This window comes from Staurois parvus, unplaced genomic scaffold (genome assembly GCF_062004578.1).
Source record: "Staurois parvus isolate SC_StPar_1 unplaced genomic scaffold, SC_StPar_1.0 ptg001066l, whole genome shotgun sequence".
Lineage (NCBI taxonomy): Eukaryota > Metazoa > Chordata > Amphibia > Anura > Ranidae > Staurois > Staurois parvus.
Window position 1 is genome coordinate 3,401,733 of NW_028318862.1, and position 60,386 is coordinate 3,462,118.

The following is a 60,386-nucleotide window of genomic DNA, read 5'->3' on the forward strand; positions in this document are numbered from 1 at the left end:
CTTCGGTTGAACATATTTGGAACAAATCTTTACAACATCCTGTAAAGGTTTAATATCTTGTCATAACCTGAGCAGTCATATGAGAATGAACATCTCATTATTCAATTTTAAGGTTATGCCTCAATCTGGACTTTTTGTGTTTTAATCAATTGCAGATATGCCCGCGACTCTGAAAGCGGAACTAAACCTACTTAACGGTTTCCCAAATCCGATACATACACAAGCCATACCATTAGCGTCACATCTGCATGTGCTCTCAGCTGAACTGTCAAGCCATCAAATGGCAGTTGTCACAACTGATCACAGGTGCAGCACATGGGCATGTCAACTGCAGATTAAACAGAGGGAAAAGGGGAAGTTCTCTTGGCTGTGAAGGATAGGAAGGTTTAGTTCTGCTTTAAAGTGGTTCTAAAGGTAGAAGGTTTTTACCTTTTATGCGATAACAAAAAAAAGTGCTAACAGGGGACCCCAGAAAAGGATTGGAACTGTTCTGTGCAAAACCATTACACAGAGCAGGCAAGTATGAAATGTTTTTTGTTACTTACAGAAAATAAAACTTTAACCTTCACAATCACTTTAACCACTTGCCCTCCAGAGGATTTACCCCCCCCCCCCTTCCTGACCAGGCCATTTTTTGCACTACGGCGCTGCGTTACTTTAAATGACAATTGCGCAGTCATGCAACGCTGCACCCAAATGAAATTTTACGTCCTTTTTTTCCCCCCACAAATAGAGCTTCCTTTTGGTGGTATTTGATCGCCTGTGCATTTTTATTTTTTATTTTTTTTTAACGCTATAAGCAAAAAAAACAATTTTGAGAAAAAAAAACTTTTTAACTTTTTGCTATTAATCCTGTCCAGTAAAAAAATTTAAAAAAGCTAATTTTCTTCATAAATTTAGGCCAAAATGTATTCTGCTCCATGTCTGCTAAAAAAAAAAAAAATCCCAATACGTGTAAATTAATTTGTTTCCATGAACGTTATAGTGTTTACAAATGGCGGTATATATACTGGAATTTTTTAATTTTTTTTTACTAGTAATAGCGGCAATCAGCGACTTATAGCGGGACTGTTGCGGGCATTTTTCCCCACCTTCCTTCTATATTAACTGCCATGTCAATCTTCTGGATTAGATGTACTTGGGCACATAGTGAGTGAGGTGACTGGTGCTTCATTTTAGCCATTCTATCTGTAAAAAACTAGGAGCACAAATAAAGAAAGCACACGGGGCCCAGTGTGAGAGCTTCTTGAGAGGTGTGTAGAGTTAAATCTTAACTCCAGGCAGATATAAAACACAAATTAAAGTGGTTGTAAACCCTGACACATACCCATTGAAGTGACTGGCCTCAGGTGATACTTAGAAATGAATCCAATCCTCCGACATAAGTTGTATATGTTTATCTGCAGCCATCTCTTCCCTACATCCGTTCAAAGTGTTGGATTCATAAAGCTTGTCTGAGAGGTCAGGGGTGGGGAGCTGACATTACACACAGCAAAGCTCAGTAAGGAGAGCTCTGAGAGCTGATTGGAGGAAAGAGACACACCTTCACAGGAACAGCGCTGAGGCTGTCAATCTGCTTCAGCTCAGGTGAGTTTGCTGGCCAATCAAGCACAGTAATCCCACGGTCATTGAACCAGGTTTTAGTGCTTTTGGCAGTGTGGGCAGGTGCCAAGTCCTGCTGGAAAATGAAGTCAGCATCCCCATAAAGCTCGTCTGCGGAAGGAAGCATGAAGTGCTCCAAAATCTCCTGGTAGACGGCTGCGTTGACCCTGGACTTAATGAAGCACAGTGGACCAACACCAGCAGATGACATGGCTCCCCAAATCAACACAGACTGTGGAAACTTCACACTGGACTTCAAGCATCTTGCAGTGTGTGCTTCTCCATTCTTCCTCCATACTCTGGGTCCTTGGTTTCCAAATGAGATGCAAAAGTTGCTCTCATCAGAAAAGAGGACTTTGGACCACTGAGCAACAGACCAGGTCTGTTTTTCTTTAGCCCAGGTAAGACGCTTCTAACGTTGTTTGTTGTTCAGGAGCAGCTTGACAAGAGGAATACGACATTTGAAGCCCATGTCCAGGATCCGTCTGTGTGTGGTGGCTCTTGATGCACTGACTCCAGCCTCAGTCCACTCCTTGTGAAAGTCCCCAACACTTTTGAATGGCCTTTTCCTGACAATCCTCTCCAGGCTGAGGTCATCCCTGCTGCTTGTGCACCTTTTTCTTCCACACTTTCCCCTTCCACATAACTTTCTATTAATGTGCTTTGATACAGCACTTTGGGAACATCCAACTTCTTTTGCAATTACCTTTTGATCTTTCCCTCCTTATGGAGGGTGTCAATGATGGTTTTCTGCACAACTGTCAGGTCAGCAGTCTTTCCCATGATTGTGATTCCTACTGAACCAGACTAAGAGACCATTTAAAGGCTCAGGAACCCTTTGCAGGTGTTATGGCTTAATTAGCTGATTAGAGTGGGACACTTTGAGCCGAGAATATTGCACCTTTTCACAATATTCTCATTTTCTGAGATTGTGGATTTGGGGTTTTCATGAGCTGTAAGCCATAATCATCACAATTATGACAAATTACAGCTTGAACTATCTTGCTTTGCATGTAATGAGTCTATCTCATATATTAGTTTCACCTTTTAAGTTGCATTACTGAAATAAATGAACTTTTGCATGATATTCTAATTTTTTGAGTTTCACCTGTATATGTCACACCTAGTTATTCCTGTGGAATATGGAAATCCCTGTAGTAGACACTTCTGCTAGCTTCTGGATCCTGGGCCGAGCGGCTGCCGTGCCGCATAGTGAACCCAGGAGGACGCTCTTTGTGTTTTCAACAAATACAAATGGTTCTCTGGTTAGATGAGGTGGAAAGGCACGGCGGTCACATAACAAACCTATCCTCATCGAAGCACAGAACGCTGCACCATATCACCCCTATCAGCATAGTCCACAGTTGTTACCATCAGTAATGCTACACTGAAAAATACCATTCAGCCATCGCTGGAGTGCTTGTAGCCAGGAAGTGGCTGAAAGAATGCTACAAGAGATCAACAGCACCAATACAGAGCAAAGGGTTAAAAAAAAAAAGTGAAAAACATTTTTATTCTCGTCCAGTGAGGGACACAAATTCATTCAACTTTGGGTTAAACTGCTACCTGTGTGAGGCTTGGATACTGGCAAACAAAAAGACTTGTAGAACAGTGCCGTATAACCCTTCCTACTTCCTTCATGGCTCAATATCTTGCTAGTGTCCTAGGAGGAAGGATGTCATTTCTTCAGCTTTGCTGTCTAAGATACTAATTAGCACCTTTTTTTTTTCTTTCAGACTTTTCTTTACATCCTGCTACTAGAGCTGGTGTCTCAGAAGCAGCTCTGGCATGGATGTCCTCAGTCTGTGTTTTAGTTTTGGAATACCACATTTAGACCCTGTGGGCCTGGACTTTGCAGGACTAGCCTGGAAGTGACCTTCAGGCATTGGGCTCCAGGTAGGGTACTTTCCATATGCTGATCTGGTAAACGTTTTTGGTTTCCATCGACCTGTCTCCAAACACTTGCTTTGTGAGTGGGCTGGTCATTCTGGATACTCTTCAGTTTCACCTACTCTCAATGGCTTACACCATAGGATTAATGCTGTGGTACTGAACACTGATGTCATCCTCCTGGATGGAGTGTTGAGCGCACTCTTTTGTATCATATGTTGTCAAGAAAACATCTCCTCCTCTCTGCCTGCATTGACTGTGGTCATCTCCAGCCATCAGCTATGTGGGTCTTAAGAGTTATCTGGGGCCTTGCCTTGTACCCTGTGCCTTTTAGATTCCTTTACTGCTATGGGATTATAATATACACTATCTGATAAGACATTTAGTGACATAGTTAGTCTGGCTGAAAAAAGACAAAAGTATATCCAGTTCAACCATAAAAAGAAAAGTTTTGATCCTATACCCACGGTTGATCTAGAGGAAGGCAAACAAACCCAGCAAACCATGATCCAATTTGCTCCTGCAGGGAAAAAAATTCCTTCCTGATCCTCCGAGCGGCAATCGGATATTCCCTGGATCAACTTATAAATGTTAGTATCCAGTTATATTCTGTGTATCTAAGAAAGAATCCAGGACTTTTTTAAAGCAATCCACTGAGCTGGCCAGAACCAACTCTTGAGGGAGTCTATTCCACATTTTCACAGCTCTCACTGTAAAGAAACCTTTCTGTGTTTGGAGATTAAATTTATTTTCTTCCAGACGTAAAGAGTGCCCCCTTGTCCTCTGTGATGAGCTCAGGGTGAATATCTCTACACAGGAATTATAAGTAAGATGGTCCAGGTTCACAGTCTACTACCAGCTCTGGTGTTGGGCATTTACTTACCAATGCAGCGTGGAATCATGTCCTCTGTCAATCCGATCTTTGGAGTCATCCCACACTCTATTGGGTGTGGCCAGATCCTCTGTCCTCTCAGCTGAGATTTTTTTCTAAAGTCATGCAAGACTGTCACAATTCAGTTATATGCTGATTTTAACCACTGAGGCAACAAGCTCACTCCCATACCACCACCATCATCATCACCACCACAACCATCATCTCCATTAACATCATCACCGTCGCCACCACCATCATCATCACCACCACAACCATCATCATCTGCATTATCATCATCACTGCCACCACCATCACCCCAACATCATCATCGCCCTCATCTCCACCATCATCATCATCATCTCCATTATCATCATCACTGCCTCCACCATCACCCCACCATCATCATCACAACCATCACCGCCACCATCATCATCATCTCCATTATCATCATCACTGCCACCATCATCATCTCCATTATCATCATTACCGCCACCATCATCATCTCCATTATCACCACCTCCACCATCATCATCACTGCCTCCACCATCACCCCACCATCATCATCACCATAACCATCACCGCCAACATCATCTCCATTATCACCACCTTCATCATCATCATCACTGCCTCCACCATCACCCCACCATCATCATCACCACAACCATCACCACCAACATCATCTCCATTATCACCACCGCCACCACCATCATCACAACCATCATCTCCATTATCATCATCACTGCCACCATCATCATCTCCATTATCATCATCTCCATTATCATCACCTCCACCATCATCTCCATTATCATCATCACTGCCACCATCATCATCTCCATTATCGCCACCATCATCATCACCCCACCATCATCACCATTATCACAACCATCATCATCTCCATTATCACCGCCACCATCATCTCCATTATCACCACCGCCACCACCATCATCATCTCCATTATCATCATCACTGCCTCCACCATCACCCCACTATCATCATCACAACCATCACCGCCACTATCATCATCATCATCTCCATTTTCATCACCACCACCATCATCACCACCGCCACCATCATCATCTCCATTATCATCATCACTGCCACCATCATCTCCATTATCATCATTACCATCATCATCACCACCTCCACCATCATCATTATCATCATCACTGCCTCCACCATCACCCCACCATCATCATCACCATAACCATCATCTCCACCATCATCATCTCCATTATCATCACCACCATCATCATCATCTCCATTATCATCATCACTGCCACCATCATCATCTCCATTATCACCACCTCCACCATCATCGTCTCCACCATCATCTCCATTATCACCATCACCGCCACAATCATCATCTCCATTATCACCACCTCCGCCATCATCTCCATTATCATCATCACCGCCATCATCTCCATTATCACCGCCATTATCATCATCACCGCCATCATCATCATCACCGCCACCATCATCATCTCCATTATCACCACCTCCACCATCATCATCATCATCATCATCATCACTGCCTCCACCATCACCCCACCATCATCATCACCACAACCATCATCTCCATTATCATCACTATAATCACCACCGCCACCACCATCATCTCCATTATCATCATCACTGCCACCATCTCCATTATCATCATCACCGCCACCATCATCATCTCCATTATCACCACCTCCACCATCATCATCATCTCCACCACCACCATCATCTCCATTATCATCATCACCGCCACCATCATTATCACCACCATCATCATCTCCATTATCATCATCACTGCCTCCACCATCACCCCACCATCATCATCACAACCATCACTGCCACCATCATCATCACAACCATCACCGCCACCATCATCACCATCATCTCCATTATCATCATCACCGCCACCATCATCATCTCCATTATCATCATCACTGCCTCCACCATCATCATCACCATCATCTCCACCATCATCATCTCCATTATCATCACAACCATCATCATCATCTCCATTATCATCATCACTGCCACCATCATCATTTCCATTATCACCACCTCCACCATCATCTCCATTATCACCACCTCCACCATCATCATCATCTCCATTATCATCATCACCGCCACCATCATCATCTCCATTATCATCATCATCTCCATTATCACCACTGCCACCATCATCTCCATTATCACCACCATTATCAATAAACTCTGTCAGTTTTAAAAGATGTTAAATGATGAAAACCAGCAGAATGGACATCACCCTAGAAGGGGACTTGGCTTCTGGTGGCGGAATATCTCTGCAGTCAGGACAGGAAAGCCGCAATAACTCCAAACACTCCCCATCTACAGCACCCTACAGGGAAAAGTCCCCCTCTGCCCACAACAAACATGGCCGCCCGCAGGAAGCGAGGCCTGTGACATCAGAGGTCGGCGACTAGTCACACTTTGATGAACACGTTTGGTGCTCGGTGGCATCATGGCGGCGCCCGTACGTGGTGTGTCGAGCGGGATGGAGGAGAAAGCGGGGCCGTTCCCGGGATTTCCTGACACCGACAGCTTTGTGAAGGTTCCTCATATCTGACATTACTTCTGGTGATATTTATAGATATACATGGGGGGAGATCGGGGAATGGTGAGGCCTCCATACTGCCTGTCTGAAAGAGACCCCTTCACCCCAATACTGCCTGCCAGAGACCCCCTCACCCCAATACTGCCTGAGAGAGGCCCCCTCACCCCAATACTGCCTGCCAGAAACCCCCTCACCCCAATACTGCCTGAGGCCCCCTCACCCCAATACTGCCTGAGAGAGGCCCCCCTCACCCCAATACTGCCTGAGAGAGGCCCCCCTCACCCCAATACTGCCTGCCAGAAACCCCCTCACCCCAATACTGCCTGCCAGAGGCCCCCTCACCCCAATACTGCCTGAGAGAGGCCCCCCTCACCCCAATACTGCCTGAGAGATGCCCCTCTCACCCCAATACTGCCTGCCAGAAACCCCCTCACCCCAATACTGCCTGCCAGAGGCCCCCTCACCCCAATACTGCCTGAGAGAGGCTCCCTCACCCCAATACTGCCTGAGAGAGGCCCCCTCACCCCAATACTGCCTGAGAGAGGCCCCCTCACCCCAATAATGCCTGAGAGAGGCCCCCTCACCCCAATACTGCCTGAGAGAGGCCCCCTCACCCCAATACTGCCTGAGAGAGGCCCCCCTCACCCCAATACTGCCTGCCAGAAGCCCCCTCACCCCAATACTGCCTGCCAGAGGCCCCCTCACCCCAATACTGCCTGCCAGAGGCTCCCCCTCACCCCAATACTGCCTGCCAGAGGCTCCCCCTCACCCCAATACTGCCTGACAGAGGCTCCCCCTCACCCCAATACTGCCTGACAGAGGCTCCCCCTCACCCCAATACTGCCTGACAGAGGCTCCCCCTCACCCCAACACTGCCTGACAGAGGCTCCCCCTCACCCCAACACTGCCTGACAGAGGCCCCCCCTCACCCCAACACTGCCTGACAGAGGCCCCCCCTCACCCCAACACTGCCTGACAGAGGCTCCCCCTCACCCCAACACTGCCTGACAGAGGCTCCCTCTCACCCCAACACTGCCTGACAGAGGCTCCCTCTCACCCCAACACTGCCTGACAGAGGCTCCACCTCACCCCAACACTGCCTGACAGAGGCTCCCCCTCACCCCAACACTGCCTGACAGAGGCCCCCCCTCACCCCAACACTGCCTGACAGAGGCCCCCCCTCACCCCAACACTGCCTGACAGAGGCCCCCTCACCCTAACACTGCATGAGAGAGGCCCCCCCTCACCCCAATACTGCCTGACAGAGGCCCCCCCTCACCCCAGTACTGCCTGACAGAGGCCCCACCCCCCTCACCCAAATACTGCATGTGATGTGTGCTGCACTGTGTATACTGACATGTATGAGTGACGTATTGAGCTGCATGTGATCTGTGCTGCACTGTGTATACTGACATGTAAACAAATAATGCTTTCGTATGAAATATGTTGATTAGTTGTTTGAGCCCTACTGGCCTGTGATCACACTGTACTGCCCTATTATCACTGCAGGACACGGCCATGTACTGTCCTGGACTATTGTCGCTGTTTACAATGTATAAATTCCGTTTTTTTATTGGTTTGTGTCTTGCAGTATGCTCTGGGAAAGGTCGTCACCACCACAAAGTCATCTACCGGTCTTCCACAGTCTGGAGATGAATTTGACTTCTATCGCAGCTTTCCTGGTTTCCGTTCCTTCTGCGAAACACAGGGTGACCGACTGCTTCACTGGTACGTCATTAGCATCTGTGAGAGACTTGGAGGTTTAATGAGAATCTGTTCTTTTGATCAGACTGTCTCTGAAATTTTTATTTTTGGACAGCGGGCCACAGAAAAAAATACCGCACAGAATTTCGATTGGAGTTCTTTTTTTAAGTTTTGTCAGTTTTTCTCATCGTGTTTTTATCCCAGAGGACCCCTTCAAATAATTTGTTAGGTTTCAGGGAACCCCAGAGAAATCTAATTGTACGTGCTGCCCGTGGTACATGAGCTTTATATGTTGTAGACAGTTAAAGAAAAAAAAGAATGTGGCCAATGTTGCATATTGACCTCCACAACAGATCATTTCTAACACCCACCTGCTATATACAACAACACTGTCTTTAGTACTGATTATGAAATGACTATATAATTATATATTTACTATTAAATTTTCTTGCAATTATCAAAATATTGCCATGCTATTAATGGTGCAACATATATTGACACAAGTGCATTAGTAACAGTAACTCCTAAGTGATGAAATACAATGGTGATATTCGCAAAGTCCATTCACAGTGCATTCACAAAGTATTCAGACCCCCTTTACTTTTCAATTTTGTTGAGTTGCAGCCAGATACTACTTCATTTTGTTCTCATTTTGGAATGAATGAACTTTACCAAATAAAAACCGCATACAGTGATAGAAATTTGTAAATTTTGATAAAAAAAAAAAGTTTACATCCTGCTCCTTCAATATTCCTCATCACTCTGGTTGAAAACAAACATCAGTTTGATCCCACTAATGACTAGAAAATGAACAGATGTTCTTACTATGAAAAATGTTGAGTGAAATTCTACTTGTGTATGCTCTGTTTAATAAAAGTGGTCCATGTGACCCTCCACTTTGGTGGTCCATGTGACCCTCCACTTTGGTGGTCCATGTGACCCTCCACTTTGGTGGTCCATGTGACCCTCCACTTTGGTGGTCCATGTGACCTCCACTTTGGTGGTCCATGTGACCTCCACTTTGGTGGTCCATGTGACCTCCACTTTGGTGGTCCATGTGACACTCCACTTTGGTGGTCCATGTGACCCTCCACTTTGGTGGTCCATGTGACCCTCCACTTTGGTGGTCCATGGCAAATTGCCATTTTGCATTATTGGCATTGTAAATGGGAGATCGGTTTGCCACTTCCCAAGGTGTAAAAACCTTCTGTCTTTAAAATCACTTTAAATCATTTCCTTCTGCCCAGGATTACATGTCCCATGAGGCATTTCTACTCACACATTCACAAGTTCTCAGGCACTTGCTGACCTGTATGGGCAGTGTACTGAGCTGCATGTCATGTGTACTGCATTGTGTATACGGACATGTATGAGTGACGTATTGAGCTGCATGTGATGTGTGCTGTACTGTGTATACTGACATGTATGAGTGACGTATTGAGCTGCATGTGATCCTGCTCCTTCAAATTTCCTCATCACTCTGGTTGAAAACAAACATCAGTTTGAACCCACTAATGATTAGAAAATTAACAGATGTTCTTACAATGACAAATGTTGAGTGAAATTCTACTAGTGTATGCTCCATTTAATAAAAGTGGTCCATGCGGCCCCCACTTTGGTGGTCCATGGCAAATTGCCATTTTGCATTATTGGTATTGTAAATGGGAGATCGGTTTGCCACTTCCCAAGGTGCCCCTAGCAACTTCAGGAGGAACCCCAGGTTTCTATGGTTTCCTGTTTGAGAAAGCTTAGCCTTGATGAAGATTGTCCATTTTTTCATTTTGCTTAGTTTTACCACTACAAAGAACAATGTACAGCACATCCAATAACTTCCTCCATATCTTCTTCATTAATGTCCCTGTTCCTGTTGTCTTTACTTTCTTTGGGATCTTCTCATGCAGCATGAGCCGGATTATGCAGTATCATGGCTGCCGCAGTCACACCCGGGATCGCAGTAATGCCAACGCCCTGGAAAACAAGATGGAATTGGTGGTGGATGCTAATGACGCCATCCTGGAGAGAGTGGTGGGTGCTTACTTTTATAGCCAAATATATACATTAATAACACACATAGTGCTGCAAATTAAAAAAAATAAAATAAAACCTATACAATTCATAAATAGAGGTATAAATCGTTATCCCAAATGATGTATAGTGATATAAAACAAATGTTCAGTGCATATATTAATATATGCATATATATTAATAAAACCAATACACTAATAAACTGCATAAGAAATACACATTAAAGTGATTAGACTTTCACCCAAAAATTACGTTTACCGCCTTCTCATTTTCTTAACCCAAGCCTCTTCAGAAATGGAAATGTAAAAAAAAAAAAAAAAATTTTTGAAGCATTCATTTTTTTTTATTTTTTTTTTATAGCAGTTTCCATAAGCATGATGTTTTTTTTAGTCTGCCCGCAGTCTTCTGGGATAACAGCCCAGGAAGCTGTAAGAAAAGTCTCACGGCAGGCTGTGGCTTGTGCATGCGCATCACGAGCCTGAGCCTGATTGCACTGTGTGTGTCATAGACTTCAATGGACCTGCACCAAAAACGCAAGTGTTTTTTTTTTTTTTTTTGCCAATAGGAAAGTATTGACTTTAATGCAACTTTGATGTGACTTTGGATTGGTGTTTGATTCTACTTTAGTGCCAAAGAGTGTAAAGTTGCATCAAAGTTGCACTACATGAACAAAACTGTTATACTTTCCTATCAACACAAAAAGAAAAAAGTCACATCAAAGTCGCACCCATCCAAAGTTGTATCAAAGTCAATACTTTCCTACTGGCAAAAATAGCATCAAAAGCGCAAAACGCACCACGAAATTGCACAATCTGCATGGATGTGAACCTAGCCTTAAAAGTCAGCAGCTACAATATTTGTAGTTGCTGGCTTTTAATTTTCCCATTCCTCTCTCAAATTCCCATTTCGTTTTAAAAAAATCTGTAGAAAGATGGGTACATGATACATTTTCTTTAGACACTTTGTTTTTCTGTATTTTACATGTTTTTAAAGCTGATCTATAAGTTTCATTTACCTCTAACTGCCTCCCACCTGGCCTGTAGACATGTGGGGTTTATTTACTAAAGCTGGAGAGTCCAAAATCAGACTCCCTTCTGCATAGAAACCAATCAGCTTCTAACCTCAGCTTGTTCAATGAAGCTTTGGCAATGAAACCTGGAAGCTGATTGGTTTCTATGCAGAAGGGAGTCTGATTTTGGACTCTCCAGCTTTAGTACATAAACCCCATGACGTCCTCCCAGGACCTTCCTAAAGTAGTATAGTGTTACTGTGGTAACACTGTATTGCTGTGGTCACAGCATGTAAAAAACGGGAACAATATGTAATAAGAAAAAAAACAAAATTGTAAAAAAAATAAATAACATTTGTTGTTTTTTTTTTTTTTTGTATACTGTCACCAGTCAGTGTCCCTAATCACCGCCAGTTATATGATGACGCTGTACTGCACTGGTGACAGTATGTAAAAAAAAGTCAAACATTTTTTTAATTTTTTTATTTTCCAAAAAATGTGACAAATTACCTCTTCAAAAAACTCTCCATGCCTCTTACTAAATACCTCAGACTGTCTACTTTCCAAAAACAGAGTCATTTGATGAGGTGTTTGAACTATCCAGGCATTTTCAGACCTCAAGAAATGAGACCGACCATCAGGATTAATCAATTTTAATATATATACACACCATAGTTTGGGGACTCTGTAAATTTCTACAGACTAAATAAATACACACCAGCCTGGGTAATTTTCACCTAAGAAATTTAGCAGAATACATTTTGACCTAAATATATGAATAAAAGTTATTTATTTGCAAAATGTTGTACCAGAAGCAAACTTTTTTTTTTTTTTATGACAAAAAACCCCATTGGTGATTTAAATACCACCAGAAGAAAGTTCTATTTGTATGGGGAAAAAAAATTATAAAAATTAAATTTGGGTACAGTGTTGCATGACTACACAATTGTCATTCAAAGTGCGACAGCGCTGCAAGCTGAAAATTTGGTCTGGGCAGGAAGGGGGTGAAAGTGTCCAGTTTTGAAGTGGTTCAATTGTTGATTTGGACCAAGCTAGTCCAAATGAACTGATTCACTAACAGTTGCAGCTTATGCATGCGCTGTATTAATTTTATGTAGCCTCAGGTGTGTACAGTATACACCACCATGTTCCAACAATGGGACGAGATTGGAACGTCCCATCCCACTCCTGGAATGAAATGGAGTTTGGTTACTCAACCATTGAGAAGCAGTGACAGGTACTCTTATTTTTCAGGGTATATTGCTGGATGAAGCTTCAGGGGTGCACCGTAGCCAGCAGCCCATTCTGCCTGCAGGTCTTCAGGCCCCAACGACAATTTTCTCCAGCTGGAACCGACCGGTAAGCAGAACCCACAAACCCCAGATTTATTTCAGATTTCTGCTGTTCTGGTGGTGGTACTCTAATGTGCTTGTTTGTATTGTATTTGCAGAGCTATGACACACGCAAGAAAGAAAAGACACAGATATTCCGTCTGCTACATGCCAAGAACATTCTTCGACCACAGCTGAAGTTCACAGAAAAAATCGACAACTCCAACACCCCTTTCGTCCCAAAAATATTTATTAAGCCCAATGCTCAGAAACCGCTTCCAGAGAGTAAGGAGTTGCCATAGCACTGGAGAATTTATCTCTACCAGTTCACGTTCCTCTATGACATTTGCTGCCTGGGAAGTGATCCCACCTACCTAACATAACATGATTAGAGGGTCTAAAAGGCCACATAAACTGTGCTTTTGTCTTGGGAAAAGCTGTATTCCCAATCAGATTTGATATTTATTCAGATTGTGGGTGTCACAGAGTTGACAAACTAGAAGTTTTAAAATGTATATCCAGCTTAAAAACTTTCCTAAGTTTTGATGGAATGAAAGACAATCGGAATGGTAGGTTTTTACTGCTATCTGGGGCTCTGTTAGAGAAATTTTCCTTCACTTTCTGTGCTGCTGACAACCGCTTTACCAGTGAGGAAGCAAGGGAAAATCAGCAGCAGGGACACAAATAAAATCCACAGGGGTTTTAGCCTTCCCCCTACTGTACTAAAGAAATATGTATGTTCTGTGTTGCTGTTGGAAATTTAAACTCATTTCCTTTATGGTAACACATCAGCAGAAAAGGAAATGAGTTGAAATCTTTTAACAAAGCCCTGAATAGCAATAAAAACTTCACAGGAGATGTTTACCTGTTAAAATGTAACAGCCGTTGTCACTACACATTGGACTTCCAATTTGTTTTCATCATTGCCAATGTCATGTAAGACCTCTGTATTGCACTTGTTAAAGTGAAGTTCCAGTCACATTGTAAAAGGAAATAATCAGCAGCTACAAAAACTGTAGCTGCTGACTTTTAAAAAACATCCACTCACCTGTCCCTCGATCCTGCAGTGTCCTCTCTGCAGACAGTTTCACCAGCCGGCCGATGTTCTCGGTGCCAGCATTTTCAGTGTGGGCACCCGCTTTACAGCCGGGTGTCCACTGCGCATGCGCGAGTAGCGCTTTGCTTTCTGAATAGCCCCGTAGTCTTCTGGGACCTGTCACATGCCCTAGAAGACTACGGGGAGGAGGGGTGGTGAGGACGACAACTTTTGCTTCTGATCACCTAGGCGATCGCAGCGGAAGTGGGAGTGTGTCAATTTCAGATTCCCGTTCCTCAAAGATGCCAATCCTTAATGGGGAGTGGGGGAGTAGTCTTTAAAGCGGAACTTCCCCTTTTGCATGGAGCTCTGCTTTAAATAAAGAATTGTGAAAAAAAAAAAAAATTGACAGGAGTTATAACCCTTTACACACTTTATTACAAACCAAGAAAAATGTTTTGGCTGGACAGGTACTTTAGACTTCTAAGGCTCCTTTCACACGGGCGTTTTGTATGTCTATTGATAGATGAAAAACGGACAGCAATGCATTCTTATGGACAATCGGATGATCATCCGTTTATATCCACGTCTGCTCACATCCGTGGACGGCGGTGGTAAACCCTAAAAAAAAAAAAAAGTTTCCCCCTGCAAGGTAATATCATAATGTGCTAGTTTGCATCGCATACTAGCTCATTATGAAATATGTCCCTTAAAACAAAGCCCTCCAGCTGCGCACTGGCACTACTGACAGGGCTTCCAACTTCACCCAGTCTTCCTTCCGGGTTTTGTAGGCTCAGGCTGTCTGACTGGCCAAACCGCGATGATGTCACTCCCGGGCACAGATAACTGATAGAATGGCATGGTATGCTGTACCTGCAGAGCGCATGCGCCGGTTACGTCACCGGCTGCTGCCAGCTGGAATATCTCCTAAACTCGTTTAGAAGATATTCATTTTACCTATTGGTAGGCTTTATTATAAGCTTACCTGTAGGTAAAAATTAGCATAGAGAGTTTACTACCACTTTAAACGGATCGAAGCCCTTATTTTTGTTCCGTTAAAAAAAAACGGAACAGAGGATTAACGGATGTAAACGGAAAAACGGTCCGTTTTGGCATTGGTTGTTTAGGAGCCAGAACACGCTGGTGTCCTAACAACCAGGGACTCATCTCTGCTGTCAGCGAGGATTCCCGTGCTAAGCCATCTCAGGAAATAACAGACATTTACATTTTATTGCGTAAAAAAAAAAAAGTCAAAAATCATTTCAGTAAAGGATGTACATTTTAAGTTATACCAGACAGCTATTGGTCCACTGTATCCAGCCATACAAAGTAATCAAAGTAATACATGAATTAACATATTGTTAACTCTGGTTCAGTGGAACGTTGACCGCTGTAAAATCTCAACATTTTTCGCAGTTTTAGCTTCTTCAGGAGCTGTTGTGAACTTGTATAATGGTACCCCAGGCTCCATCAACAGTAGAAGTTCAGGAGGAAAAACACCCCAAAAATGTAAGAACCCCATAATGTAAACCGGAGCCACCCCAGGGGTAAGGGCACAAAGAGTGAAAGAGAGCTTGACAGTGGATGGTTCTGTCCAATAGGTGCATGGAAATAGAGAGAGAGGTGCGTGTAAATAGAGAGAGAGGTGCGTGTAAATAGAGAGAGAGGTGCGTGTAAATAGAGAGTGGGGTGCGTGTAAATAGAGAGAGAGGTGCGTGTAAATAGAGAGAGGGGTGCGTGTAAATAGAGAGTGGGGTGCGTGTAAATAGAGAGTGGGGTGCGTGTAAATAGAGAGAGGGGTGCGTGTAAATAGAGAGTGGGGTGCGTGTAAATAGAGAGTGGGGTGCGTGTAAATAGAGAGTGGGGTGCGTGTAAATAGAGATCTCTGTCCCTTCAAAAAGAAAGCAGTTTCCATACCTTTCTTTTAAAATGTACATCCTTTACTGGAATGCTTTGTATGCAATACATTGTAAATGTTTTTAACCTGTCTCTGTTTTTTCCTGAGATGGATTTTTAAATTCCTGTGCTTTGTGTTTTATTATTTACCTTTTCGGAGCTGTAATATGCTTTTTTAAACCCTCAAATTCTCTGTACATGAGATTGCAGCCTGTCCACACCTCTACTCATCCGTATAATAGGGGTGACTGTGCTCTGCTCTTCCCCAGTTCTTAGGAATAAACGGGAACAGCGACCTGAAGACCTGGACATCCCGGCAGCCCTGGCAGATTTTATCCACCAGCAGCGAATGCAACAGAATGAAGATAACGTGTAAGATGCAGAAAAAAAAAAAAATTAATAACACACGGGAGGAATTAATGAAAAGTAGTACAAGCATAAAAACACAGAAAATAGAGAAGATGTTGCGCCCAACAAAAGGGGGCACAAGCCCCTTTGTGAATTGGGAGTGATCAGTAGTCTGTTCTATTGTTTCTATGACAGACAGCACAGAGATCAGGAGAACTGGAGCTGCATTCTCTGACCTCTCCCCACTATGCTCAAAGCGGGAGGAAGGAGGAGGGTTGTTAACTTTTTTTGGCCTGCTTGTGTAGTGTTGTCGCTGCATAGGCAGAAATAAGGACGTGCAGCCACACACTTGTGAATATCTTCTGCATATTATAACCCTTTTTTAAAAAGTCTCTTTTTCATGATGCAGGGTTTTTTTCTGTTCTGGAAAGGAAAAATAGTTTGATAGAACAGCATTATATTATGGGAGGAGTGGGAACAGACACCCCTTTTTATTATTTATATACCCTTTTTTTTTATTTATGACATCAGGGATGGAATGCATATTGTTTGTGTGTATCATTTGAATGGAAAAGCTACCTAAATGACTAAATATGACAACGAATTGCCCCCTCTCCTTTGCAATGGGAAACCATTGCAAAGGAGAGGGGGCAATTCATTGTCATATTTAGTCATTTAGGTAGCTTTTCCATTCAAATGATACACACACCACAGAGAGTGACTCCTTATGCAGACCACAGAGAGAGATTCAGTATACACACACTTGTACTCCCACCATTGAGTGTGTTTGGGTACCAGTGGTACTGCTGTAATGATGGATTTATTGGCTGGTCAGCCATCCTATTAGTAATCATTTTCTCATTTATTTATTAGAGTCTTCTCTTACTTCATTGCTGTGTTTCAGGATGGCTCACCCTTATCAATATGAATTGGATCACTTTAATACTCTGGAGCAATCTATGGAAATGCCAGATATACAGGTGAGTTTTGAAGTCTGACTGCTCATCAAAGAGCTGCATAAATTGAATGTTATCCTTAAAGCGGGACTTCATTCTCTCAATCAACACTTATGCTACTTTAAACATTTCTTCAGTTACTTCCTGGTTTCCATGCCTAGGCAAATGATGTAATATATTCCAGGAGTCCTGTGGAGCGAAGGTGGGGCTTTCTCAGCTAAGCATACCCTCCTACCTGAGCTATGGGCAGATGGCTGCCATGGTGTATTGGCAATATATACTCTTGCTTATAATGTTACCAGGTGGAAGTTGCTGCAGCACATGCTAATTATTTTTTACCATCTCCCAAAATGTGTGTGATGAGAATAGGCCTTCATGATGCTGTTTGTTCACTAATGTTCTCTAACAGACTTCTGGGGGCTCCAGAGAACAGCTGTAGTTATACTGAGATTACATTACACACAGCTGGACTCTATTTGCTAGTTAGGTGACTTCTGAAGGCAATTGGTTCCACTAGATTTTAGGGGTATCAGAGTAATGGGGGCTGAATACAAATGCACGCCACACTTTTCAGATATTTATTTGTAAAAAAGTTTGAAAACAATTTATCATTTTCCTTCCACTTCAGAATTATGTGCCACTTTGTGTTGGTCTATCACATAAAGTCCCAATAAAATACATTTACCTTTTTGGTTGTAACATGAGAAAATGTGGAAAATTTCAAGGGGTACAAATACTTTTTCAAGGCACTGTATGATCGATTTCCTTAATGCCTCCTCTACATGTTACTTGTAAAGACCTGCCATTACCCATGTGATCGTAAGCATGCTTCCTTAACCTTGTTCAGAATCAATTTTCAGATTTGGCATTCTGTTTCATTGTTTGATACTTCAGACTTGTCAGGCCACATTTGTGATTCCTAAAGATAACCAGTCAGTATAAAAATATTGTGAAGGTTGAATGGATGCTACGACCAGTCATTTTCCTAATGTTATGACTTTATAATGCGCAGACAATATGGCAGTAATACAAATATGTTGCTTTTGTCTTTACCAGCCATTCCTACCTTTGACCGACGTCCCCTTTCATTTTATAACTACACTGGACGAGCTTGTAGTGCTGAATGAGAAGCTGTTAAAATGCTCAGAGTTTGCTTTGGATCTGGAGGTGAGACACCATCCGATACTGGAACTGTATTATATTATCTGTAGAAATAGAAAAATATGAGCTACCCTAAAGAATTAGATTCTAGTCTGAGGTTTTTGGGGGTTTTCTAGTTATCATGGGCAGTGCAAACATAATTCTTATCAGTTACTATTAAATGTTCTCCCTGTGCCTGCGTGGGTTTCCTCCAGGTACGCCTGTCTAGATTGGCCCTAGTATGAATTGTTTCCATATATTTTATATATATAGATAGATAGAGAGATATAGAGATAGATATATAGATAGATAGATATAGAGATAGATATATATATATATATATATATAGATAGATATAATATGTGTATGTATGTAAAAGCGCTGCGTAAATTGACGGCGCTATATAAGTACCTGTAATAAATAAATAAATAAAACCCTGGTCATGTGACCACTTTGGCTGCCACAGTGGTTACATGATCAGGAGCCGATGCCGCCGGCTTCCAACCATTACTAGAGACCGGAACCTTGGCCAAGTCTTTCACTGCTTGGTCACTGGGCTTTGTGTATGCTTTCAGTACAGAAACCTTGGCTGCCCATCGACTCATGTGTAGCATGTGGGCGTTAAAGCCCACCTCCTTTGCTGCTGCACATAAGCATTGCATGGGTGTTAACAGGTTAAGGTCCAGAATCTTTGGTGTTTGTTGTATGTTCGTTAATAATTGTTCTTTTCCTCTTGTAGCACCATTCGTACAGAAGCTTCTTGGGCCTCACCTGCCTCATGCAGATCTCTACCCGCACTGAGGATTTTATTATCGATACCCTCGATTTACGTGGTGACCTTTATATCCTCAATGAGAGTTTCACAGATCCCTCCATAGTCAAGGTCAGTAGTTTGAACTATTGTAAACCACCTAAACCAGGGGTGGGCAAACTGCGGCTCTCCAGCTGTTGCAGGACTACAAGTTCCATTATGCCTCTGCAAGTCATAGCTGTAACTGAGAGTTTTGTAATGTTGCAATGCCTCATGGGAAATGTAGTTCCACAACAGCTGGAGAGCCACAGTTTGCACACCCCCGGACCTAAACGCTTGAAGTGGAACATTAATGCCCGTCTCTAGCCTAAGTCACCGGTTACACCGCTGCGATTTCAGGTACGATTTCTGATAACTTTATTACTACTTGTGAAGAGGGTTTCTTGCAATTTGCAGTGCAATTTCCATTATATTCTATCTATGTGAAATCACAACAAAACTGCAGAAAAAGTAATGCAAGAACTACTTTAGAAATCACACTGCAGCAAATCGCACGTGTTAAGACACTGACATTCACATTTATTAGATACGATTTCAATCGCAGCGGTGTGACTGGGCATTTAATTTGGTGGGACTGAACGAATCTTGGTTGTGGAATGGTTTGGACTTCGGTTCAGTGGTTATGCTGGGGGTCTTGATGTGTTAGCAATGTATATTGTTCCTCAGCTGCTCAACTCCTAGATTCCAGTTATAACAATGGCATGTCAGACTTGTGATATCATTGTGTGTTTGGTAACAAGCGCTTGTACAGAGTCATACATCTCATTGGTTTAGGTAACATTTTTATTATTACTTTTTTCTGGGCATTATGTAGTACTGCAGCTATGGGAACTGAATTTGTAAGCTTTATGGATTACCTTTTCCTGCCATCAGCAAATATTCCTGTATCTTTTTCTGTAAATATTGCTGTCTTTGACCTGTGTGTACGCTCCTGTGTAATTGTACCTGTCTGATACTAATCATTTTGTTTCTCCTTCCAGGTCCTGCATGGTGCAGATTCTGATATTGAGTGGCTACAAAAAGACTTCGGCTTGTACATTGTGAACATGTTTGACACCCACCAAGCATCTCGCTTGCTGAAACTTGGGAGAAATTCTCTAGATCACCTCCTCAAACATTACTGCAGCATTGAGTCTGATAAGAAGTACCAACTGGCCGATTGGAGGATCCGGTGAGTCACCAACCAGCATGTGTACCAGGTACAAGAGAATGCAGCCAATCTAACAAGCTTTGTCTTGCCAACAGCCCATTACCAGAGGAGATGATCAAGTACGCCCAGATGGACACACACTACCTGCTGTACATCTACGACCGCATGAGGATAGATCTTCTAAATGTTGCCAACGGCAAACAGAACCTTCTGCAGCTGGTCTGGCGAAGGAGCACGGAGATCTGTCTGAAGGTAGTATATTTTTTGGGGTGGATCTTAAATGCTTTGATGTAACCTAAAATTTTTGCTTTTATTTTTTTTTTTCAGTAAACTTTGCTTTTCATTATTTAAGGGGCAAAAAGACCCTTTATATGATGTTTTTTGGAACTGGTTCTTTTTATTAAAACGTCAAGAGTCTTTTAGACCCCTGATGTCTCACTTGCCCTTTATTGAAGCTATTACAGTACAAATTTCTTCATTAGCTTCTTCACTGGCCATAGCGGTCAGGGAAAGTGACAGGAGAACCCAGAATGACTGTTTTACATGTTGCTTCCAGGAAGGAGGTGGTCAGCGAATGGACGTTCTCTGCCCCCCCCCCCCCCCCCCTTCCCTACCTAGGGGCAACCACCATGCCAGTTTCTTTTTCCGCTGATGGGAGCATGGAGCTCGGGTAACATAGCAGGAGCAAACATTAGGTGATCGACTGTTGCTGGGGTGTGTGAACACGATTGGGCAGCTGATCACTTCCATCTGACAGCCCTCTTGTCAGATTTACACACATGGAGTGTGTATAAAATCTGCTGCCAACGTATGACATACTGTATGTCAGCAGTGAAAGGGCTAAAGCTGGCAATACACTTTACAAATTGTATAATTTCATTTTCCAAAACTGTATAATATTTAATGCAATACTGTATATGTAATTAAACAGAAAACCTACACTTGGGTATTTACAAGTCAGATAAAAAGAGCAGCTAACACAATAAATAGGCAGAAATTAACAAACAAAAAAACTTGGTGTAGCGCTTAAGCAAATAATTAATAACCATGAATAATACTATCCAAATCCCCACCAAAGTGGAATAATTATGTGCCAATATTTTACATTAAATAAAAGTCCACATGGTCTAGTAGTAATGGTGCTTAGTGAGCCAGATGCCAAAAGGAGAGAAAGAGTCTCACCTTTCACCCAATCACTTAGCCTCTTACCGGGAAATTTGACCACCCAAACGATTGGTCAAATAACACAGATATCAAGCCCACCAGATGTGTCGTGGACTCCCAAATAAATCTTCCAAGAGTTCCGGATGATGTACAGACTTTCCTCTAAGAAATGAGGTCTAGAATGGCAAATGCCTCTCTACGCAGTAAACACCACATAAGGAAAAAATAACCGCTCATAGTGCAGTAGTTAAAATGAAAGATACAATTTATTCAAGTAATGCACTTACAATCACAGAGGTAAAAAACCAGTATGTCCGTATAATGTTTCCTTCCAAAAAAATGGCTGTGGTCCGTGGCGGTGTGCGGTGGCGAAATACGTAGGGTGGAATAGGGTGGGTGATTGTAAGTGCATTACTTGAATAATTTGTATTTTTGGTTTTAACTACTGCACTATGAGCTTTTATTTTTTTCCTCGTGGTGTTTACTATGTGGAGAGGTATTTGCCATTCTAGACCTCATTGCTAAGAGGAAAGTCTGTTCATGATACGGATCTCTTGGTGGATTTATTTGGGAGTCCATGACACATCTGCTGAGCTTGATATCTGTGTTATTTGACCAATCCTTTGGGTGGTCGAATTTTCCAGTAAGAGGCTAAGGGAAAGGTGACGGATTCTCTCTCTCCTTTTGGTCTCTGGCTTACTAAGCACCATTACTACTAGACCATGTGGACTTTTATACAGACTAATATATAATATTGGCACATAATTATTACACTTTGGTGGGGATAGTATTTTTCATCATTGTTATTTGCCTAAGCACTACACGGAGTGTTTTTGTTTGTCAATACTGTATATGTGTTTAGGGGTTAAAGCAGGATAGCCAACCCGCTCTTGACTATTAACCACTTCCCGACCGGCCGTTGTATATAAACGGCCGGACGGTGGCACTGCAGGGTCGGGTGGCCGTCTATAAACGGCCTCCCCGCATCCTGCTTGTGCGCGCTCCCTGGGAGCGCACAGCACCGCGATCCGGTGCCCGCTGTGTCCTCCGGACACAGTGAAACACCGATCGTCGGACGGGACCTCTGTACGAGGTCCCGATCATGTGATCACTGATTGGCGAATCAGTGATCACATGCAAAGTAGTAAGCAAGATGTCACTTGTGACATCATTGCTTACTATGTGTGAAATCTGTGAATGATCACAGAGGTCACATGGTACAAGGCTATTCACAAAAGCCTTGTACCATGTGACAAGCTGTGACCAATCACAGCTCACTCTGTATTTCTCAATGAGTGCAGGAATGCACACAGAGAGAGAGAAATGATTGCTTTTACACCCATATAGGATGTAAAAGCAATCAGTGTTAAAAAAAAAAAAAAATCTTTTATCACCCCCCACAAGTAGTACAGTGTCACCATGGTGACACTGTACTGCTAGGGTGACAGTATGTAAAAAAAAAAATAATAATATAAATAAATAAAATAAAAATGTAAAAAAAATGTTTAAAAATTATAATTTTTGCTTATAAACTAATTTGGATTTTTTTTTTTTTTTTTAAATAACGGAATAAATTTTGGCTAAGATTTATGATGAAATATTATTTATTTGCAAAATTTTATAAAAAAAACACTTTTTTAAAAAATTTTTGGACATTTAATTTACATAGCAAAAAAATACAAATCCCAGTGGTGAATAAATACCACCAAAATAAAGCTTTATCTATCTAAAAAAAAATGGTAAAAAATTCATTTGGGTACAGTGTTGCATGACCGCGCAATTGTCATTCAAAGTGTGATAGCGCTAAAAGCTGAAAATTGCCCTGGTCAGGAAGGGGGTAAAAGTGTCCGGTCTGGAAGTGGTTAAAAGTTGAAAAAAAAAAAAAAAAAGACATTTTACAAATGATTTTAGCTGCACAGTCAGTTGATACTTTTCATTTGGATTTTTTAAACAATTTCATAATCTCAGCTTTCTGCTCTTTTTCCCCCTAAGCTCCAGTACTTGGGCTGTAGGTGACTACATGTCCCTCAGATTAAAGAACACCTGTCGTGACCACAGAGGCAACACCATCTGGCCTGCAGTAATAGTTGTAAGAACAGGTGGTGTTATCAAGGCTGTGGGAAAAGATTACTGAAATATATTAATGTGGAACTTGGTGTCCTTTAGAAGAATGGATGTTTTTATTCTGCTATATTTTTTTCGGAAATTGTAGTTTGGTTTTTTTTTTGTTTTTTTTAATTTCGACATCTACTTGGTAGATTCAGGCCTGATGAGGATATTGGTCCCCCAAAAGGGACCAAATAAGTTAGTGTCATTGTTGGAGTTTACATACACTTTTCTCTGCAGATTCTTCTTTTTATGGGGTTTTTTTTTTTGTTGTTTTTTTGTTTTTTTTATATAGAAATTTGTGAAACCGATCTTTACAGATGAATCTTATCTGGAGATTTACCAGAAGCAGAAGACACACCTCAACACACAGCAGCTTTCAGCCTTCCGTCTTCTGTATGCCTGGAGGGACAAGATGGCAAGGAAGGAGGATGAAAGCACAGGGTACGGACAGCTAAAGGCGTAAACCACGCAACAGCAAACTCTCTTAATATTTATTGTTTTTAAGGTTTCTCCTCACCATGTTTTGTTGTTTCAGGTATGTCCTGCCCAATCACATGTTGCTGAAAATTGCCGAGCAGCTTCCCAAGTAAGTTTCTCCCCACTAATAGTAATGAGGCTAGATAGACTCCCTTGTCTGTACTAGGCTGTGATCACATGTCCAGCAGTAAATAATGGCTGTTAGGCAGGCCATAGACTGGCCATTTATCGGCCGAATTTTCGGCCGATAAATGAAAAATCAGTCGGCCCCGTTGCCAATGCTGCCACCATCGTCCACGAAAAACGGCCGTTTTTTTTCGTGGATTTTCCAGCATGACCGATAAAAGTAAACAAGACGATCCACAAAAAACGGCCGACGGGCGGGCCCCACTAAAAGCGTGAATATTGGCCAATTTTTCGTGCGGACGAAAAATCGGCTGATAAACAACCCGTCTATGGCCTGCATTATTCATGATTCCATTGCTTACTACTGTGATGCTTGTGATTGCTCACAACGATCACATGGTACAGGGTGAGTGACAGCAATCCTAGTAGTGGACAATGGCATCATGGATTAATGCCAAACGCATAGATTATCATTGTAATAAGCAATCGCAGTGTGTGTATAAATAAATGGAAAAAAAAAAAAATTAAATCCTGATCGCACACACACTATCACATTGTATTGTCACTATGGTGACACTGCACTGCTCTGGTGAGAATATGTATGTATATGTATGCGCTTGTGTTCGTGTGTGGTATATGTGTGTGTGTGTGTATGTATATATGTGTGTGTGAGTATATATATACAGTTGCAAGAAAAAGTATGTGAACCCCTTGGGATTACGTGGAGTTTTGCATGAATTGGGCATAAAATGTGCTCTGAACGTCATCTAAGTCACAACAATAGAAGAACACAGTCTGCTGAACATAATACTACACAAACATTAGATGTTGCCATGGTTTAATTGCACATAACATGTAAACATTCACAGTGCAGGGAGGAAAAAGTATGTGAGGCCCTAGCTTAATGACTTCTCCCAGAGCTAATTGGAGCCAGGAGTGAGCCAACCTTGACTCCAATCAGTGTGATGATATTGGATGTGTTGCTGACAGCTGTCCTGCCCTTAAAAAACACACACCTGTTTTGGGTTTACTGGTTTCAAGAAGCACTGTCTGATGTGAACCATGCCTCGCAGAAAAGAGCTCTCAGAAGACCTATGATCAAGAATTGTTGACTTGCATGAAGCTGGAAAGGGTTACAAAAGTATCTCCAAAAGCCTTGATGTTCATGTGTCCACGGTAAGACAGACTGTCTACAAATGGAGAAAGTTTAGCACTGTTACTACTCTCCCTAGGAGGGGTCGTCCTGTAAAAATGACTGCAAGAGCACAGCGCAGAATGCTGCAAGAGGTAAAGAAGAATCCCAGAGTGTCAGCTAAAGACCTACAGAAATCTCTGGCACATGCTAACATTTTTGTTGACACATCTACAATAAGGAAAACATTAAACAAGAATGGAGTACATGGGAGGACACCACGGAGGAAGCCATTGCTGTCCAAAAAGAATATTGCAGCACGTTTGAAGTTTGCAAAAGAGCACCTGGATGTTCCACAGCACTACTGGCAAAATATACTGTGGACAGATGAAACCAAGATTGAGTTGTTTGGGAAGAACACACAACACTATGTGTGGAGAAAAAAAGGCCCAGCACACCAACATCAAAACCTCATCCCCACTGTAAAACATGGCGGAGGGAGCATCATGGTTTGGGGCTGCTTTGCTGCCTCAGGGCCTGGACGGATTGTTGTCATTGATGGGAAAATTAATTCCAGAGTTTATCAAGACATTTTGCAGGAAAACGTATGACCATCTGTCCGCCAACTGAAGCTCCGCAGAGGATGGGTGATGCAACAGGACAATGACCCAAAGCATACAAGTAATTCAACAAAACAATGGCTGCAACAGCACAAAATACGCCTTCTGGAGTGGCCCAGTCAGAGTCCTGACCTCAACCCGATTGAAATGCTGTGGCATGACCTTAAGAGAGCGATTCACACCAGACATCCCAAGAATATTGCTACACTGAAACAGTTTTGTGAAGAGGAGTGGTCCAAAATTACTCCAGATCGTTGTGCAGGTCTGATCTGCAACTACAGGAAACGTTTGGTTGAGGTTATTGGTGCCAAAGGAGGGTCAACCAGTTATTAAGTCCAAAGGTTCACATACTTTTTCCTCCCTGCACTGTGAATTTTTACATGTTATGTGCAATTAAACCATGGCAACATCTAATGTTTGTGTAGTATTATGTTGGGCAGACTGTGTTCTTCTATTGTTGTGACTTAGATGACGTTCAGAGCACATTTTATGCCCAATTCATGCAAAACTCCACGTAATCCCAAGGGGTTCACATACTTTTTCTTGCAACTGTATATATGTGTGTGTGTGTGTGTATATATATATATGTGTGTGTGTGTATATATGTGTGTGAGTATATATATGTGTGTGTGTGTGTGTGTGTGTTTATATGTGTGTATATATATATATATATATATATGTATGTGTGTGTGTGTGTGTGTGTGTGTGTGTTTATATGTATGTATATATATATATATATATGTATGTGTGTGTGTGTGTGTATATGTGTATATATATATTTTATTTCTTACGTACTGTAACCAAAGCAAGTGCAGTGTCACTATGGTGATGCTGCATGGCTGTGGCAGTGATCATGTACAATGGCTGGCTGTTCTGATATCACAGTATGTCCGTGCTGCCAGCCATTATCTCTGATTATCACCAAAATAGTACAATAATGAACAGTGTTGCCAGTCCGTATCCATAATCACTGTTGCTCCACTCAGTGTTCCTGATCACCACCACACAAGTACTATTGTCCCTGATATAAACAAAAATGTGCAGTTCTAAAAGTGAGACTCCCTATACCTGAGCAGAATCAGCATGTGCTGTAATAAATAGAAATATATACATAAAGGCTTTTTAAACAAACATACAGAAAGCAACAAAAATATAGATGTTGCAGCATCACAAATGAGACTCCCCACAAAATATAATATACTCATGCAAAAAGGTATAAACAGTCCATGCAGATGATATAAACGATATTAAATTTCAATAGAATCTTCCAAATGATAGTGCAAACAATGCCTAATATTCAGTGATGGTGGCAAGAATGTGCAGTACTCAGTGATGTATGACAAAAGCGAAGGCGTAGTCCCTCTTCCACACATCCCATGCCACAAATGTAAGACTGCACGCTCACCCCTCTGTAGACCTTCACATCATAGAAGGTCTCAACAGTGCGTGATGTCAAACACACTCTCCATGGTTCCCAGGATTTTTGCAACTTCTCCAGATCTCCAGGAATTTCCCCCCTTGGACATGAACTCCTTTTCCCGTCCCTGTATTGTATTAGGCTACGTTCACATCTGAGGGGTTAATTACTGCCGTGGAAATGCACATGTTCCTGAAGTCGCAACCACCCGCATGGAAAAACGCAGGAGCGGTGTTCTGGTGCCATTAATACTAATGGCACACTGCAGGTACTGGAAACTGCTCTTGCACTGGGAACTTCACTTGCGATTCCTGCGCTGGCTGAGACTTCTGAAATGCTGCAGGGACCTTTTCCCTGCTTTTCAGGAGGCACGACAGCCCATTCAGTTCAATGGGCTGTCGTGCCTATGCAGACCACGGTTTGCAGAGCCGCACATGATGCAAACGGAGAAACAAAAAAAGGGCTCACCAACCTAGTGCATTATCGTTTAAAAATATATTTCTTTTACAAAGAATTTTATTATTAGATTGAGCAATGATAAACAAACATTCGGAACATAGATTCATTGACCAATACATAGGAAACTATACTGTATGATTGAGAAATTATGTAAGGCGTGCATTGGAATAAAAAAAACCAAAACGTCAGCTTTAACTTATTACAGAAATGCCCGGTAGGAAGGATACAATTAACAATCTTTGATGGTCAATGATAGTGTAGATTCTGAGAGAAAAAATTGCTACATCGAGAAATATTAGACAAGAGTATAAAAAAGACACAGACAAAGAGGAGAGTGAAGAAGAGATAATAAAAAGTTTAAAAATATATTTATTGAAGGAACAAAGTAAGTATCATACTCACAATAGACATAAAAACACAGGCATGTCAAACTGAACAAGATGTATGATCCAAACAGCATCTGAGTCCATACGATGGAATCCATTGTATGAACTCAGATGCTGTTTGGATCATACATGATACTTCCTTTGCTCCTTCAATAAATATATTTTTAAATGATAATGCATTAGGTCGGTGCGCCCTTTTTTTGTTTCTCCGTTTGCATCTAGTGTATTTGGACCACCCCGGTCTGTAGAGGGCAGCAAGCAGTGCATATTCCAGAATATTCCGGAACATTCCTATTGGGTCTACTGAGTCCATTCCTAGCGCAAGAGAAAAGTGTTTGTTGTGTTGCAGAGCCGCACATACAGTATGTGAACCTCGTGTAATAGCGGCTCATCCGACAGTGCAAACCAGCGTGATGATGGTCTCCAATCTAGGTTATACTGAATATTACACATTTGTGCCGCTATAACGTGGAAGATTCTATTGGGATTTCATATTTGCACAGACTGTTTATACCTTTTTGCATGAATAAATTATTTTTTCTGTGAGTCTCATGTATGATGTTGCTCAATCTATATTTTTGGTTATGTTTATTTGTTTGAAAAACCTTTGTTTATATTTCTATTCATTTTGGCACATGCTGATTCTGCTTAGGGAGTCTCTCTTATAGTACTGCACATTTTTCTTTATAAATGTGTGAGGCAGTGCGAAACTGTCGGAATACTTTTATTTGTGCAAAAAAAAAATTTATTTTTTTTTTACATATTTAAATTTTGTGAATCTTTTAAGAGCAGCCACCCTCAAGAATAAATTCACCTTTGGGAACATGTTGCATGTTTCCACTCCTGCAGCCGTTCCCTGAGTTCGAGATATAGCAGACAGTGTACACTGACAGTCTGCAGGAGCCCTTGATCTGCTGATTGTGGGTGCAATTCTTTTTAGGCTCCTACAAAAAAAAGTGGTAAATGCACATTTTCTTACCTGCAAAAAATATCCATTTATTATTTTTTTTAAAGGTGATTTTATCCTTTAAAATGTTCAAACTCAACAAAAAAAAACATTAAGTGAGCTAATCCCTAAAATGTATAATAAAGTGCTACTGCTATAACAATTTTGGTGTACATCTTAGTCTAATTAATTAAATCCCCTATAATTCATAGACTTAAAATACATTTCATCACAATTTAAAAGCGCAAAAAGTGTTCTATTACATAAGGTTCTATCTCAGCCAATGAGGAGGCAGAGACCCAGGAGAGCCGAGGCTGTCATTCGCATCGCTGGATTGCGATGAGGCTCAGGTAAGTATTGAGAGGGCTGAGGGCACTGCTGCATACAGAAGGTTTTTTTTTTTACCTTCATGCATAGAATGCGTGAAGGTAAAAAACCTTCAGCCTTTACAACCATTTTATTTGAGTACAGTTTTGCATGACTAAGTAATTGTCTTAATTAGTGCATAAAAGGGAGAGGTGCAGCGCTAACTTGATAAATATACACTTGTATAAACCAATGTTAAGGTGCTGTTAAAGTGCAAAACGGTGACTAAAATAAGTATAGTCCATAACGTGTTCAAAACGTGTTCAAAACCCAAGAGAGTCTTCAAAAAGCTCCAATGCCTGGATTCGTGGATGAGGTGATAAAGGTATAAAGATTGCGCACTCACCAGATACGCAATCCAAATGCGCATTCAAAGCAGATAATCCTAGGGTCCTCATATGGATCTGGTCAGATCTGGTCACAAAAGCCCCTCGTCACTTGATGGTGTTTGCCACGCATAGAAGAAAAAAGGGGCCGCTCTGCAGATGTAAAGGGCTCCCACCGGAGCCCAAAGAACAAAGGAGGCCAAATAGTGTGATACCTTATAGGCAAGGGGTATTTATTCCCAAAGACACACAGTATACAAGCAGAGGCAGGAGAGATACTGACCATACAAAGATAACAAATGGCCGCCGGGGCCCTCGTGGCGCCGGTCGGCGTGACGTCACACCGCTGTAGCCGCTCCCTAGGATTATCTGCTTTGAATGCGCATTTGGATTGCGTATCTGGTGAGTGCGCAATCTTTATACCTTTATCACCTCATCCACGAATCCAGGCATTGGAGCTTTTTGAAGACTCTCTTGGGTTTTGAACACGTTTTGAACACGTTATGGACTATACTTATTTTAGTCACCGTTTTGCACTTTAACAGCACCTTAACATTGGTTTATACAAGTGTATATTTATCAAGTTAGCACTGCACCTCTCCCTTTTATGCATTCTGATTATTGTGAAGGTTTTTATGGTACCTTTTTGGTGTTCAGCTGCTATTTTCTCGTTTTAATTTTGTTCACTTATTGATTTTATAAGTTGTTTTAAGCGCTCACTTGTCTTGAAATTTACTTTCAAAGAGTGACAGCTCTGAAATCTGAAAATTGGCCTGGGCAGGAAGGGGGTGAAAGTTTCTGGTATTGATGTGGTTAAAGGAAGCTTGCTGGCCTGCTGGGAGATGCAGGGCAGTGTCTTTGTGTAAGGTGTTCAGTACTGCTTGTACATGGCCTGGCCAGGAGAATGCACATTATGGTGACCACTCTGGGACTCCCAAGAAGACCCCAATTAGCAGTACAATCACCCTATAGGAGGAAGTACTGTAGGCATCAGTGTGGATGCAACATTGTGGTGAGATGCAGGGATGCATGGAAAAATGCAACAGCAATATAAAATATACTTTGGCTTTGAGGGTTTAATAAAACGTCAAGGGATATAACCAACAACTCGGTTAACTGACTGTATTAAAGTGCATTTTGGACTGTTTTTCTGTGAAATCTGTTTTTGAAATCTGTTGTCTTTTTTTGTGTGTGTAGGGAGCCACAGGGCATCATCGCTTGCTGTAACCCAGTGCCACCTCTTGTGAGACAACAAATTAATGAATTAATACTGCTTGTTCAGGAAGCCAGAGAGGTCCCGCTACTGAAGGTACAGAGCAATTATTTGAATGTTTTAATATAATGAACTGTTACTGGATGAGGCCAGCCTTGATCATGACCAGACCTGTAGATTTCTTGGACATTTAGGCTAACACCACCTTTTGCACAATGTTACACCTGTATTTAACCCCTTCACACCTAAGGGTAAAACAAATCTAAATGCCTAAGCACAATTTTGCAACGTTGACATGTGTTAGTAAAACTGTACATATCATCACAACTACTTTGTACATCCAGGTGAATTATACCGTGTTTTTTTCAGGACAAATTGGGCTTTCATTTGGTGGTAAATGGTAATGGATATCTCCTGATTTTTTTTCTAATGTCAAAGGAAAACTGGCCTAAAATAGTAAAAAAATAAAAAGTTTTTTATTTAGCTATGTGTTTCTTGTTACTATTATAGCCTACCACCAAACAACACATAAATTCTCCAGCTCTTGACGATTGCAGCGATACCATATATGTGTATGTTATTTGTTGTTTGTACTCGTAGCACAGCCCAGAAACAATAGTGCACATTTTGTTTTGTTTTTTTTTTTTTACCTAAAACACACTGACACCAATTTTTTATTTATTTTTTTTTAAATCCTGACCTATGACCCAAACACTTGCCCTGGCACTGAACTAGATCAAACCTTGATCTAGATATTGTTTCCTTATTTTTGTTTTATTTTTTAATATTTATCTTTTTTTTCTTTTTTTTTTTTACAAGCTTTTTTTCCATCTATGCCAGGAGGTAGAGAGATAATGTATCTCTCTCTTCCATTCATAGAGAGAAAAAAAAAAAACAAACAAGGGGGCCGGGCTGTACAGTGACTGATCACTGTGATAGCCAATCAGAGGCTATCACAGCAATCATGTGACCCGAAATTGGGAGTCCCGGGTCCCGATCGTTATAACGGAACCCGATGCTCTTAGTGACACCGCGGTCTTTGTGCTGGGAGCGCGCCGTGCGGCGCACTCCCAGCAGAAATACAGGTGCGCAAATATGCGACCCCACGGAAAAGAGCCCAGTTCTGTGAGGCCACATATTTGTGTTACGTTGGGATCAAGGGGCTAAGGTGTAACATGGTGCAAATGTACCCCCCCACCCCCAAGCAGCACTGCTGCACCACTCATTCACAGAGATCTGCCACCATGCTAGGTGCACACGTCATACTTCATAGAACACAAGTGCAATAATCACCACACTCGTAGTCTATATACACTATTTCCACCTCTCCGACTGAAAGCCTGCACCTCTATATGGGAGCTGGAGGAGAAGTGCCCAGGAGCCTGACATTGCACCTGCACTCCACTGATCACATGTGGAAACCTTTGCAGGCTGCTATGGAAAAAAAATGCACATTTCTTTCCTTCAAATAATATTGTATTTTCTGTTTCTAAAAGGTGGTCTTGGCCTTTAAGCAATCGGAATCATCCTTCACGTGCTATTCAAATTTGCAGCTAATCGGGGAATCATAACATTTTCAGTTCAAGACATCTCTGTAGCCAATCAGAGCACTGGGGCCATAAAGCACCAGAGAATAGTGTAACACTAGATTGTGCCACCATGCTTGGTTTCCATGACCAGCGTGGACCATTCAAGTCTTTGTCTTGTTAATATGGATAGGTTGATACTGTTTTTTTTGTCTTTGTTACAGTCAGAAATTAGCTCAACAAAGAAGAAAGGTCCCATGCCAAATATTGAGGTAAGTTTCATAGCCCTTTGCAATTTGTACAATTTAGTGAGTTACTCTGTGTAACCTCCTTTTCCTTTTCTTACCCAGAAAATGGAGAACCAGCTGTTCGGGCCACATGATACGACCTATTCTCCATTTCTACATGACCCCTACACTGGGGCAGGTGAGACATCTGACCACATCTTCTGCCCACTAACATCATCTGTAAAATTTTTGTTCTCAAGCTAACTTGTTTTTCATCAATTTTAAAACCTTAAAATTTTATAATTTCTTTCCCTAGCGGTACCATTAGCAACCGGCAGCCTGTTCAATGATGAGGAGCCAGGCCCTGCAAGACCGCTCAGCCCTGTCCAAGTACTGGCACACGCCACTATCTCTATATTCAGTGTAAGTATTACTGGCAGTGGCGGGAGGTGTGAGGTCAGTGACCAGCTAAAAGCTCATGTACACGTGCACCGAAAATCAGCCAGTTTAGCAGGAACCGAATGACTTTCAGTCCATGTCTACAGTTGTCTGTTCAACAGAAGTCGGTCTGACAGCTGGCTTCTGTAGAATGGGCATACTGGAAAACTAGCATTCAATCGGTACTCGCAGTCAATGGCTTCAAGCACTGATCAGTGTATTTTTGGAGGGGAGGTCCCCCTGTCAGAATGGAGAGTCTCTGCAGGAGAGATCCCTACATCACACATCGTTTGTGGTGATGCAGAAGTCTATCACTTTTTTTCATTCAACCTGCTGGAAAACAAAAAAAAATTTAAAGTTCATACCCAGTTTCAAATTCAGTACACTATTAGGCTAGTCCTGGTAATCAGATACAGCCTAATAATACAGATAAAATGGCAAAAAAGTATGTGAACCCCCCTTGGAATAAACTGGTTTTGTGCAACAAGTTGTCATAAAATGTGAAAAAAAGTATGTGAACCCCCCTTGGAATAAACTGGTTTTGTGCAACAAGTTGTCATAAAATGTGAAAAAATCCTCATCAAGTTACAACAATTAAAAAAAAAAAAAAAAAATGAAGTACTTAAATAAACTCCCTTTATTACTTTGTACTTACAGGTACAGGCTTACCTGTAGGTACCATAAATGTCTACTAAACATGCACCGTTTAGGAGGTATTCACCTGTGTAGCCGCCAGTGATGTCACTGGTGCATCCACACTGAAAGAACGACATACCAGTGCCTTTCCTTCATAGCCCTGTGCCGTAAACAGAGACTCTTATACCCATGCTCATTCAATTGGCCGCAGCCAGTGACCCTGGAAGAAGACCGGGTGAAGGTGGATTCCCTGTCAGCAGTGACAGGGCGTCACTGGAGGAATCTGTTTCACAGGTAAGTCTGTCATAATGTGTTCGTACGCGGTGCATACTAGTACATCATGACTTTACCCTTTAAGCTGATCACACAATAGGTTCAGTAGACCTGGATCAGACCTGCATGTTTAAGAGGAATTTTTAACCATTCATGTTTGCAAAACTGTTTTGGCTCACACATTTGTACGATGTCTGGTGTGAATGGTTCTCTTGATGTCATTCCACAGCATCTCTGTGGGGTTAAGGTCTGAGTTCTGGGCCACTCCAAAAGGCACTTTTTTTTTTTTTTCTGAAGCCAATCTGATTGTGACTGTAACATAGTAATGTTTTTTTTTACATCAGAAGTACACTAATTCCTTCTGTTTTCCTCATTAGGATTCTGATGAAACAATGGATGATGTAAGCAGCATCTCGCTAGCAAAGCAGAAGGCCAGAAGTATAATGGAGTCTTTTGACAACCCATTCCGCATGGTAAGTTATCTGTATAAACATAAAGAGGACCAGTCACTTTTTAAAGTGGTCTTAAACACGAATGTTTTTTTCTTTAACCGCTTGCCAGCCGCACTATAGCCGAGTGATGACTACAGCACAGTTGTCCAGTTCTGGGAGGGAGTCATATGACTCCTCCCAAAACGCGACTTCCAGCACGCCCCCGGCGATCTCTGTGATTGCTGTGTCCTACGGACATAGCTGATCATGTGATGTGGTATAAGGCCAATCACAGCGGCCTTTTACCACATGATCAGCCGTATCCAAAGACACAGCAGATCACCGGTAAATGCAGTTGCCGGTTATCGACTGCACTTTCCTCACTCTTGTCACAGCGTGAGGAAAGCACGGCCGATTACCCGGCAATTGTTAGTGAACGGGTTGGCACCGATCATCAGTGCCACCCACCTGTGTCCATCAGTGTCACCCATCAGTGCTGCCCAGCAGTGCTGTCAGTCAGTGTCCAACTTGTTGCTGGGCAAATCAAAACGCAAAATGCATCAAAAAGGCACTACATGCATTTCTGCAGCGTCTCCATTGAAGTCTATTGAACCAAAAACGCAGCGTTGTGGGTTAAAAAAGTCCCTGACCCTTTCCAAAAAACGCACCAGGTGAAAACGCGGAGATGTGAACGTATCCCATAGGAAATCTTGTTAAATGGACTTCTGTGTGTTTCTGCAAAATATAACAGAAAACACACAGGTGTGAACCTAGACTAAGTAAATGTTGTTTTAAAAAGAAATTCTTTTATCTTTCAGTTCCTTCCATCTGACATCCGAGGTGCCCATGCTTCTCAGGTTGCTAAGCTGGATCCTAACACAAAAATGTTTGAGGTGAGCAAGTCTAAAAATTTATTTTTGCTCAGAAAACCCCCCAATTTTTAAGTCTGTAGAACAAATAAAGGGACAAAATAAATGTATAGGTTTGGTCATGGTATGTTGTGTTGCCATTCATCTGTTTGCCACAAAGTGGAAAAACGTACATAGCTGTAGGAAAGTAGAGGGCTATTAAAAAGATGTGAGGTGCATGACTAGCATGGAAACTAATAGAATATGGTATGCAGTGCATTATGTATGTTTTAGGCTCGGTTCACACTAGCCATCTCCAGAGTCATGTGATTTTCCTGTGCGACTTTGGATGTGACTTTAATTCGACTTTACACTCTATGGATATAAGTCACACCAAAGTAGTGCAGGCACCTTTTCAAAGTCCCTGCCACTTTAAGCTGCACCAATTTGACCGGGTGCCATTGAAAAGAATGGGCCGTGAATTTGTTGTCCAAGTTGTCTGGCAAGTCGCACAAGTGTGAATGGAGCCTTACATGTGTTTGGGGTACAACTTGAAACAGTTTTTCTGATACGTATCGGTATTTTAAAGTGACAGAAACAAAATATACCTGTGCTCAAATCTTAATAGCTTGTACATGCATTTATCTATCAGATCAAAAGGTGAAGCCACATGTTAGCACTAGAAATCCCGGAGGAACCCTCTGCGCTCTGCTAATTACCCCTTCCAGCAAGCATTGCAATAAAAAATAGGGATTTTTAGTTCGCCGGATAGGGGTAATTAGCAGTGTGCGGAGGGTTTCTCCTGGATTTTGACTGTTAATATGTGGCTATACCCCTTTAGCACCTGATCGATAAATGCATGTATAAGCTATTGAGATTTGAGCACAGGTATATCTTGTTTGTTGCATAATAGGTCAGTAGCCAGACCTAAACCTAGTAGCTGTCCATCACTTTGTGTCTGTTTGCCCCAGGTTGGCATTGTATTCACAGCATTTGCGTTGGCAAAGCAGAGTAGGACTGGCCATAGAGGGATTATTTTGACGCAGGTGGCCAAACCTGCGTTTTTTTTTTTGTTATATTTTTTTTTTTTTATTATTATTGCAATGTTTGCTGGAAAGGGTCATTAGCAGTGTGCAGAGGGTTCCCCCGAGATGTCTAGTGTTAACATGTGGCTTCACCTTTTGATCTGATAGATAAATGCATGTCTGGGATTCTAAAGCGAGTGCAGGACCACACAGCACATTGTGATAACACATCTTCTAACTCTGCTGAATGGTCTCTCCACTCCAAATCTGACCTTAATTTCCCTTCCTCCCTTAGATCAGTAACCGATGGAAGCTTGTTGGTATAGCGCAACAAGAACGGGAAGCAAAAGCCAAGGAAGAGGCCAAACAGAAGAGGCTGGCAGAAAAAGGTAACGCCATGGGGCTAGGGCAGGGGTGTCCAAACTTTTTTCAAAGAGGGCCAGATTGGATGAAGTGAACATGGTGGAGGGCTGAACATTTTTCCGAACATTCTTTGAACCATTACAATTAAATGCAAATAAATTATTTTATGCCAAGTTAATTGCAAACGACATACTTTTCATTTCATAACATTAAGATCAACTGACAGCTGAGTTTTCACAATGTATTGAAAATAAATAAAAAAAAAAACTTACCTGCACTAATGTGAAGGGTGAAAAAGGTAGCTGGAGCTGAAGTCTCTGCTCGGCAGGCGGGAGGGGAAGAGAAACACATTTCACGCTGGAAGCCCGGCCCTGACGTCACCGCCCTCTGTCGCTCCCAGCGCGGCGCAGTCACGCATGCGCACTGCTCTCAAGCAGAAGACTGTCTGCCACAGAAGGGAGGGCTGTGCGACAGCCGCATTTACACAGACCAGGGAGAACGTGCCGCAGTCAGGCATGCGCACTGCCCTCTGCTCTCAAGCAGAAGACTGTCTGCCATAGAAGGGAGGGCCACATTACACAGAGCAGGGAGGGCTGTTGGAGGGCCGTATTAAACTGACCCCCGGGCCGTAAATGGCCCGTGGGCCGGACTTTAAACATGCCTGGGCTAGGGGATGCGGGTGCAAAGGCTTGCAGGATGCAGGGGAACGCTACTTATGGATTTGCAGTTTCCTTTGAACGTTGTTTATGGATTTGCAGTTTCCTTTATCTTGGTCATATCTGTTTACAGCTGCCAGGAAGAAAGCTGAACAAGAGTTTAAGAACAATGCCGCCAATCAGACATCTGTGCGTGAGCAGGCTGCGGTAAGTAGATATTAAAGTTACTCTTCAGGTATATTTATTAAAATTATTTTCCTAATAATGGATTCCACAGATATAAACATTGGCACTTTGTGAGTGATTAAAAGGAGTACACTGGTTTGTAATGCACAAGAAAGCTTATACAGCTCCCGATGGCTCTTTGCTCAACACTGTGTCTGGTTGCCATTCTTCTGTGTTTCAGCCGGTGCGGTAAACTAGCATGCGACAAAGAGGAAAACCGGCACGCTGGAAATTATTGTAACACGTTGGTGCGGTATCCCATTTGTTGTGTGCTTGGTTTATAATACAGCTGCCAGACCATATGGTGGAGCTTTATGTTTGTTGGTTTATTTGAATCATGAGTAAATTTACTTTTACTAAGGAGTTCTGTGGTCATATACAAGCACAGGATCATGCTATGAGCAGTGTGCAGTAAATAGAGAAGAGAGACAGCGGCACCACTCTTAAGTGTAGATTGTTAAAAGGCACACATGTTTAATAGTTAAAATGCACTCACAAGAGTAGAAGATTAAAAGCATGTCATGGTTTAACAGAAGGGCCCGGTGTACTGGTGGTCCTATGCGGTGCTCCTGGTTAGTACCCGCCACTCTAGTGGTTTCCAGGGCTCGGGGGGTTGCATACTGTAATGTATTGTTTTTTTGTTCTTGGATTTACATGCACTTTATTCTTTCCCACAGCAGGAAGAGGCAAGCAAGAAGCGCGAGAGAGTAGCCAGCGAGCCGGGAGCTGAGACCAAGAAATCCGACAAGAAGAGGTTAAAACACGTAGAGAAGACAGAGGAGGAACCAGCCATGACCAAGGTACCCTTCACTCCCTTCGACTACAGCAAGTCTGATTTCAAGGTGTTTGCAGGTGAGTCGCACTCTGTGTAGATCATTCATGGGCAGCATGGTGTAGGAATTACTCCTTTGATACGTCTCTGTATTCATCTCCAAGTTTGACCCTTGAAATATTTTATTCCCATACAGGTAGTAGCAGTGTTCGGTCCGAGTTTGACCCCAATAAGCAAGCACAGCCTGGAAAAGTAAGTACTAGAAGTGATACATCTTAAATATTTTCTGTATGCTGGGATTGGGCTTTGTTTTATGTTTTGTATACATATTAAAGTGACCAGGCCATATTAACCACTTGCCCTCCTGAGGATTTACCCCCCCCCCCCCCCTTCCTCCTGACCAGGCCATTTTTTGCGTTATGGCGCTACATTACTTTAACTGACAATTGCACGGTCATGCATCGCCGCACCCAAATTAAATTTATGTCCTTTTTCCCACAAATTGAGCTTTCTTTTGGTGGTATTTGATCGCCTCTGCGTTTTTTGTGCTATAAATAAAAAAAAAAGAGCGACAATTATGAGAAGAAAACAATATTTTTGACTTTTGCTATTAAACATGTCCAGTAAAAAATCAAATTTCGCCATAAATTTTGGCTAAAATGTATTCTGCTACATGTCTTTGCTAAACAAAATCTCAATACATGTAAATTAATTGGTTTACATAAAAGTTATAGCGTGTACAAATGGTGGTATAGATACTGGAATTTTTTTTTTTGTTTACTAGTAATGGCAGCTATCAGCAACTTATAGCAGGACTGCGGCAGACATTCTGACACTCGGGGGGAGCTGTCTTGGTGTCACTGACATCCCCAGTGACAACAATACAGTGGTCAGTGCTAAAAAAAAAAAAAAGCACTGACACTGTACTAATGGCATTGGGCAGGAAGGAGTTAACATGAGGGGCAATCAAAGGGTTAACTGTGTGCAGGCATCCAAAGCAGTGTGCTCGAGCTGACAGGGAGGAGGACTGTTAGTAAACAAAACAGTCCTCCTCCCTGTCAGATGCTCGGTAATCACTGGGCGCCGGCGGGTAATCACCAGTCAGGACCCGGTGATTGACAGCCTCGGCCGCAAATGGCAGCACAGGTAGGGTGCACGTGCAGCTCACGCGCACCCCTACCCAGAAATGCAAAATCACATATATATACGTGATTTTGTACACCCGTGCCGCCCCGTAGCAGTATATCTGCTATAGGGCGGCGGGTAAGCAGTTAACAGGTGACAGGTCAAGGTGCCACTTTGCCTTCTCTGTGTGTGTGGGGGGGGTTCTCTTTTACTTTGGGTTTCACTATTCTTAGCTGGTGCTCTTTCCTAAGATTTGGGGGCCCAGCAAGAAGTATTTGAAGGAAGGGCCTGCTGGTAAACATCCAGATGCTGAATATATAAAACAGAAAATATATGTTTTTTTTATTATAGAGAGAGAAGAATAGGGAACAGTTAACATCTGCCATGCATTGTGGTTCCTCCTGCTAGCCTCTACCTTCTGGGAAGTAGTTGCTGATGGGAGGAACCACAGCATGTGGCGGAGGGGAAGGTATTCAACATACTAGGAAATGGAGATCTGGAACACATCAACAGCATGATAGGACAGGACCTGCTGGATAGGTTGGTATTCTTCTTTTACAGGCTGGCTTTAGTTTTATTTGTCAAAAAAAATAAAATCGCCAAAACACTTGCCAGCCAGCAAAAAAAAAGGATAAGTTCACCTTTCTGAACATGTTATATTTTACACTCATATTTAGGGTTCAACCTCAGATCCCTCTTCCTCCAATCCCTTCCCTCCCTGTACTCACTGCCACAACTCAAATAGAGCATGACCGTGTCATAAATTCAGATCCCTGATCGCCTTTGCGGCTGTTGGCTTGTAGTTCTCAATGAACTACCACGGCGCTGTTCAACACTGTGGTAGTTCATTCATTGTTCCTGTAAAACCGTCTGTTCGTACCAGGTATGAGCACACTGAATACACTGACAGTCTGCAGGAGACCTGCATTGCACCAGCGATCTACTGATTGCTGGTGCAATGCTTTACAGACTCATAAAACAAAGATAGTAAGTGCACTTTTTTTTACCTGCAAAAAAATATGCATTTATTATTTTTTTGTAAACAGGTAAACTTATCCTTTAACCGGTTCCGCGCCACCCTATAGCAGAAATACTGCTACGTGGCAGCACGGGTGCGCAAAATCACGTGTGTGTATATATACGTGATTTTTCAGTTCCGGGTAGGGGGTGCGTGTGCGCCCTACTGGTGCCGTCATCTGCAGCCTCGGCCATCAATCACCGGGTCCCGGCTGGTGATCACCAAGTATCTCCGACGGGGGAGAGAACTGTATGCAAACAACACAGGTCTCTCCCCTGTCAGCTTCTGCACTCTTCTTTGTATGGCTCTGCATAGCAGAGCCATGCTCAGCAGTGTGCTTACAGTGAAACACAGACACCGCACATAATGTGAAACGGCGCACATTTAACCCTTTGATTGCCCCAGATATTAACCCCTTCTTGCCCCATGCCATTAGTACAGTGTCAGTGCTTTTTATTAGCTCCGATCACTGTATTGGTGTCACTGGGGATGTCATTGACACCAAGTCAGTTCCCCCCAGTGTCAAATTGCTGCCACTATATTCCCGCTATAAGTCGCTGATTCCTGCCATTACTAGAAAAAAAGTAAACATTCCAGTATATATACTGCCATTTGTAAACGCTATAACTTTCAAAGAAGCCAATTAATTTACACGTTTTGGGATTTTTCTATAGCAAAGACATGTAGCAGAATACATTTTGGCCTAAATTTATGACGAAATTAGATTTTTTACATTTTTATACTGGACATGTTTAATAGCGAAAAGTCAAAAATATTGTTTTTTTTTTTTTTCTCAAAATTGTCGGTCTATTTTTTTTTTTTTTTTAGCGAAAAAAGTAAACACCGCACAGGCAATCAAATACCACCGAAAGAAAGCTCTATTTGTGGGAAAAAAAGGACAGAAATTTCATTTTGGTGCATGACCGCACAATTGTCAGTTAAAGTAACACAGCGCCGTATCGCAAAAAATGGCCTGGTCAGGAAAGAGGGGGGAGGTAAATCCTCTGGAGAGCAAATGGTTAAAAAAAGCAGAGGTGTATGTTGCATGCATTTGCAGATATACTGTATTATTTATTTCAGGTACCTATATAGCGCTGTCAATTTACGCAGCGCTTTACATATATATTGTACATTCACATCAGTCCCTAACCCTCAAGGGGTGTACAATCTAAGGTCCCTAACTCACATTCATACATACACATACTAGGGCCAATTTGGACAGGAGCCAATTCACCTACCAGCATGTCTTTGGAGTGTGGGAGGAAACCGGAGTACCCAGAGGAAACCCACGCAGGCAGAGGGAGAACATGCAAACTCCAGGCAGGTGGTGCCGTGGCTAGGATTCGAACCAACGACCCGAGTACTGCCAGGCGGAAGTGCTAACCATTTAGCCACTGTGCTGTATGTGAAGATGCTTTGGAGCACCAGGGCACCTCAGCTACGTTTGCTCCGTAACTCCATTCTAACAGAATTTCCGGCTACAGACATGGCAATGAATAACTGAGAATAGGGAGAGTATTCCATCTCAAGGTGCAAGAGACACCAAAAGCCCACCATTGCTCCACGGCAGCTGGAGACCCCGACCCCTCACCCCCCCCCCCCCCCCAGTGTGCATCTGCACCAAATACAACAAGCAAAGTAAAAATTACACTGGCGCTTATAAATGTATAAGTAACTTTATATGGCAGGACTAGCTGGTAAGTGTGCTTTTTTTTATTGTATTCCATTGTTCTGTCTAACTTTGCCCATTTACCATTGGAAGTAAAACATAAAATAATATATTTTCCAGCAAGTAGGGTTTTTGGAAAAAGAGAATTTTTACGTCTCTTCACACTGACCACGGCACATGCACAGTACATTGTACAGTCCCGGCCCATTTGTGACATCTTACTGGAGCCGGGAGCCAAAATAATGCATCTCTGGCTCTAAGCATAGGAGGTGCATCATTAATGCCTGCCCAATGGGTGATGCAAGAAGACTGGGAACCTGGAAAAAGAGGTAGAATACCATGACACCAGTGGAGAGTAAGTGGATGCACAGATCTTCTTGCCTCACTTCACTGGAAGAGAGCACAAGGAGTGTGTCATAATGGCCTCCTACATCACAGTTCAAATCTACTTTACAAATCAAATTATAAATGGCGCAGAGCAGGTGCCACTTTTTACTTTCTTTGGTTTTATTTCCTGCCGTTGGCAATAGGGTCGCTTTAAAATGTACTAATTTATTGTGACAGCAACTATGATCTAACCTGGAAACAAAAGCTGGGGGAGGAGGAGTCTACAAATATCCATTCCAAGCAAGTGGCATCCTTTCAGAAAGCACTAAAAAATTTTTAGAGAGAAACAGGAAAGAATCCACTTTATACACCTAACTGGGATTTAATGGCCGTATTAACATCTTCTGCCCCCCCCCCCCTTTCTTGCAGCAGAAGAATGCTTCAGGCAAGAAACGACATCAGTCAATGGGAAACAAAAGTATGTCCTTTATGGCAGAGAAATCCGATCGGTAAGTGATATTTCTTCTACTTTATATTGCCATATGGAGGTAAAGGGTAGATTACATAGCTGGTAAGGTTTAATAAAGACACATTCCTTAGCATGTTGGGGTATTCAAAATTAATCCCAATGCATAAATGTAAATGGGCCCTTAAAGGATAGGTTCACCTTTTTTTAAAAAAAATGCACAGGTAATAAAATGTTATTACCCGTGCATTTTTTTGTTTTTAGGAGTTTGGAAAGCATTGCAAAGAACCCTGCACAACATATTCCCCAATTCTCACATAAATGAAGCAGTGCATGTTTGATACAAGTGCTGGGCCTACAGTTAAATTTATATATATATATATATATATATATATATATATATATATATTAGTGGTGCACCGAATTAAAGTTCTGGCCCAAAACTAAAAATTCAGGATGCACTTAGCCAAAACCTGAAATGGATAGTTTTGGGGGTTTATTTAATATTTTTTTTTATATATATAATTGTGTTATATTTCACTTTTTTAATTCATATCATTTAAATTAATATGAATGTAAAAATTATAATGTAATCTAAAATAACTTTTATTGAAAGTAACACAAAAATTGGACAGAAAATAAAATGGAGAATATATATATATAAAATTAAAAAGCTTAGAGGTGTTTTTGCATTGAAGTCAATGGGACACGATTTTCCATTGAAGGCAATTATCATTATCGGCACCTTTTTTTTGTTTTATTTTTTCTTTTGGTCGATCTATCGGTGCATCACTAATAAATAAATATATAGCTATAGATATATATATCTATATATATATATATATATATATATATATAGATGTATATCTGTACAAAAGTCTCTGCCAGGTGTAAAAAAATGCTGTAAATGAAGAATTCTTTCAGAAATAGAAGTGTTAGTAGTTAATTTTTATCAATTAACAAAATGGAAAGTATATTGGGCAGAAAAGAAATCCAAATCAATATTTGGTGTGACCACCCTTTGCCTTCAAAACGGCATCAGTTCTTCATTTTGGAGAACTAACCAGAGATCTTCTGTGGATGTAGGCTGCCTCAAATCCTTCTGTCATGTAATCCCAGACAGACTCCATGATGTTGAGATTAGGGCTCTTTGAGTGCCAAAGTATCATTTCCAGGACTCCTTGTTCTTAATGACATTGGCTGTATGTTTGGGGTTGCTGTCCTGTTGCAGAATACATTTGGGGCCAGTCACACTCCTCCCTGATGGTAAGGCATGATGGATAAGTATTTAACAAAAATTAGTGAAGCGCTACTATTATCAAAATTAAATACTACAGTGCCTATTATGCCTATCAATTAGTGCTCTGTGAAAAGAAGCTCATATGTGTTATATATATGATATACTTCAGGGCTAATTAAACAATCTGTGAAATAAAAATACACATCAATGTAAATTTAAACAAAAGGATGAAAAATGATAAGAAGTACCATGTATGTATAACGAATTCAATCGCAAAATTCCATCCTATAACTGTGCATCACATAAATATAAAACCACCATCTGTGAATAATCAAAAAATAAAAAATAAAGCAAAGTCCATGCAAGTGAAAAACTTTGTGAGAAAGTGATCTTCACTTCTAGTGCACAAATCCTCAAATGGCAGCAGTCCCTGCTCACCTCCCTGCACTGACCCACACAGGGCCAAAAAGCTATTACTCTCCTCTGTATCAGGTCCTTGTATATGGATAGCCCATCCAGATGTCACAAGGGAATTGGAGACTTCTCTGTTCCACTCCACCTCCACTCAGTAATATACAAGACACAAGAGAGATCTTGCCCAATTAAACAGAGCATTGAGGTCGGTTGAAAGTTGAAGACATCCTGTAAGGACATTGTTCCACTGCATAGCTTGGTGTCATCTGCAAAGACTTGCAGATTCAGCTCCGGGTGTCCTCCTTCCGAGAGCTTCCTCGATGCACAGTTATAGGATAGAATTTTGCGATTGAATTCGTTATACATACATGGTACTTCTTATCATTTTTCATCCTTCTTTTGTTTAAATTCACATTGATGTGTATTTTTATTTCACTATAAGATTGTTTAATTAGCCCTGAAGTATATCATATATATAACATATATGAGCTTCTTTTCACAGAGCACTAATAGGCATAATAGGCACTGTAGTATTTAATTTTGATAATAGTAGCGCTTCACTAATTTTTGTTAAATATTGATCACTTATTGGTTTAGTCGAGTGACAGCAGCTACCATATAGGGAAATCCTTTTATATAAAGCGCAGGAGGATACTTCCATTTAATGATGAGGACACCATTGATCCTGACCAAATCTCCAACTCCATTTAAGGAAATGCAGCCTCAAACTTGCAACTAGTACTGTCTGTAGTAGAGAAACTCTTTTATGAGAGTATAAAAAAAATTATTTTTGTTTTCATAAGCTGCACAGTTGGTGTGCAGTACTGTTGTCTCACATCACATTTTGCTCCATGGCACAGGTGTTCCATGCAGGCAGCCTCTTCAAATCAATGACAGGTGACTTGGCTGCATGGATCTGCAAGTACACATTCAAGTGTAAATCCATATGAAACTGATGCACGAATCAGAAAGTACACTGCAACTGGTCCATCCATCATTGATTTGGACATGCTGCATGCAGGAAAGAGCATGGAATATCTGTGCCTTCCATGTGGGTAAAGACAGTCATTTGCATGGACGTATGGAACAGTACTCCCGTGTGAATGAGGCTTAATGGAGAATTGACTTTTTGAAGTTGATACATATTTCTTTTACTTCCAGGGGCTTCAAACACAGTTGGCCAAAGAGATAAGAACTGCCCCCTTTATGTTGGACATGGAACTGCTGAATTCTTTACTGTTTGTGTTTTTTTTTTTTTTTAATAAACTTTTATTCAACTGAAGCACCTTCTTCTTTTTTTTTTTTTCTTGTCTTCTGTTTAAAAGACTTGTGTGTGTCAAGCCAAGGAGTGTTCTAGTTCCCCCAACTAAGGCTGCATAACCTTTTTTCAATCAAATTTTTTTTTTCTCATGTGACAGATGTGCATGTAGAGACTAGAGGGAAATTAAGAAAGAGAAATGTGTTCAAAGCTTCAGCCAAGGCAGCAGCGTATATGATTGAGGATTTTGTCTTTGTGCTCTTATGAATTAGGTATTTACACGTTAGAGTGCCCTTGTGGCCTATAATATGCTGAGCACTTGGAGTGAGTTTGAATATATATATATATATATATATATCTCATCTCTTATCATTTAAGGATCCGTCATAAGTGTGATCCTAGGGCTCGCAAATTTTGGAAGATTTAAAAAGTGAAGAAACATTGGGGGGGGGGCTAGGTAGATTAAGCCAAAAGGAATACCATTGGATTCAATAATAATATATGGCCCCTAAAGGATAGAATGTAGTGTTTGATTTGAATTGCTTTGTTAGCAATGCTTAAAGTGAACCTTCAGCCTCTTCTGCAACTTCCCTCTACTCCACCCCTCTCTCCATGCCATAAACTGATCAAAGCCATGGAGGCGGGGCTGGACATTTCCTAAATGACAAGCACACGGCCCGCTGTGCCTCCCAGGATATGTACGTCACATATCCCAGGAGGCATAGCCTTCCATAGAGGAAAGGATGAGGAGGAGGTCCTATCGGTGCATCATTGGGAGGCCCACCCGCTGAACCAGGAAGAACCAGCGGGACTCTTGATGACGTCAGAAGATGGCGGCGTGGGACAGAGCTGAGGCAGGACATGAGAGGATCTTGGCAGGACAACGCTGGGTCCACTGGATGGCTGAGTATCTGAAATGTCTAGATACCACCTAGAGGTGAGCAGGAGTAAAAGGAAAAAAAAGGGGGATGGGTCAGCCGGAGGTCTACTTTAATTTGACAGGTTAGGATTTCAGTAGTTTGTTTTTTCTTCCTTTTCTGTTATCTCCTTTTTTTTCAGATTTTCTCCTAGTTTTTAGATTTACTTAGGTGTTTTTCTTCCTATTTTTGGTCATTCTTTTCTAGAAAAAGATTTTTTCATATTTTTTTCATCCTGATGTGTATACATTGACCCTTACAATGTTTTATATATGTGTGGTAGATTGATGGATTAGGAGGTGAGGTATTTTTAAAAATGTTTAGAAGCTTCAGATTGGAAATTTTATTTATATATATATATACACATAAATACATACATACAGGGGTGTGGAAAGTTTTGAAAAAAACTACCTTTCCAGGGACTAAATCGGTGTCCCAATTTACTTGTCCTTCATGACAATCTGCTTGTCTAGATTACATTTTTTTCTAACCAAAACCATATTTAAATCAGAGGTGATTTTAGGAATGTTTTAAAAACAGCTTTATGGTGACTTAAACGTGTAATAATGTTAACATTGCGCTGTTTATCCCCTCCCTGCCTGTCTCCAGCACAGCACCCAGGGACTAGCAGGGAGGGGAGAGACCTTCCAGTGTAATGAGCACGGATTGGGTGCTCGTAAGTAAAGGGGAGTGTCCGGCTTATCCTTTATCCTTTTTGCTGCCAGAGACGTTTTTGCATTTTTTTTTGCACAAGTTTAAAAAATAGTTTTAGGCCTGAAGATTACACAAAACCCCCAAATATGATATATTTTCTGAAATCAGAGACCGTAGAGAATACAGTAGTGGTAATTCCAATTTTTTATGTCGCATAATATTACTGCAAAATTTCAGCAAACAATACAAGTAAGTTAATTTTAGGGCTCAAATATAGCAATAAATTGCCTTATTTTTTTGTAAATTATAAAAGATGAGATTGCATCGAGTAACTAGATATCCAACTTGTAAATCCTTGTATTTGTGCACTCTCGTGAAATGGCAACGAACTTCAGTACGCTATATTTTCTGTAGGTGACACTTTTAAAGCCCCTTATAGGTCATCAGTATGGTGTACAGAGGAGATCTCATGCTAGAATTATTGCTCTCATTCTGCCGTGCGCAGCGATATGTGATGTGTATCACAATCAACGTTTTTGGGGGTGGGCCTCAATTGTTTTTGGGGTGGGGGATGTTATGTGCTTGGGTCTAACTTTATTTTTTTACAATATAAAAAAAAACTTTTTTAATTTTTTTACTTAATTTTTCTTTCATCACATAGGGGACAAAGGCCTCCTATGTGATAATTTTTGGTGACAGGTTCTCTTTATTGAGACATCCAGGATCTAAAAAAATCCTGTATGCCACCCCTGTACTCCACTGAATGTAATGCAGTGCACATCGCACCGCATTACATTCTTTTCCGGCCTCCATGGCCTGGAATCTCTCAACGGGGACCCGAAAGTGACATCATAGCATCACTTCCAGGTCAAGACAAGAAGACAACCAAACCGGATATCGTATGTACTCTCCAGCGCCTCAGGATATGCACAGCCAAAATGGAAGCCAAGGGTACCAGGACAGCGACAACCAAAGGAAATGCTTCAGGGGTGCAGCCCTCCTCAGACGGGGAAATCAGCCACTGGATAGAGAGAAAACAGGTGGCGCACACACCTAGTGCATTATCTAAGGTTTATTGTAGGAGTGAAAGAATAATAAAAACATACTCACAGACGAAGCATGTATCTAAAAAGCATAGAAAAATGACGATGGCCACAACGGCAGGCAAGGTGTTCTCATTGTCAGTGCAGTCAAATGGCTGACGCGTTTCGGGGACGAATCCCTTTCCTCAGAGCTGATGACCAACCGGCCGTGTGGGCTGCAGTACCAGGATAGGTCAAAAAGCTACCTGCCCGGCGCCCGGAACTACATGTCCCGGGCGTCTGGCGATAAGAATTTAAAAGCCCTGTGTGCGTGTGTATGTATAGATAGAGAGAAACTACTGTTTGTTTTCATTTTTACATTGAGGAAGGCTAGGTTCACATCTCTGTGGGTGATTGGCATTGCGGGGCTGCACCTGTTTCCGCAGCTGCAACCGCCTGCACAAAAAACTGCAGGAGATGTGTGCAAGTGCCATTAATCCTAATGACACGCTGCACACACTGGAAATCACTGCCACACTGTGAGCCACACTGTAATTGCAGTTCCCGTGTAGGCTGCGATTTTCCAAAATGATATCGAAACCTTTTCCTTGTGTATCAGGAGGCACGGTAGCACATAGAGATGAACCTAGCCTAAGGGTAATGTATTGATTATTAATTTTTGTTTTGTTTACTGTATTTTATGGATTTATCTAGATTTATTGCTAGGATTGGTTTTATAATGTATACCCATTTGTTATGTTAGTTATTTTATGATACAATTCTATCAGCTTTATAAATAGCTTGTATTCATAGTAGCAGATTGATATTAGCATGTAATAGATTGGAAGAAATTTGTGTAATTTTGCTTAATTTATGATCCCCTATATCTGCCTGCTGGAACGCACGGTTTAGGTGTTTCTGTAGAAACATACCAAGAAGCAGATGAATAAGGCAATGGTGTAGGGAGGCGGCCATACCCCTGAGGGAGTCCTGCACAGGAATGCAAAACATCAGGTTTGGTTCCACCACTTGTGTGATGTCATCGCATACGGATTGACTGTACCTGCCACAGTCATTTCTACATCAGTACGCTTGTATTCTAAAATGCGTTACTTCATGCTACTTGTAAGTATACTCTTAATGTTTCTTCTTAATAAAAGAGCACTAGATTGTATGTGTCCCTGTCTTTACTGGGGGAAAGTTGTCCCTTCTGGGAGAACATGGGAACCGGGAATCATAAGGTGAAATTGTCCAGGATCATTTGAGTAGTGGAAGATCTAAATTGGCCAATGTATGGTTTGTCATTCTGAGAAGCAATTTGGAGTTGATCCTGTATGATCTCTTATGGTTTAGAGGTGGGTGAGCACAATACGAGAGCATAGTGTGGAGATAAAGGAGTGGGATTTAAAGCATCCACAAACGATGGTGTATATACAGTGGGGCAAAAAAGTATTTAGTCAGCCACCAATTGTGCAAGTTCTCCCACTTAAAAAGATGAGAGAGGCCTGTAATTGGCATCATAGGTAGACCTCAACTATGAGAGACAAAATGAGAAAAAAAATCCAGACAATCACATTGGCTGATTTGGAAAGAATTTATTTGCAAATTATGGTGGAAAATAAGTATTTGGTCACCTACAAACAAACAAGATTTCTGGCTCTCACAGACCTGTACCTTCTTCTTTAAGAGGCTCCTCTGTCCTGCACTCATTACCTGTATCAATGGCACCTGTTTGAACTTGTTATCAGTATAAAAGACTCCTGTCCACAACCTCAAACAGTCACACTCCAAACTCCACTATGGTGAAGACCAAAGAGCTGTCGAAGGACACCAGAAACAAAATTGTAGACCTGCACCAGGCTGGGAAGACTGAATCTGCAATAGGCAAGCAGCTTGGTGTGAACAAATCAACTGTGGGAGCAATAATTAGAAAATGGAAGACATACAAGACCACTGATAATCTCCCTCGATCTGGGGCTCCACGCAAGATCTTACCCCGTGGGGTCAAAATGATCACAAGAACGGTGAGCAAAAATCCCAGGACCACACGGGGGGACCTAGTGAATGACCTGCAGAGAGCTGGGACCAACGTAACAAAGGCTACCATCAGTAACACACTACGCCGCCAGGGACTCAGATCCTGCAGTGCCAGACGTGTCCCCCTGCTTAAGCCAGTACATGTCCAGGCCCATCTGTAGTTTGCTAGAGAGCATTTGGATGATCCAGAAGAGGATTGGGAGAATGTCATATGGTCAGATGAAACCAAAATAGAACTGTTTGGTAGAAACACAACTCGTCGTGTTTGGAGGAGAGAGAATGCTGTGTTGCATCCAAAGAACACCATACCTACTGTGAAGCATGGGGGTGGCAGCATCATGCTTTGGGGCTGTTTCTCCGCAAAGGGACCAGGAGGACTGATCCATGTACAGCACAGAATGAATGGGGCCATGTATCGTGAGATTTTGAGTGCAAACCTCCTTCCATCAGCAAGGGCATTGAAGATGAAACGTGGCTGGGTCTTCCAACATGACAATGATCCCAAACATACCGCCCGGGCAACGAAGGAGTGGCTTCGTAAGAAGCATTTCAAGGTCCTGGAGTGGCCTAGCCAGTCTCCAGATCTCAACCCCATAGAAAACCTTTGGAGGGAGTTGAAAGTCCGTGTTGCCCAGCGACAGCCCCAAAACATCACTGCTCTAGAGGAGATCTACATGGAGGAATGGGCCAACATACCAGCAACAGTGTGTGCCAACGTTGTGAAGACTTACAGGAAACGTCTGACCTCTGTCATTGCCAACAAAGGATATACAACAAAGTATTGAGATGAACTTTTCATATTGACCAAATACTTATTTTCCACCATAATTTGCAAATAAATTCTTTCCAAATCAGCCAATGTGATTGTCTGGATTTGTATTCTCATTTTGTCTTTCATAGTTGAGGTCTACCTATGATGCCAATTACAGGCCTCTCTCATCTTTGTAAGTGGGAGAACTTGCACAATTGGTGGCTGACTAAATACTTTTTTGCCCCACTGTATATATGAAAATCAATCAATCCTGATGTGCTGACGGCCAACCTCATTTCTTGAGGCACAGAACGCCAGTACAGAACAAATATCCCCCAAATGACCCTTTTTGGAAAATAGACAGTCTGAGGTATTTGGTAAGAGGCATGGCGAGTTTTTTGAAGTTGTAATTTTTTGTCACAATTTTTTGTAAAATGGAGAGAATTTAAATATTTTCCACAATTTTTTTTTATTTATTTTTTACTTGCTATCACCAGTGCAGTAGAGCATTATCCTATAGCTGGTGTGGTAGTGACCAGAAACACTGACTGATGACAGTTTGTTAAAACAAATAAAAAAAAAAAAAATTTTTTTTCAATTTTTTTAAAAATGTTTTTTCTTTTTTGTTACTTTTTAATTTTTTTTTACATACTGTGACCAGAACAATATGTCACCATAGTCACACTGTAATACTCTGGGGAAGTGATCAGGATTTTTTTTTCACGTTATGATTGCTTATACCAGTGAATTTTACTGTTATAAGCAACCATTTTTACTGAATGAAATCAATCCATGCAGTGTTTAGTATTGCGGTTAGCTGTGATTGGCCCCAGCTACTAACATGGTACAGATGGGCTGTGATTGACCCTGACTGTACCTTGTGGTCACTGACCAATCGCAGAGATTAACACAATAGTACAGAATGGATGCCATCAATGAATGCCATCCATTGTGTACAATTGTCGTGTGATTGGTCACAGTGATCACATGGTACCAGCAGCGGCTGGTACACTGATCGGTCACCGGACACTGGGTGACAGATTGTGCTGACTCGTTCCGTGGAGGACGTCATATGCCTATAGACCGGACAGGACTTGGTTAAGCGCAGACAGGACTTGGTTAAGCGCTAGAAAGAATTTTGTGGGGGGGGTTGCCACTGATTTTCTGGTTGTGGAGGTGGTCATGGACAATATTATAGACTTTTATGTGGGCACTTTGTACTTCTAAATCAGCACTGGGAGTTATTTAAAGGATAGATTCACCTTCTGGAGCATGTTACACATTTCACCTCCCCCTGTGCCCTCGTAGTTCATTGAAGGTATGGGCAGCTGGAGGCGGTGTCTGTAGGTGCCTGACATTGCATCCGCCATCTACCGATTACGGGTGCAAGGCTCTGCAGGCTCAGCCAAACAAAAAAAAAATTTTTTTTTCCTGCAAAAATATGTACATTTAATTTTTTTTCCTTAAGGCTACGTTCACACTAGCCTTGTTAGCAAGCGGCAGACAGGCGTTTGGGAAGCGTTTTTACCGTTTCCCAAACCCCTGGGAAAATTCTGCACATTGCAGCACATGGTGCTGTTCAAACGGGAGCGTTAGCGCTGCGTCGCAACGGACACCTCTGGTTGAGTCAGGAGGAGTTGAAGCCTCCTATTCAAGTCTATGGTGCCACTCCACAAATGCCCGGCCGGCGTTTGCGGGGCGGTTGCGGGGCATTTGCGAAGTATTAACACCATTCAAACTTCATTATAGGCGTTTGTGGGGCGTTTTTATCGCTTGGCAACCTCCGCTAAACCGCTCATGAGGCATTTGCGGAGCGTTAAAAACTCTCCGCAAACTCCGGACCAACGCTTGTCAAGCGCTAAAGGGGCGTTTGGCAAGAGTTGGAAAAACAGTCAAGTGTGAACGAGCCCTAAAGGTGAATGTATCCTTTAATTTTTATTTTTTTAATGCATTTTGGGATACGTGGTAAAGTGAGGGGTACATTGTAATAAGCTGAGTTTTTCCACATTATTTTGAGCTTAGCACTGTTTCAGTTTATTATTTAGTGTATCTTATGTGAGTGCTAGTTGGATCTGTATTAAGGACAGTTATTGCTATGCAGGGACACTTGTGTATATATATTTTTTTAAAAAACCTTGTTATAGGGAGGATTTATTGCTCATGATGAGAACTTGTCAGCTGTCTTGTGGAAGTGCAAAGCCTTGTGCCAGAGAGAGGGATCACCTAACATCTTTGCTGTAAACTTGCTGTTTTTGCCTTTTGTGTCCTGCTTCCCACAGCAATAAAAGCTCACAAGTGCTCCACTCTGTCAGAAGTGGAGGGGGCAATACCTGCATTCCATACAAACTGAAAATGAATGCTGAACTTGCAAAATGCCTGGAAACTTTTATTGGAGATATACAGGAAGCCAACACGTTTGGGGAATCTTCATCCTCTTCTTCAGAGCTGAAAAGTGTTTGCAACTTCATAAGATTTTATCAAGTAGGCACCCGAAGAAAAGCTGTACTTCTATCTCTTGGGACAGCCTCCTTGCACACCAGTAAAATCTGGAAGAGGTTCGAATCATCCCCCACTGTATCCAAAGCTGAGAAAATGTTGCCTGAATTTACACTTATAGTGTCATGCAACAATGCCTGCAAAGTGAACACGAGTCAGATCACACAATCAAAGTGTAATATCGAAATCCTTTACGTGAAATATTGATCCTATGGAATACTTTTGTTGGTGATACACAGTATTGTGCAAACGTAAGTGTGAAGAAATGCTGTAAAGTAAGAATGCTTTAAAAAAAAAAAAAATATATATATATATAGCTCCAAGGATCACCAATACATCAACAATACAGATCAATACAAGAGGGTTAGGAGGGCCCTGATCCTTGGAGCTTACAATCTAAGATCACACATATAAATCCTGTATAATAATTTATATATATATATAATTTATTTATTTTTTTCTAGTCATCAATTTACAAAATGAAAAAGTGAGCGAACAGAAGAAAGATCTAAATCAAATCAATATTTGGTGTAACTACCCTTTGGCTTCAAACCACCATCAATCAATTTATCAAGTTCTTTTGAAGAAGCATAAAGTAATGGGCAACACTGAGTGGTCGGCCAAGGAAACCATGCAGCAGATGAAAGAAAAATCTAGCTTACTTTCCTTCAACATCGGAAGATGTCCAGCAGTGCCATCAGCACAGAGCTGGTGGAAACCAGTGGGACCCAGGTACACCCATCTACTGTCCGGTGAAGTCTGCCCAGAAGTGGTCTTCATGGAAGAATTGTGGCCAAAAACCCATACCTCCGACGTGGAAACAGGGCTAAGCGACTCAACTATGCATGAAAACATAGGAACTGGGGTGCAGAAAAATGGCAGCAGGAGCTCTAGACTGATGAGACACAATTTGAAATATTTGGCTGTAGCAGTAGTTTGTTCATGAAGGGCTGGAGAGCGGTACAATAATGAGTCTACAGTGAAGCATGGTGGAGGTTTCCTTTGCAAGTTTGGGACTGTAGTTCCTTAAACGAAGTTGGAGATTTGGTCAGGATCTATGGTGTTCCCAAGGCTGAGAAATGCAGGCAGATACTTATCCATCATACCATCAAGGAGGCGTGTGATTGGCCCCAAATGTATTCTGCAGCAGACCCCAAACATACAGCCAATGTCATTAAGAACCATCTTCAGTGTAAAGAACATGGAAACATGGAGTCCTGGAAGTGATGGTTTAGCCCCCACAGAGCCCTGATCTCACCATCAAAGAGTCTGTCTGGGATTACATGGAGACAAAAGGATTTGGGGCAGCCTACATCCACGGAGAACTAACCACAGATCCTCTAAGATGTTTGGAACAACCTACCGGCTGAGTGCCTTCAAAAACTGACAATGACCCCATACATGCAGCTAATGTCATTAAGAACTATCTCAAGCATAAAGAAAAACAATGAGTCCTGGAAGTGATGGCTTGGCCCCCATACAGCCCTGATCTCACCATCATGAAGTCTGTCTGGGATTACATAAAGAGAAAGAAGGATTTGAGGCAGAATATCTGTGGTTAGTCCTCCAAGATGTTTGGAAGGACCAACTGTACCTACTGAGATCCTTCAAAAACTGTGTGCAAGTCTACCTAGAAGAATTGATGCTGCTTTGAAGGCAAAGGGTGGTCCCACCAAATATTGATTTGATTAAGATTTCTCTTCTGTTCATTTACTTTCCATTTTATTCATTTATAAAAAAATAAACTATTAACATTTCTATTTCTAAAAGCATTCTTTATTTACAGTATTTTTCACAACTGCCTATAACTTTTTCACAGTACTGTAACACCCCGGTTGCACTGGGTGCGACTTGGCATGCGATTTGCACCCTATTGTCCACAATTACAGCAGAGCCGCACTGATTTCTAAAGTAATACATGCACTACATTTGGTGTGATTTGCATAAACATCTGTGTCATATCTTGCAAATTGCACCTGAAATCAGCAGGTTTCTCTGATTCTCCCCTTCTTCCAGTGTCTACACAATATGTCTTATCAGGAGATAAGAGGTAAAGACATTCTGCACATGCTCAGTTTGGTGTGTATTGCTAGAGGTTTTTTTTTTTTCTTGGGAGAGTGCATGTGATCAGCACAGGGCCAATCAACACTGCCCAGACAAAGGTCAGGGGTTCTGCATCCTCCTAGAGTAGAAAGAAAACTCCTCCTACAAGCTTTAACCAGTGCTTTGGTGGACACTGATAGAAGTCACAAGACTGTTATATACAGCTGATGAGAAAAGGTATTTAGCAGTTTATATTTACTAAAATAGTGTTTCCATGTTCTGTGTACTGTGGGAGAACAGATATAGTGAATGCACGGTCCGGGGAGAGCGGATATAGTGAGTGCGGGGTCTGGGGAGAGCGGATATAGTGAATGCGGGGTCCGGGGAGAGCGGATATAGTGAGTGCGGGGTCCGGGGAGAGCGGATATAGTGAGTGCGGGGTCCGGGGAGAGCGGATATAGTGAGTGCGGGGTCCGGGGAGAGAGGATATAGTGAATACGGGGTGACCAGATATAGTAAATACAGGGTTCGGGGAGACCAGATATAGTGAATACAGGGTCCAGGGTTTAAGAACACTTTAACTGGAGGCCACCGCCATCAAACTTTCCTCTTCTCCGGGTTAATATAAAAATATAGACTGAAAACAAAATTCATAGTGTAAAACCTTAATTTTAAGATAACACAAATCGTTGAAAACAAAATGCGCACTCACATACTATATGTCTGTCACTCAGCACTGGGATTACCTCCCGAAGACGTCCGGAAACGCCGAGGAGCGGAGCACTCAGGACTACTTCACCTAATCCTCTAAGGCAGGGGTGTCAAACCAGCAGTCCTCTAGCTGTTGTGAAACTACAAGTGCCATCATGACTCTGCCTTTGGGAGTCATGCTTGTAACTGTCAATCTTGCAATGCCTCATGGGACTTGTAGTTTGGCAACAGCTGGAGGGCCACCAGTTTGACCCCCATGCTCTAGGAGGAGTGCTGCTTTTCCATATGCTCACTTGGGAGCCAGTGCACATTCCACCTTGAGCTGAACTGACATTACTAGAGGCTCTGCCCTAACGTGTTTCATCTTTTACAGACATCTTCAGGAAGTAATCCCAGTGCCAGGTGACAGACACATACTATGTGAGTGCGCATTTTGTTTTTATGTGCCCATCACTCGGCACTGGGATTACTTCCTGAAGATTTCTGGAAAACATAAAATGTCACCTCTGGTGATGTCACTTCCATTCAAGGTGGAATGCATGCTGGCTCCCAAGTGAGCAGATGAAGCGGCAATGCTCTCCCTAGAGGATTAGGTGAAGTAATCCTGAGTGCTCCAGCCCAACGTGTTTCTGTGAAGTAATCCTGAGTGCTCTGCCCCAACGTGTTTCCGTGAAGTGATCCTGAGTGCTCCGCCCCAATGTGTTTCCGTGAAGTAACCCTGAATGCTCCGCCCCAATGTGTTTCCGTGAAGTGATCCTGAGTGCTCCGCCTCAACGTGTTTCTGTGAAGTGATCCTGAGTGCTCCTCCTCAACGTGTTTCCGTGAAGTGATCCTGAGTGCTCCGCCCCAACGTGTTTCTGGACATCTTCGGGAAGTAATCCCAGTGCTGAGTGACAGGCGCATAGTATAGTCCCCTCCCTCCTGCTTCATAGTCCCCTCCCTCCTAGATTGTAAGCTTGAAAGAGCAGGGCCCTCGAACCCGTCGTGTATTGTATTGTTACTGTCTTGTCTCATGTTCTGTCCCCCACTATAATGTACAGTGCTGAGCAAACCTTCTAGCACTATATAACTACTGTATAATAATAATAATATGTGAGTGCGCATTTTATATTTAACAAGCTGCCCTATGCCCAACGCACCTTTCACCGCATGAATCGCACTTTTTAAATCACTATTAGGAACCAGCGTGGCTGCTAAGCAACATATGACCGGGGCCTCATCCATAGACATACACTGTAGTTCAGTTTGGATCTATCTAGAAAACTGCCAGACTGATCCAGACCGAACGCCTGTGTGAAAGGGTCCTCAGGCAAAATTGATAGCAGGAAGTCATTTTCAGGTGGATGTTTGCCACGGTATCGGTAGTCTGATATCCCAGGGATATGCTATGGTGGTCACAGCTATTACCTTTTGTATCACTCAACCTTTCTTCCTAGATTGTAAGCTCTAACGAGCCAGGCCCTCTGTTTCCTCTTGTATTGTAACTGTATTTTCTACCTTCATTTTGTAAAGCGCTGCGCAAACTGTTGGCGCTATATAAATCCTGTATAATAATAATAACCATATTGTATTACTACTTCATAGCATGTCAATTGCTGTTTACTAAGACAATTTTTTCTCATCCAAAATGGCCGCCCCCAGCAGGACTTCTTTCAGGCAGTAGTTTGAGTATCCTCCTAGCACACAATGGATATACTTTAGCAGACACTAAGGGGTTTATTTACTAAAGCTGGAGAGTGCAAAATCAGACTCACTTCTGCATAGAAACCAATCAGCTTCCAGGTTTCATTGCCAAAGCTTCATTGAACAAGCTGAGGTTAGAAGCTGATTGGTTTCTATGCAGAAGGGAGTCTGATTTTGGACTCTCCAGCTTTAGTAAATAAACCCCCAAGGCTCCGTTCACACTTGAGTGTTTGCGACCTAGGACAGAATCACTGCAATTCTGCCCGCAATCCCAAAACGCTCTGCACAAATGACAAATTGCACCCCGCCTGTTCGGTGCCATTCATTTTCAATGGCACCAAAACACTTTGTGGTTCTGCCACAGCAAACCGCATCATGTGGAGCAGTGGTTTCTTTTGGGCGACCAGCAGTCGTGATTGCAGTGTCATCTCAGCATGATTAATCATAGCAGAACTGCACCGCGTTTTGGTGTCATTGAAAATGGATGGTCCCTGAAGAGGCGTGGTACAATTTGTTGTTTGTGCAGAGTGTTTTGGGATCGCAGGCAGACCATTCTGCTTGAGTTTTCAAACGCTCAAGTGTGAACGGGGCTTTAATGTCTGCCAAAGTGTATCCATTTGTGTGCTAGACGGATAATAATAATACTTTGTCCTACCCAAAATGGCTGCTTCAGGAGGACTTCTTTCACATATTAGTTTGACCTCTAGTGTCTGCCATAGCATAGCCATTGTGTGCTGTGTGGAGAATACGAAGACATTGTCCTACCCAAAAGAACAGAACAGTTTGACCTTTAGTGCCTGCTGTGTAGAGAATGCTATAGTGTCTACCTATAATGGCTGCCCCCATCAGTCCTTCTTTCACACAGTAGTTTGACCTCTAGTGCAGTGTTTTTCAACCTTTTTTGTGCAAAGGCACACTTTTTTCATGAAAAAAATCACGAGGCACACCACCATTAGAAAATGTTAAAAAAATTTACCTCTGTGCCTATATTGACTATATATAAAGTAATTCTCTTGAATAGGAATCAAACACAAAGAAATTATTTTATAATTACTTTATTATGAAATAATAAAGTATTTTATAATTGGACCCGGGGGCCGGACCAAGAGTAGATGAATGATGTGTATGTGTCATCCATAGTAAGTATAGTAATATTCCCCCATAGTAAGCATAGTAATTAATCCCCCATATAGTAATTCATCCTCCATATAGTAATTCATCCCCCATAGTAATTCATCCCTCATATAGTATTTCATCCCCCCATATAGTATTTCATCCCCCCATATAGTATTTCATCCCTCATATAGTAATTCATCCCTCATATAGTATTTCATCCCTCATATAGTATTTCATCCCTCATATAGTATTTCATCCCCCATATAGTATTTCATCCCCCCATATAGTATTTCATCCCCTCATATAGTATTTCATCCCTCATATAGTATTTCATCCCCCCATATAGTATTTCATCCCTCATACAGTAATTCATCCCTCATATAGTAATTCATCCCCCATATAGTATTTCATCCCTCATATAGTATTTCATCCCCCCATATAGTATTTCATCCCTCATATAGTAATTCATCCCCCCATATAGTATTTCATCCCCCCATATAGTATTTCATCCCCCCATATAGTATTTCATCCCTCATATAGTAATTCATCCCTGATATAGTAATTCATCCCCCATATAGTATTTCATCCCCCCATATAGTATTTCATCCCTCATAAAGTAATTCATCCCTCATATAGTATTTCATCCCCCACAGTACTATTCCCCCCCCCCCCTTCTAGTAAGCCAAGTCCCCCGTGTCAATTCACTTACCTTTTGCGTTCCTCTCGCTGTCTTCCCGCGCCGTTCGGGTCTTCAGGGCGGACTGTGAGAGGAGCCTAGCTCCCCTCCCCTCACGTTCGGCACGCTGCCCCGCCTACACACATCCTGACAGCCACATCCGCAAGCCGGATTAAAAGGTCCGCGCGGACTTTTGGGGCTGCCAACCGAGAGGAGGCAGGGGAGCGGCCGACCGAGAGGAGGGAGGGGAGCAGGCGCCCGGCA

General features: G+C 42.0%; 1 protein-coding gene across 2 annotated transcripts; it reads left to right on the forward strand.

The window, feature by feature from the left end:
* The first annotated feature begins 6,776 nt into the window (after positions 1 to 6,776).
* Positions 6,777 to 46,040, forward strand: EXOSC10 (exosome component 10). 2 transcript variants are annotated; one of them, XM_089658408.1, is made up of 25 exons: positions 6,777 to 6,929; positions 8,524 to 8,660; positions 10,538 to 10,661; positions 12,925 to 13,029; positions 13,121 to 13,286; positions 16,203 to 16,305; positions 17,186 to 17,261; positions 18,294 to 18,404; positions 19,117 to 19,260; positions 20,169 to 20,359; positions 20,434 to 20,590; positions 23,904 to 24,052; positions 24,147 to 24,197; positions 31,064 to 31,175; positions 32,830 to 32,877; positions 32,956 to 33,031; positions 33,149 to 33,255; positions 34,557 to 34,652; positions 35,429 to 35,503; positions 36,779 to 36,872; positions 37,636 to 37,709; positions 38,405 to 38,579; positions 38,696 to 38,751; positions 43,068 to 43,147; positions 45,920 to 46,040. In XM_089658408.1, exons 1-25 carry the CDS (start codon positions 6,840 to 6,842, stop codon positions 45,948 to 45,950), a joined length of 2,628 nt encoding a protein of 875 aa, XP_089514534.1. In that variant the 5' UTR covers positions 6,777 to 6,839; the 3' UTR covers positions 45,951 to 46,040. The 2 variants fall into 2 exon arrangements, with proteins under 2 accessions (XP_089514534.1, XP_089514535.1); XM_089658409.1 differs by having other exon boundaries at positions 38,408 to 38,579.
* Positions 46,041 to 60,386: the final 14,346 nt, after the last annotated feature.

Coding starts and splice junctions, on each gene's coding strand:
- EXOSC10 (XM_089658408.1), top strand. CDS start 6,840: ATGGCGGCGCCCGTACGTGGTGTGTCGAGCGGGATGGAGGAGAAAGCG. Junction 17,262..18,293: donor TGGAAATGCCAGATATACAG/GTGAGTTTTGAA, acceptor TGTCTTTACCAG/CCATTCCTACCTTTGACCGA. Junction 24,198..31,063: donor ATTGCCGAGCAGCTTCCCAA/GTAAGTTTCTCC, acceptor TTGTGTGTGTAG/GGAGCCACAGGGCATCATCG.